We start from the raw sequence: 72,089 nt of genomic DNA, 5'->3' as shown, positions 1-72,089 counted from the left end.
CAGTGCGTAGTCTAATGGGTACCGTATCGTACGGAGAGAACAGGGTTAGATATCAAACGTCGCACTCTCAGTATGTGGCAATGTGTACATACGTGCCGCTCTTCAACAAAGCTCTTTCACGTGACATGAGTGACTAGGTATAGGTGCCGCTGTTCGAAGAGATTTTTTGACGCCTAATGGGAGCACTTGTAACTTGCCACTCGGGCTGCGCTGGTCTTCAATGAACCTTTTTGATGCCATCTTGGGTCACTGGCTATGTGCCGGTAGTTATGTGCTGCTCTTCGATGAATGTGTTTCATGCCAAGTTCGGTGACTAGGTATGTGCCAATGGGAATGTGCCGCTCTACAATGACGAAAAAAGAGCCCATAAATTTATCCGATGGTGAGCGTAACCGTGCTCACGTAAGAGATGTTCCTGTAGAACATCCAATTGGCGCTTTAGCAGGCTTCGCCACAAATGTACTGACTATGTGGCGCTTTTCAATTAACGTATTTCACGACATGGCTTTAGCATTCTGCGCCGTGAATGCATTCGGTATGTCTTCAATGAATCTCTCGCCGACTTGGGTCACTGGCTATGTGCCACTGAGGGCGCGGCGAACGAGGAAACCATTCTCAGCGTTCCCAAGAACCGGCACGCCACATTTCTCGTCTCGGAGTCCACGCGCGGCCTTATCGGGAGTACCACTAGATGGCGCAGTGTGCCTGGAAAGAAGCGCGAGCTGAGCGCAGTTGCCGCATGACTCGTTTCTCAGCCTTCGGACACACCGGCGCACCATTCCATTTCGAAGGCCAGGCGCAGGCGTCGTGGCGGCGGTGCTAGATGGCGCCGAGTGTTCATAAAGAAACGCGAAAGAGGAATCACGGTGCAGTATACGCCTCATAGAGAACTCGTTTCAATCTTGATTAATTGCTAAACGGATTATCGTGGACAGTCATCGTGAAATGGACTCCACGCAGTTAAGAAAAATTCCCGCATACTGTAGTTACAACTAAACCGAAAGGCTAAACAGTGGCTTTTTGACGACCTTGTATAAACTGACATAGTGTAAAAATCACGGAGAACGAGCTAAAACATTTTCAAATAGTTAAGCAGCACGCGCCGGCAACAAATTCAAACAGCGTGGTAACGGCCTGCGCAAGCCGGAGGGGTGGACAGGCTAGCTGCGCGCCAATTCTTCTTCGTACGGTGAAAAGGTCAATATCGAGTCTTTCGGCGACTAGATTGCAGAACATCCACCTCTCGCCATCATAGCGTAAATGTGTTGCCCGCGGAGCGCGCGCACTTTACGCCACACTATAACCACGGCTTTAGGGCTTGACGTCTAAACCACTTGACGAGGAAACAGGCGCAGCAACACACTCTTATGACGGAACTTCTTGCGGATAGCTTCCATATTGTTTGTTGCACGCTAAGTAAAAAAATGCTGTATATATATTTTTTCTGGAAAAAAATGCACTAAATTGTATTCGAAAAGATCCAACAGCAGAAGACAGCAGGGTTAGCGAATTTTTCTCGGCCACAATGGCATGAATGCCGAAAAATACTACCCGCCGTTGTGGCGCCGTGTCGATGGCGTTCTACTACACAGCACGAGGTTGCGAGTTCAATTCTCGGCTGTAGCAGCCGCATTTTGGCATGATGAAATGCAAAGACGTTCATGTACCGTCCTTTGATGCACGTTAAAGAACCACGAGTGTTCAAAATTATTCTGGAGCCGTGCACTACGGCTTACCTGATAGGCCCGCTCTTGCCTTGAGACGGTAGGCACTATAAATCGATGAAGTCGTCAAAGAAATACTTTAAAATGTATGACGCCACTTTCATGTACATGTTTCGCCGGGAAATTAGAAAAATCAGAGCTTGGTCTTCAGTATCTTTTCTCTATAGTAATGAAGTGACAGTTGTTGCGTGAGTTGGAAAGTGCTTATTTCTTGGAAGTAGGGCCACAGAAAGACACAAACATGGAATGACACTATTCGCTGCACGGAATGAACAGCGTTTGCGTTCATAGTGTCATTTCGTGTTCATGCCTTCCTGTGTGGTCGTTCCGGAGAGGTAGTAAGGAACCATTTGATGGTGCGATATCTCAGCAACCTACGCTTCGCAGATGAAATTGTGCTGCTCAGCAATGATGGGAATTGCAACCAATGATTGATGTTAGCCGAGAAAGTACAAAAGTAACACAGAAGACAAAAGTAATATTGATAGCCGGACAGGCGAACGAAAATTCATGATTGACAGTCAGCCTCTAGAATCTGTGCAAGACACGTTTACCTAGATCAGTTGCTCACAAATACCATGATCATGCGAAGAAAATTTGCACATTAAGCAGGCATTTACAACTCATGACCGTCCGGTTAGCACTATCATGGGAACTAAATCTGTACAATCATTGAATTCTACTGGTACTAACATATGGGGGAGAAACTTGGAGGTTGAAAAGAAGCTTGAGAAGAAATTCTGGACTACGTGACGAAGAGACATGACGCGAAGCTAACGCGAAGAGACATGAAGACAGTAGTGTGGATGAGAGAGGAAACGCGGGTAGCCAATATTCAATTTGACAGTAAGAGAAAAAATGGATGTAAGCAGGCCATGTAATGCCTAGGGCAGATAACCAGCCTATTAGACATACAGAATTGGTACCAAGGTAAGCTAAGCCCACTCGAGGACTCAAGTGAATTAGGTGGCGTGATTAAATTAGGAAATTCACAAGCTTAACTTTGAATCAGCAAGCGCAAGGTAGAAATAAGTTGAGATCTCGGGGGTCACTTAGTACTGCCGTGCATGTAAAATGAAATGTGCTGAGCTGATGATGATGATGAACCTCATGAGGTAAAATTGTTGAAAAAAGAGAGTGAGTGAGTGAATAAACTTTATTACGGAGACCAAGCTTCTAATGCCCGGAGGTGGGCGGCCACCCTACTCCAGGTAACCGTAGCCGTGCGCCGAAAGCCTAGGCCTGCTCCGCGACCGTAGCTGCGCCTCAGGTCTTGGGATTGTCAGCTGGTCGTCCCACTGGTATTTTGTTGGTTCTTGGGTGGCCGTTCTCGGCGGGTTCTTTTGGCATTCCCAGACAATGTGGTAATGTGGAAAGGAAAATATAGAAAGATATTTAGTTATTCTATACTCACTGAGTGCTTCACTTTAGTGTCATGTCTTTAGGGCAGTTGATAAAGAAGGATCCCTCTCTATTCTGCGACGCCACGCAGGAGCCGGCGATTGTTTACAGCAGCCCGAATACAACCGTGGCCAGCGCCTCCTCAGCACCGTGGACCGCTACGCGCTGGGCATCACCCAGTTGCTGATCATCACTTTGGCGACCTTGGCTTTCATCTTCGTGCCCCTCGCCTGGCACCACATGACGCACTGTCGGGAAGGGGAAGGTGGTAATTGTAGTGGGTCTGTACTAATTTGAAAGGAATAAACGACAGGTCGACGCGCTATTGAGCTCGAACTATGCCGCTGTTAGTTTGCGGCGCTGTTGCATGCCGTGTTAAAAGGACACCAAATAGAACGGTTACTTCCAATAGTCAAACGGAGCTTTCAGGCGAATAATGCACCTGGAAATCAAATTTATTATTTGCGGAGGCAGTAAATTTGTTTTTATTGCGACTAGCACTATTTGCTTGCTTCTGTCATTTCGAGTCTGTCTGTCTGTCTGTCTGTCTGTCTGTCTGTCTGTCTGTCTGTCCGTCGGTCCGTCCGTCCGTCCGTCCGTCCGTCCGTCCGTCCGTCCGTCCGTCCGTCCGTCCGTCCGTCCGTCCGTCCGTCCGTCCGTCCGTCCGTCCGTCCGTCCGTCTGTCTGTCTGTCTGTCTGTCTGTCTGTCTGTCTGTCTGTCTGTCTGTCTGTCTGTCTGTCTGTCTGTCTGTCTGTCTGTCTGTCTGTCTGTCTGTCTGTCTGTCTGTCTGTCTGTCTGTCTGTCTGTCTGTCTGTCTGTCTGTCTGTCTGTCTGTCTGTCTGTCTGTCTGTCTGTCTGTCTGTCTGTCTGTCTGTCTGTCTGTCTGTCTGTCTGTCTGTCTGTCTGTCTGTCTGTCTGTCTGTCTGTCTGTCTGTCTGTCTGTCTGTCTGTCTGTCTGTCTGTCTGTCTGTCTGTCTGTCTGTCTGTCTGTCTGTCTGTCTGTCTGTCTGTCTGTCTGTCTGTCTGTCTGTCTGTCTGTCTGTCTGTCTGTCTGTCTGTCTGTCTGTCTGTCTGTCTGTCTGTCTGTCTGTCTGTCTGTCTGTCTGTCTGTCTGTCTGTCTGTCTGTCTGTCTGTCTGTCTGTCTGTCTGTCTGTCTGTCTGTCTGTCTGTCTGTCTGTCTGTCTGTCTGTCTGTCTGTCTGTCTGTCTGTCTGTCTGTCTGTCTGTCTGTCTGTCTGTCTGTCTGTCTGTCTGTCTGTCTGTCTGTCTGTCTGTCTGTCTGTCTGTCTGTCTGTCTGTCTGTCTGTCTGTCTGTCTGTCTGTCTGTCTGTCTGTCTGTCTGTCTGTCTGTCTGTCTGTCTGTCTGTCTGTCTGTCTGTCTGTCTGTCTGTCTGTCTGTCTGTCTGTCTGTCTGTCTGTCTGTCTGTCTGTCTGTCTGTCTGTCTGTCTGTCTGTCTGTCTGTCTGTCTGTCTGTCTGTCTGTCTGTCTGTCTGTCTGTCTGTCTGTCTGTCTGTCTGTCTGTCTGTCTGTCTGTCTGTCTGTCTGTCTGTCTGTCTGTCTGTCTGTCTGTCTGTCTGTCTGTCTGTCTGTCTGTCTGTCTGTCTGTCTGTCTGTCTGTCTGTCTGTCTGTCTGTCTGTCTGTCTGTCTGTCTGTCTGTCTGTCTGTCTGTCTGTCTGTCTGTCTGTCTGTCTGTCTGTCTGTCTGTCTGTCTGTCTGTCTGTCTGTCTGTCTGTCTGTCTGTCTGTCTGTCTGTCTGTCTGTCTGTCTGTCTGTCTGTCTGTCTGTCTGTCTGTCTGTCTGTCTGTCTGTCTGTCTGTCTGTCTGTCTGTCTGTCTGTCTGTCTGTCTGGCACCTAACGCAGACCCAATGACCCAAGTTGTCTATTTGCTTGGGCCATTGGGCATGTGTTCATGTTCGTGACGCCGTCGTGGTCATTCGGACGCCGTCATTCGAGCTTCGTAATTTTACTGTCGTCATGTAATTGTCTCGCGCCTTCTACAACGTAATCAGTGGTTCAAGTCGTCTAATACCTTGAGCCACTAAGTGTGGGCTCGTGTTCGTGATACCGTCGTGATCGTTGCGTCGTCGTCATTCCAGCTTTGTGATACGGCTTTCGTCATCCCGTCGTCATCACGCCATCCTCGTCATACAGTGATCATTTATTTATTGTCACATCGCAGCCATGTTGCCGTGGGGTCGTTCAATGGGTCCCACTTCAGCTTTGTAATCCGACTATCGTAATGCCATCGTCATCACGCCATTGTCACCCGCAGTGTTTCTTAGTGGCTAGTTTTTGGCTGCTAAGCACGAGGTCGTGGGATCAAATCCCGGCCACGGCGACAGCATTTCGATGGGGGCGAAAGCACCCGTGTACTTAGACTTAGGTGCACGTTAAAGAACTCCAGGTAGTAAAAATTTACAGAGTCCCCCAATACGGCGTGTCTCATAATCAGAAAGTGGCTGTGGCACGTAAAACCCCATAATTTTTATACACGCTATTGTCGTCATGAGTCTGTCGTTTTATCATTGTCATAAATTCAGCAGCGTCATCCCATTGTCGTCATGCCGTCGTCGTCATACCACTTTTATCGTTTCATCGACCTAAATATGCTCGTAATTCAAACGTGATATACTGGCATCATACAGTCGCGTTTGTGTGCCCTTGTCATGTCGTCGTAGTCCTACATTTTCTATCATGTGTCCATTGTTAGTCGTCGTCATGCCATAGTTATCACATCAGGTTCATCATTTGACTCTCATCATGCCATCGTGTCACGCCAACGTGGTCATGGAGGTTTCATGACAGTCATTGTTACGCCATTGTCGGCATAAACTCGTCGTCATATCATTGTCCTCATGCCGTTGTCGCGCCATCGTCATTTCGCGGTCGTCATACAGTCGTCGTCATGCGTTGGTTGTTACACCATCATCATGATGACGTACCGGTATTAGATTGTCGTCATTTTATCTTCGACATCCGACTCGTTACGGGGGCGTCGTGAGTCGTCATCGACACACTATCGGCATCATCACGCTGGTCGAAGTACCAGCGTCACAACTTCAGTAATGTCAGGCCATTGTCATCATACCTTGTTGGTCATTCTATCGTAGACATGCTGTCACCATTCAATCGTAAATATGCTGCCGTTATCCTGTCATCATTATCATCATTGCGTCATCATGAGATAGACGCTGTCATGCATTCGCCGTCATACTGTTGTCGTCGTACCGCCGCGGTCGGGCCATCTTCGTCATTACAGCTTGATCCGGCTGTCATACGGGCCATCTTCGTCATTACAGCTTGATCCGGCTGTCATACGGTGATCGTCTCGCTATCGTCTTCATGCAGTCGTCAGCTCATTATCATCATGTCGTCATCGTCACACTGCTGTCCTTACACTGTCGTTATAAGTTAGGAGTCGACACCTTATCATCGTCATGCCGTCTTCGTCATACCACATTTGTCCTCCCATCGATATCATTCCTTCGACATCCCATCGTCACTGCATCGGCGTCACACAGTCGTCGTCATGCCGCCTTGCTCACGGGTTACATTGCCAAGGGAGTTCTATAGCGAAGCGTGGTATGATGTGGTACTACGTGGCATATAGCCACAACAAAGTGTCAATATTACCACTGCACGTGTTAAATAATATACTGCAACCTGCAGCAGTGGGGACAGTATCCATCATTCGTTGGAACGTAGCTGGAGCTGAACACGAGCCAGAAAGGAGCTCTTGAAATTATTGGAGGCCGTCGGGAGTCACAAAGGCAGTTTCCTCGCGGTCTCTTTCGCCTACCTCAATCTACCAGTATCCGCTTTCAAATCGATTGACGAAAAATACAGGGGCGCGCCGCAGTCTGTCTAACGAATCGCCGATACGTGGCAGTGGGTACCTGTTATTTTTTAGTTACGTTGTTGTGCTTCCGGTAGCCGACGCAGAAGCGTAGTGTTCCGTCTTTCTCTCTGACAAGAACGACCGGAGACGACCATGGGCTCATTGAAGGTTCGATAACGCCGTCTTCAACCATCTCTTTTACTTGCGTACGAATCGCTTCGCATTCCTTTTTCGACACGCGGTAGGGCTGCTGGCTTATCGGGCGTGCGTCGTCGCATGTGATCCTGTGCCTTGTTATTGATATCTGGCGACCCTTAGACGAACTTGCGATACATGCCCTAAATTCAAGCAAGAGCTCGCGTAGTGCTGCCTGGTCGTCTTGCGATAGCTCTGAATTAATGTCGGTGTTACTAAGTGACTTGTCGACGATCCCCGTAGCTTCAGAGGCAAAACATTCAGCCATGTTCTCGATTTCATCGGCAAAAGCAGTCGAAGTACCGCGGAAAAGGTGTCGATGCTCGTTACTGAAGTTGGTGACAAGCAACTGAGAACGGCCATCACTAAGCTGGAGCCCACTCCTAGACGCACAAACACCTTGCGTCAGTAGATGTGATAAGTTACTTTCTCTTATCACTTCAGCTTCGCGCATTCCACCGCACATAACTTCGACGGGAACACTGGCTTGTGGACGAAGCGCAACACTTTCGGCGGAAACACGAAGGGCGTCGCCGCGTCGGTTGTCGCCGTACCCATCGATTGCTCGATTGGCTGAGAAAGTGACTACACCTCCCCGTAGGTCTATAACAGCGCCGTATTCTTGCAGAAAGTCAACCCCGAGAATGAGGTCGCAGGAGAATTCACGTAGGACAAGGCAGCTGGCTACGAATGTAGATCCTCGAATTCGAACTCTAGTCGTGCAGGTTCCCAGCGGAGTAATGACGTGACCACCAGCCGTCCGAATCTGCGAGTCATGCCAAGGAGTAATTATTTCTTTAGACACGTCGCCATTTTCCCGCTGCTTATAATTGAAAAGTCCGCACCGGTATCCACTAAAGCGCTAACCGCGTAACCGTCGATCACCACCGGTATGTCGAGTGAAAGTCGGTGATTCCGTTCAGCTGCAGTTGACGTCGGATTGGTGTCCGTCCTTTTTGGCGTCAATCGGAGGTCTTCAGCGCGCGTCGACTGCCAGCGGCTTCACCCCCAGAGGTCGCTGTAGTTAGTTTTGCGAACGGGGACTTGGAGATCGTGCACTCGAATATCGCTGGTGCAGTGGTGAAAATCGCCTTGGCGACGGCGAGCGTGACTGTCGTCCGGTAGGCGGTGGCGTGCGCTGTTGAACCAGATAATGCTCAATATCCTGGGGTCGTTGGCCAGATCGGAGTGGCGGCGAGTAGGCGGAAAAGCTCCGCAACCCGAGACGTCGGTATGGGCACTGGCGGTAGAAATGGTCTGCTTCACCTAAGTGGAAGCACAGAGGACGGCGGTCCGGTGTGCGCCAAACATCCGACTTTCGAGGGGTCATGCTTCGATCGTCGGCGTAATGCACTGGTTGCTGTGGCTGTAGAACTACATGAGGAGCGGCAGGCGGAAAGGCTGGAGGCCTGCGTCGTTATGCGACGTATTGTACTGGTTGGGCTGGTGAAACCGCAACCGGATGAGTAGCATGAACAAAGAGCGGGGGTGATGAAGCAGGGAGTCTCAGGGCTTTGCGTAGGTCGCACGGTGGTGTTTAGTCGGTGCAGGCGCAGTCTTAGCAAGAGGCAAGCTGGACCGGAGTGTTTGCTGTACTTCATCCTTTACCACATTGGTAATGAAGCTCACCGTAGCTTGTGATGCGCCGTAAAGCTTCCGCATTTCTTCCCGCACAATCGTGCGAATTAGTTCTCGGAGGTTGTCACTATTGCTTACGGTCACTGGGAAAATATCGGAAGTGGTTGTTGCGTTCACTTGCCGCTAGTAGAAGTTCGACCGCTGCTGAAGCATATTCTCCATACTTACAGCCTCCGAGAAAAATTCGGCGACAGTCTTCGGAGGGCTCCGCACAAGACCAGCAAAGAGCTCCTCCTTCACTCCTCGCATCAGGTGACGCAACTTCTTGTCTGCGGTCATTCCAGGCTCTGCTCGTCTGAATGGGCGCGTCACGTCTTTGACGAACGTGGTGACACTTTCATTGGGAAGCTAGGCGCAGGCCTGGATCACTCGTTCTGCCCGTTCGCGGCAATCAGCGGTGGCGAACCTTAGACGAACTTGCGAAGCATGCCCTGACTTCAAGCTAGAGCTCGCGGAGCGCTGCCTGGTCGTCTTGCGATAGCTCGGAATTGATGTCAAAGTTACGCAGTGACTTCTCAACCATCCCCACTGCTTCTGAGGCAAAACATTCAGCCACGTTCTTGATTTCGTCGGCAAACGCAATCGAAGTACCGCGGAAAAGCTGGCGGCGGAACTCAGGCCACCACGCCAGTTGCTCCTCACGGTTTTGGAACCACGTACGCGCGCCGTCCTCCAGGCAAAAAGAGACATTTCTAAGTTTAGTGGCGTCGACCCATTCATTTCACTCGGCCACGCGTTCAAAGTCAGCCATGCAATCTTCGACATCTTCGAAGATGTCGCCATGGAACGACTTTGGGACCCGTGGATTCTGAAGTGTGTACCGGGTCGTCATCACGCTATCCATACTAGTTGAGGTGGCTGGAATTGCTATGTTGTCTGCTGGACTTGCTCCCCTGATCCTGCGGCTGGCCCGATGGACGGCAGTCTCTATTGGCACTGGGCTGGTGGTTCCGCTCCTAGGAGGGGTGTGTGGCATGAGTGAGAAATACCCAGCACCCCCATCAGTTTGTCACGCATCTCCAAAAAGGACTGGCGGCGTTTAATGAGTACAGCGACGATAACGCCCATTCCAAAACCTGGTAAGAAGCTTGAGATCGACAACCTCAGACCAATCTCCCTAACATCCTGCGCCGGAAAATTAATTGGACATGTAATTTTAATCACTCGCATTTCGCGTGCGATGCTCTACCAATTGAGCTACCGCGGCGCTGTTTCCCCATCCACTTTCTTGGGTATTTATGTGTTCTAGTAGAAACCTGGGAGTGTTAGCCAGCGCCACCACTCACAGACCTTGGCGGCGGACGTGGAACGTCCTTTTTGCCGCAGACGTCATGAGAAAGTGATCTTTTTGGGTGAAGGCAACTGGTCAATAAACCCACATATGCTACCTTAAAGCATCAATGTAGCGAAGGTTGTGGGTTCGGTTCCCACCTGCGGCAAGTTGTCTTTTCATCCACTTTCATTTCCATTAATTTATCGTTTGTTTATTTCATTTATTAAGCACAAGTAATTTCCCCTTGTTGACCTTGGTGTCAGTGTTTGTTGGCTTCTTATGATAGAGCAAAAGGAATGGACTTATAGAACGACTCGCAAGAATTAGGCCTCGCGCTCGTCACAGACCGCGCCACTGCAACCAGAGTAGGCACGGCTCTAAACAGGGCTACAACCCCAGACCTAACCTTTACCAAGAATATTGGAAGGGCAACGTGGCACAACACACTGGAAGATTTGGGTAGTGGCCACCGTATATCGGAGTTACACGTCAGGGAAGGGCCGAATAGACCCAAGGAACGACAGATCAAATTAGTAGACTGGGAACTATTTCGTAGAACGCGAGAGACGACGCAGCAACGATCAAACGCAGACATAGAACAATGCTCTAAGGAGCTCAGTGATGACGTCAAAGGTGCCACAAAAATAGCACCACCTGAATCTAACTTGGAGAAATGCGACAGTAGACTTCTCCACATGTGGGACGCTAAGCAGTCGTTTCAGAATACACTTAGCGATCAGAAGCATAACAGAAAGTTAAGAAAGCGCATAGAAATCCTCAACAAAAAATAGAAGAACATGCTAAGGAATTGACCAAACAACAATGGGATGAGATATCTAATTCCATGGACGGACAATTAAGCACCGGCAAAACCTGGCACATGGTCAGGTTCCTGCTTGACCATGACAATAACAAGAAAAATCACATGCCAGCCATTAATAAGTTAATACATGCATATGAGGGCACAGAATAGGGATTACTCAATGAATTACAGCAGAAATACTTAACACAGGCAACCCCTTGCAACTATCCTATCTACAACGGGAATACAAACGCAAAATTAGACGAGGAACTCACGGAAGCAGAAATCCGCACGGCCCTACAAAAGTTAAACACTAAATCCGCCCTAGGCTCGGAAGGTATAACGAACAAGATACTCAGGAACCTCGATGATGAATCGATAGCCAAACTAACAGAATACATAAACGAGTGTTGGGTAAAGGCAGAAGTGCCAGCTCAATGGAAGAAAGCGACGATAACGCTCATTCCAAAACCTGGTAAGAAGCTTGAGATCGACAACCTCAGACCAATCTCCCTAACATCCTGCGCCGGAAAATTAATTGAACATGTAATTTTAAACAGCGTAGATAACTTCTTAGAGGATAATAACATATACCCGGATACAAATAGGATTTCGCAAAAACTTTTCGACACAAGATGCTATGCTCCAACTTAAGCATCACATAATTGATTATAAAAAGCGCTGTACAAGGGCAATCTTGGGCCTTTATCTTAAAAAGGCTTTCGATAATGCCAACCCCGCAACCATATTGAAAAATATCGAACGAATAGGACTAGGGCAACGGACGTATAACTACATCAAGAGCGTCCTACCATATAGGAAAGCAGCCATCTCCGTCGGAGGGCTCACGTTGCCCGAGATCGACATAGGGGGGGGGGGGGGGGGGGAGGGGCACGCCGCAAGACGCTGTCATTTCGCCGATGCTGTTTAATCTCGGCTTGATGGGACTCCCCGAAAAATTAAATCACGTAGAGTCCCTGAATCCCACAATCTACGCTGACGATATTACTATCTGGACCTGGGAGGGCAGCGACGGTCAATAGAACAACGACTCCACACTGCAATTAAAACAGTAGAGCAACACCTCATAGTAACAGGCCTCACATGCTCTGCAGAGAAATCTGAACTTATCTTGTACCGCCCCACACATAGGGGCAGGGCTCCCAAAGGATACGACAGAAACAAGGCTCATGAGGAAATTAAGCTACACACCAAGAACAGGCAGAATATCCCAATAGTCAACCAGCTCAAGCTGCTAGGTCTAGTAATCGAGAACAAAGGCACAAATGGCGAAACCATAAAGAAGTTAGACACAAAAGTAAGAAACACCATGAGAATAATCAAACGAATTACTAACAAGCACCAGGCTATGAAGGAAGAAAGTATCATACGGCTGATACAACCATTCGTAATCAGTTAGTTCACATACATAGCAGCCTTCCACAATTGGTTTGCGGCTGAAAAGACTAAAATTAACAACCTCACAAAAAGGCATACAAACTAGCACTAGGGATTCCCACGAGTACGAGCACGGATCTCTTGCAAAAGTTAGGACTCCACAACACACTGGACGAACTCATATAAGCACAACAAACATCTCAGGCAGAACGACTAACCAAAACCAAAACGGGACGGCATATACTAAGAAAACTAGGAATGAATTACCACAATCTATATGGGGAAAAAAGGACGATAACGAGAGAAATTTGTGACAAGCTCCTAGTACCAAATAAACCCAAGAAGATGCATCCAGTTTACAACGACGGCAGACGCAAGATTAGAGCAGATAAAATGATCCAAAGTTTTGGGTCAGACGACAGAGCAACCTTCGTAGACGCGGCTAAATACCCACACAGAAATAGCTACGTAGCAGTAATCGTAGAGCACACCCAAAAACCCATTACAAGCGTATCAGTTAATACCAAACATTCCGAGACAGCAGAGGAGGTTGACATTGCACTAGCATTAGTCTCCGCGAATGCTCAGTACATCATTAGCCATTCTCAAGCGGCCATTAGAAATTATGCAAATGGTAGGATCTCTCCTGAGGCATGGCACATCATCAGAGTCAATGACGCAAAATTCTCCAACGCAGAGAAGAACGGCAGGCAATTGCTCTGGTTCCCAGCGCGTACGACTCCAGGAATTTCCGCAATCAACCTCAACGAGGTAGCCCACCGCGAAGCTCGAGGTCTTACTGGCCGAGCTGAGCAAAGCGTGACTTCCATGGGTCAGGAGAACGCGGAGGGGGAAATCTGTACAGAAAAAGATAGATTAACAAGATTTAGTGATATTACCGAGTTCTATCAAAATCGGAGGCGAGTATTACCACCGGCTTACACTAAACTGAACAGAGCTGAGTCCGTTACTTGGAGGCGATTACAAACAGAAACTTATACGAGCCCCGTGCAACTAAAAGCTTTCTACCCCGATATATACGAGAGCGATATGTGCAAGCTGTGCAAGTCTGTTAGAGCCACCCTTGAACACATGTTGTGGGGATGTGAAATATACCGAAACAAAATGGCAGTGTTCCCGGAAAACCTACGGGCGCCGCGGTCGGCCATTCTGCTCAGCGCAGAACTCCAAGACCAACTTTGGGCCGTCCAGCTAGCCAAGGAAGCCGCACGGGAGCAGCAGCTCCCAGTGGCCATCTAGGCGGCCCCAGGCCCGCGCCTCCCAATTGCCGGATTCCAAATAAAGTTATCACATCACTTATTGACTGCGCATTCGCGGCTTGCGCGCGGCGAGTTAGAAGGCCTCTAGAGACGCGGATTGCGTTTGACAGCAAAGAGGTCAATGAGATGCGACCTCAACACATCCTTAATCGCCCTGGTGGCAGTATAATGTGCAGTCAGGTATCGATGGTCTACGCATTCGCCGTCTTCCCTGACAGGCAGGTAATCAGTGTGGTGCGAAACACTTTATAGAATACATTCCGTTCCATGGCATTTATTTAAACGCATCACGAAAGATTCCCTGTACAGAATACAACATTTGCGTTGGATTTACAGAATTTTATCTTCGTCCTATGGCAATGGAGAAGCTCAGGATGAGGCGAGGTAGCCTATTGGTGGCGTAATAACGTCGATGAATTCAACAGTGGTGGTCAATGTAACGGAGTGACCAAGCAAAACAATCAACCCCAAATTCTATTTGCTGCTATCACTGGAAAAGAGAAAAGAGTGAAGAGAAGACAGCCGAGCACATATTCACGTAGACTGTACCCAGTCGTCCTCGCTTCCCTTGCTCGTGCCGCCTTTCCCATTTTTTTTAAGCAGAAGCTTTACTAACCTCGTCGAGCAGAGTTTCCGCGTCGCCATTAATTGGACCTTCGTTTGCCAGCAGCTGCGCCGTAGCATCACGTGACTCGCCGAGCCGAGCGCTGCCGCTGCCGCGTGCGCTAGCAGCCGCCACCGACGCCGGCATGGCGTATGCGCTCTCCGCCATAGAGTTAGTATACCAACTCTAGAGGAAAAGCTGGCCCGAAAAAGTGGGAACCTCTAGGGCGCCGCCCTGTTGCTACTGCTCAATGTGGCCAGCGTAGTTACTATTGAAAAAGCTGAAAGCAAGTACAGGTCACCTTATGCTTTGTCTTTTAAAATCGCATACTTTATGGCGTTATGAAGGTGATGCGTTAATATTAAGTTTACAGAAAGCGCTTGCTAAGTGCGTGACTTATGTAAACCACGATGTACGCATTCATGCAATAAAGTATGACACGAATTTCGGTTTCGACTCTGTTTTTTTGGATTCGTGGTAGTTTCGTACAGTCTAGGTTTGACATGCGATCGCGCGTCAACATCGGACGCTGTGGTACATTCCTGCCTTTTGTGCCACCAAAGCCCAGAAGTGCTCTGGCATATATCTTCACATGTAAGTAAACGAATGTATCTTCTTGTTCCGAACATCACGCGAGTAGACAGCTCTTGTGATGCATCACAATCGTTTGAGAAGCGTCACAGTAGAGCCTTTTTTTACATGAGGAGCGGTGTTTTTATTTGCAGGTTTCCCTTCAGTAGGAAATTGCTGGACAGGCGGACCAGCGCACCGGAACTGTACTGGCGAATCCACAAGCAAGTCATAGAATCTGGTTAATTGTGGCGGTTTGAACAATCATGCTTTTACAAAGGCCACAGCTGAAAAACAGCCTGATGCCGAGTATTTCTGTGCCACGAAGTAATCAAGAGGCGAGTGCTTAATACGGACGAAATCGAGTGCATGAACCCACATATTAATAGCGTAGGCGTTTTATTAACTGTGCAATATTTTCAACACTTACTTGCATGCCATTTGATGTGGCATATTTTTTCTGGTCACAAATTTGTGCAGCAAATCTATTTGAGTGATGGACTCCGGGCCTGTGGGACCGTTCACTTGCACTTGATGCTGAGTCTTTTACATGCATCCATAAACTGCAGATATGCACATCAGATCCCTACGAGTATTTTCAAAATTCAATTATTTCAGGCAACACGCACATATATGCAATAATGACATAATCTCAATTACCACTAAGCAGCTGGGACACATTTTTGTTGAGTATACTCGCAAGTAAGATAAGTAGATCATGTGGACAGCTCCAGCTCAGTTTCCTTAAATCAGTGTGTACAAGAGGTATGCAAAAATAACTTGTTTCTCGCGCACCGATTATTTTGTTGTATAAGCAAGAGAACCCACCACGTTAGTGTAACATACGTTGTACATCACACTAATACCCGCTTTAATTTACCAAGTGAGATGAGTTACTTTTATGGCTCATTCAGTCAAATCACACTGCAAGTTGCATTCATCAGTCTTCTATTGGATATTGCAAATGGTTAATGAAACATGTTTCCCTGTTATGCAGATATGTAACGGCAAGCCCTTCTGTGTGTCCCAATGGTAAAATTTAAACTCTGAATTAAAGAACTCATTTTTACTCAGAAACAACAAGCAAAAATGGTGAATGCATAGTATCAGAAGCCCAAGGTACACAAATCATGAGAAGTGTCGAATGATTTTAAGGAAAGAAGGGTATTTGAAAATGCAAGACTTTAGTGGAGGTCAAGCAAGTCAATATAGGTGGAATACTCTGCAAAATTATGTGAGTAATGGGATGGCAAACAATGGGTCAGGAAAAGCTGATGATTGTCATTACATAAGTCACTTTAGCATCATGTGACTGCTGCTTGATAAATTCAGAAACAAACCAAAGACACGCAAAAATAAAAACAATTTAGTGATGCTCTCTCCACACTGGGCTAAATAAAAAGAAACGGATCACATCTAATGTGGACACATCAGACGCCTTGTGAAACACTAAAGGAAAAATTCAGTTTCGACCTATAGCACTTGCCGCATAGATGTGGAGGGCCTTGCACCAATAGTGATAGTTACCACTGCATTTAGAAATGGAAAGCAATCATGCAAACAAGGATGATTTTTTATATTTTTGGATACCACTTCAAATGCCTCCACCAAGTGTTACAATGCTGCACGCAGCCATACTAAGAATTTCACAGCAACACCTACAGGTGAAAAGCAAAAACAGTCAAATTGCTGGTGTATTCTGGACACTATGTTTGAAAACTTTTAGGCAAAAAGAGTGCAAGAAGCAGACATAAGAACTGCATTTATTTCCATAATTCTCCATTTGAATGACCTTGTCTTATTGCTTAGACAATGCCTACGCCTAGCCACAGCAGCTCCCTCATGCAGACTCCACAAACCAAGAGGCCATGGAGGCAAATGCAGGTAAGAGGCTAGAAGCAATAGCACTGGTATTGACATTCATCTAATTTCTTTCTTTTTCTTACATTTAGGCAGCGATCACACCCCCGAACCGCCACCTTGACTGCGGGTGTGTCACCCTAGTCGTCAAGGGAGCATTTGAGGCAAAGCGATAGGCAATGTGAACAGCCACTTCACCATGCAAACGATACCCTTTCTCTTCTCGGATGACTCCTACGCCTCGCCACGCCAGCTCATCTGTGCCGACTCCGCCAACAAAGATGCCGCGGAGGCACGTGCAGGTCAGAGGCAAGATGCAGTGGCACTGGTGTTGACATTCACCCAATTTTTCTTTTTCTTACACTGAGGCACCCAGCACACCTCGAACAGCCACTTTGACTGTGGGTGTGTCAGCAGATTCCTGTTGTACATATGTTCATAATAAACTTCAGTAAACTTGAACTTGATAATAAACTTGAAGGCAAATGGATCATTGATGCATTGCTTTTTTGAACATTTATTGCACACGTACAATATGTTATACTTTGCAGCACTACAAGGCATATTTTGAAGCTTCCCTCTATATTTTGCACCTCTAATTACGGATGTGTTGTGTGGCCCTCAATGCAGTACAATTTTGTAGCAGCTGCTTTGTCTGTGTATTGCACACTGGCTTAAGCTTGCGATATACACATACTTCTCTCACATATGCAAAATAAGGTTCTATATAGTTCTCAGTGTTAAAATAAAAAATAAATGTAAGTAATCCGATCGTGGAACTGTGTTTGTTTCAGTAATTCCTATGACTTATTGACAAGTTAACAACTTGAACTGGTCAATTCGTCATGGTAAGGAATTTTATGTATACATATAGGAAGAAAAGGGGGTATGTGTGTGTTTGTAGGGGGGGGAGGTATAGGATTAGGGCTGTACGAAAAAACGTACCTACACCGTCCTTTAGAACCAGTCCTTTAAGATACCGTAACAAAGCGTAATATGCATAAAGTTCATACATAACTCTGATATTACTACACACGCCAGGCGACGCGAGCTACATTTGGCATGACTCGCATTCGCGACTGCACCGGATGCCGTCCATATTATTCTGGTTAATCTTGCTCACTGCACCGCGGCAAAGAAAGATCATGGGCGCACGTGCCTTTAAAGTATCTCGACCTTGCGAGGCACCGCTGCGCGTGCCAGGGGAGCTGTCGGTGCGAACACTCCCTTGCACACACCTGCCTCGGCGGCCCCAACCTACGTATCGTTCTGCTTCGAGCTTTGATCCCCCCACTGTCCCTTAGGTGCCCGGGAGTTCCTGCGCCGCCTGCTTTATTATAATCGTAGGTGCTCTCCTGAGACTTCCGTCTGTCGGTTACATGTGCCGTACAGCTGGATCACTACTTGTAATAAAAAAAAAACGATCTATCGTCGCGACGATAGATTGCGACAGCAGCTTCTGCAACGTACCGCGCCCGTGCGAAGAGAATTACGGAACGCCAACGAGGAGTGTGACCACAGCTTCGAGCTCCTAACTCGTAACCTCGTCGAGTGACAGTCCTGCAACAGGTGTGACCGCTGAAAACCGCATACCGCCGGAAACTTCAACAGGATCATCCTTGGCTTGCATAACTGCCACCTGCACGACCAACATGGACCCCACCCACACCATCCCGCAGCATAGAATTAAGAACCAACTTATAAAGCCCCAAACACAAGGCTGCACGCACACCACATCACCACACTACAAGAGAGACGCCATGCTGCTACGCTGGTACGGTTGCCAGATGAAAACTGACTACTATCACCAAGTCTAGCAAGCGTCTCAGGAACTGGCAACCTCGGCGCGTAGCAACATGGCGGCGCTCTTGCGGTTCCCGATTTCAATGCATGGGCCCTATGGGTAGCTTGTTCTCTAGAGTCAGTATAGTAACTCTATGCTCTCCGCAGCTGGGTCGCCGCCTGACCAAGTGACTCACCGCGGGCCTGCCTGATAGGAGTACTGCGCTCGCCTATGGGCGTCTTGCGCTGGAGTTTGAGGTATAGTAGCGGCGCCTGGTGGCGGCGCGGGAAACGACATCTGGGTCGTACCAGCTTGGGTCGTATTGAGCCCTGGCTGTGGCGAAGCACGTTTCTAGGCCGAGTTTTGCGTCGATTCGCACTTTTTTCTGCCCTGTTGCGAGTGCGAAAACGCTCGTCACTTCTCACAGACCACGCTGACCACGCTGCGAGCTCGCCGCAGCCTATACTTTAACGAAAACTGACTCTCCGTGTGCCGTGGGACGTAATGCTGGGAGCAGAAGGAATCGGTGACGCCGATCCGGAGAGACCTAGCCCAGCCTCGAAAAGGCGCGTCACCCTCATTACTTCTGCGTCGTGGGCTGCCATGAACAAGAAGGCCTGAATCCCAACATTAGATTCTACAGTTTTCCTTCAAGGCCTCACGAAGTGGAGCGTCGGACGCGCTGCATAGCTGCAGTTCGTCGCGCTGAGTAAGCGAAACTTCGCGCCATGCTGACTGCTTCGCCTGTCTTGAAGCTTGCTTGATTATCTGCGTTCTAAATTTCGGTCTCCTGCACCTACAGTCCCGACTGCAGACCGACATAGCAGCAGGCATGGCTGGTAATTCACGATTCGAGACCCGGCCACAGCGACAATTAACAATTCGACCGATGCGAAGTGGTGAAGTGAGCAGGTGTGTGCAAATGACCACAAATGGCCGGGCTGATTCGGTGACAATTCACTACCCCACTACGAGCAGCACAGGTTAGAAAGTTAAATGTGCTCATCTCAAGCCAGCATGTTGAGGCAGCGCAACAAAGGTAGTATTGATTACAGCAGATCGATGTTCGCGCGCTGTCATTAAAAGCTACATCAAGCGAGCAGCGCACGAGCTCGCGCTGCAGCGCGATTCGCACGTACGTGCGAGCTCATATGCATTGCATCAGTTATTACCAGTTACCAAAAGGCACAGACGGCAGCTGCTACAACGCAGGCATAACTACTTGTTTAGCGGCATGCAGTCAACAAAGATTGCAGGAGGCCCGCCGTTTAGCGGCATGTCGAAAGACCGCTGCCGTCGCGGCGCGTACGATCGTGCGCTCGAGCAGTTCGTACATCGCGGCGCGTACCGTCGTGTGCTCGAGCAGTTCCGTACACATGATGTCTGCTTATCGTTGCTGTGGATTCATTTATAGCAAGCATTTCCTCGCGTTTGTGCGCCTGAATCTAGCAGCGTGCAAACCTTACCTGAAGTTCCACTTCGTACGCGACTGGCTTCACTTGCGATTGGCACTGCGCTAAAACTTCGCCGCTTAATTCTTGAACGGCGTACACGTATTCGGCACTGCATCATTTCTTGCCTTTACGCAGCGTGCCACCCCTGAAAAAAATCTTCGGCGCCCGATATTCGCTGCAGGCCGTGATACAACACAACCGAAAGTAGCGGGTCCATATTGTAAACGTGCTTTCCGAAGCAGACGACCGAGCTTGGTACGACCCATTTTAGGACAGAGGGCGCTCTTTAGCACCTTTTTCGCAGCGCCCCCTGGGCAATGCAAGAGCCCCATTCCTCGCGGACAACTTTCTGTAGCAATGAAGGGAAAGCGGGAAGCTACCGAGGCAAAGCGCGCACAAGTAGGAGCGCTTCTGAAAACAGTCCCGTGTCTTATCCACCTTAGTTTCAGCTGGAAAAGAGAAAACAAACACCTGATAAGCAATAGTTAAATAAGAATGTAAAAGTTTACTTATTTTTGTGGCTTTTTCGTTCCGCGTTTGGGCAAACGCAAGATCATCGCACGTGAAGCTACGTCGATTTAGCGTCTGTTTCGAGCAACCAAACAGATTGTCAAACGCTGGCGGACTGCGTGGCGCCATAACACATCTACAGCAGCCACGCGCCCGTAGCTTTCCCTTCATTGCCACCGAATGTTGTCCGCGAGTATAGTCAGTGCGAGGCTTGGCCATGGATGAGAGCAAGGCCGGGCCATCTTCTCTGAGCGCTACGCGCGAGCGGCAGACATTGAGCCGTCGTCGCCAAGCGGCGTCTGACCACTGCGTGGATATCGCCTGGCGAACTGCTTCACTGTGGAGGGTCCGGAATGCAACAGGCGTCGCGCTGTCGAGATTAATGTAGCGACTGCGTTCGCGGTCTTTCAGTTTGCGCTTACACGCTGCGAATGTTCGCGGCGTCTCTTCGCATGTCTAGCACTTGCGCTTTTCCTGTGGCACAACTGGCGTCGCACCGTCGAACGATGCGTGTCTACCGAAGCCTAATCACAGTCCTGTCTAGCCACCAATCTAGGCACAGCCGTCATACCTGGCTTAACGATGATTGTATACAGAAGTATAATAACTGCAGCTAAATCAAAGGTTAACCAAGTGAACTCAAGACTTAAACAATCTAGACCAAGCTTTCGCTTTGCATACCCAGGGTTAGCTCAGCTAAGCCACAGCCAATTTCTTTTCTTTAAAAGGAAGCTATTCTTTGTGAACCTCACCGGCTTGCGCGACCGTGGGCTTTGCGGCCTGGCTGTCAATTAACACAGGGCAGCACGCGCCCCGCTGCATTCCTTTGAGCATCAACAGCTGGCGCTGGCCTCCACGCATCAGCGGCAGCGGCGACGCGAGCCGCTCGCAGGGTAACAAAATCAGCCTCAGTTCCACCCTCTGAAATAAGATGCACAGCGAAGCTGGTGCGAACGTTAGACAAGCAGCACCACCCTAACTGACGTTAGACGACGTTACAAAAGCACCACCACCAAAGCGACGTACGTCACGGGGCGCGCACGTGCGCGGAAGTTATGCATACATCCTTGCTCTTCTATAGGCCGTCCGCAAAGCGCAAGTGCCTTGCTGAATTGATGTTTAAAATTAAATTGCATCAGGCAATGCGTTAAGTATGACTAGCACAAAATCAGCATATATAATAGCTTCGGTTTGCAATACGAATATACGAGAAAACATAACTCTGTTATGCACAAACTGAAAAACAAAGCCCTTTTCCAGCAGAAAAAATCGTCGAGGAGTCGGCGTCGGGAACTAGTGTTTGGCGCGAGAATATTGTGTAGCGAGAAGTTACGTTCTGTGTAGATGGGAAAACGATGGGTGGCAAGTGGTGTTGCTTTGTTGGCTGCGCGAACTTCAGCGCTCGCCATCGGCACACACTGTTTGAATCGATGTCGATCGCGTTCAGCCGAGCTTAAGCGCTAACGACACGTATGCGCTGGCGGCAGCTCAAGTCTCATTGCGGAAAAGGTACTGTTATTTCTGGATTAGGAGCTTCTGGAACGGAACGAGTTTGCACAATAAACGTCTTTTCCTCTGTCGTGCGACGCAGAGGTGCCCAGATCTATGAGCGTATGCGAGCGGATGGTTGGGGAAGGCGATGGAATGCTCCGTGTTCATTTCAGCAACGCCTATACACTGGCCCTTGAACGCGAACCCTTGTTACTTTATCTCCACGTAAAATTTGCCGTACCTCTCGGTCGCAGCCCCCCCCCCCCCCCCCCCCCCCCGCAACGTTTTGTGGACTGTCGTGGGCGCTGCCAAAAACAACTAGCCCCTTTCCGACGGACGCGAACTGACGCCGACGCCGATGCCAGCTCCTACCTATGGTTAGCGCTTTAGGCCTATCACAGTCGCCGGGTTCGTGCGTCTTGACCGACTGACCTGAGGCTATTTCAACTATTAGGATGAAGAAGACTGCTTTTGTAGTTTAGTTCTGTCCATACGGATTTGAAATAAACTGTTCATTTCGTACAGTCCACACACAAAAAGCGAGAAGCGACGACAGGCCCACTGTACATATCGGTACGTTGCCGTTCCCGAAGGCTGCCAGTGGCACTCGTCGTCACTTACCTGCCAACGGCGGACCTAGTGGCTTGGCGTGTCAATGAGATAACTGCGCGTGTAACTGTTCATTTAGACAACGCTGAAAGCCTCATTCTATATCTACTTAATCCAACACATGACTTATTCGCGCGACTATATATACTTCATAGAGCACATGACTTGGTGGCATGACAATAGCACAACGACTTATAAATAGGTAGCATAACAAAGCTTACTACGGTGTCCACACTCGCTGTATTTGAAAATGTCCGGTGGCTCATACCAGCGCGACTCAATGATGCAACAGTGCTTACGCTCACAAGATCTTCGTCTTTTGGTTTGTTCTGACATTTGATGTTACCGATGCGCAGCTTCAATTGTATTTCAAGCGAACGTCGAGTGATCGCCGGTACCATGTCGATGTAAAAAAACGCACCGGTCAGTCTTTTGGGCACTGAGCAACACATTGTTCCTGGGGATTGTGCAACATATATGAACATAAAAATGCGGAAAGCGGCGCTCCACAACAGGGAGTGTGCGAAATGCCTCCTGCAAAGGGGTAAAACATCTAAAATAGCAAGTAGCACGTATAAATTCAGTTGTTAGGGCTACCTTTAGTCTTCATGGTGCAGTACGATACATCGTCCTGGGCGCTGGCTCTCACGGTGGCGGATCGAATGCGGATTCACGGCTATTGAACTCGTCGGAATCGTAGGTTTTACCGCTTCAAAGATCCGAGGAACTGGTGCAGCTAAGATTAGCACCCGGCGACAATGTGCCAACGGTCCGGCGCGGTCACGAATCAGCTCTTCTCAGTGAGCCCTTCGTCGCTTTCGCCGCTTTGCAAGCTTTTCCCGCTGGTGTCCAGCTCATCACGTCACGCGAAGATGTTCGCAAGGATGCTAGGTGAGGTTTGAAGTTCACTTTTGCGCTATCCCCGCTATTCAAAAGTATTTTAAAATTTGCGGAACATTTTTACTGTGAGATGCGTGACAGGCAGGAGTTAAATGGAAGCTAAAGGTGCCATTACCTTTGACATCGTGAAATATCGCCGGAGTATTTGTCCTTTGACGGCTTTGCGTGGTTAGCGTATAAAGCGTGACAATAAGGCGGAGGTCCCAGCCGCCCACTTCGAACTAACGTTTGCGTCGATGTCGCACAATTTGCTTCGTTGGTAGAAAATAAGTGTAAAACGGCTTTCTTTTAGTCGCTTCGAGGACGTAGTATTAAAGATAAATTTGCGACGTTCTCTGATTACTTCCGATTTCGATCGCTTTGAAGCCGGGAAAGGAATTTATCGGCATCCACTTTGAAACGACGTGGTGACGAAGTGTCCTAGCCTCCTTCACTTTCTCAGACGTGCTGTACATGTTTCTCATTTTCGCCTTTTTATGCATCTATTTAATCATTTTTCCTCTCTCTTAAAACTTGTATATCTACCTTCTACCGCTACCTAGGCCTTCACCTGGTTTCGTTACCGTGGGTGCAGCGGCCTGACTTAATGAACACAGAGCAGAACACATGCCACCGGGTTCCTTGCAGCATCATTAGATGGCACTCGCCTCCACGCATCAGTGGTGACGTCGCGGGAAGGCTAAACTGCGTTCCTGGGACACTACCAATGCTACACTAAAACTTTCCTTCGGCAAAGTTTCTTAGCACGACGGCAACGCTTGTTCAACTAATCCCCCGCTATTACGTTAACATTAAACTCATTTGTCTTCACAATAAGGACTTTCTGACCTTCCAGGAAAGGGAGAAAGGAACAAATTTGTTCATAAACATTGTACGCACAATTATTCGTTTTAATACACTCATACATTACATAAGATTTCTCACTTTACAACAGAAACATTTTACTAAATGTCACTAAAACACGAGCTTAACTAGAATCCTACAGGCTATATGAAAATGAAACATTCAGAAAATTGACACCAAAAAGTGTGGCTTATGTCGGATACGATAATTCCAATGACTAATAAGGGACAATTCTTTGGCTAAACATCCAGCAATTCTTGTGCCTAACGTTACAGGCAGTGTTCTTCTAAATATATTTCGGCAATAATATGGAAACTGTCCCATTTCGAGAGCAGCCAACCCCTTGTACCCTAATTAGGTTCAGTCATCCAAGTTGCGAACGTTCGTGACTCACTCCCTACTGAAAAATACGTTGTGTATGCATTGTAAGGAAACGCTGTGTATGCATCCGAATGAAACATTGCGTATGCATCTGAAAATATAAACGAGCTTAAAAAAACTACTATTGGGAGTGCATGCAAACATATTTGTGCTCTGGGTGCCAATAGAAGACCAGGTTGTAAAATAATCGGGCTTCCCGCTACAGTATTTTTCGTAGCCTGCGAGTTCTAGGTGCTTGAACTAGATTTAGTAAGATTTGCTGATGTGCATGCGACAGTTCGTCGTGTATCAGTCAGTGTGGCAATGACAATTGTCAAAACCCTGCTTCTGTGGCGGCCCCTTGAGTCAATCAGCAGTCGCAAAACTAAAACGTGTACAACACTTACCTATATTACTATCGCGCTGAAGATCATATTCCGGTTAACTACGCGAAGTGATTGCAACACAATGACTGTGTCGTATCGCAACAAATATGTTGGTCATATGCCTAGAGAAAGGTATTTCATCGACGAAACGCTAATAACCGAGAAATAACAGGCACGCAAGGGAAAGTAGTTGCTCAAACATTCCCATGTGTGCGAGCCTGAGGTACTGTGGCTCAGCTGGATTCCGGGCATTCTTCGACGCTGTGCGCCGACAGCATAACCAGGCATAACGAAACTGTTCTGGACAGGCAAAGTAGGAACGCCACCTAGTAGCTCCCAGTCGTAGCGCCTTCCGTGAGGGAGCAGGCCTTCTCGAAGTGGTGTGCTAGTTGAGTAAGCAGGTCTATGCAAATAAAGGAAGACGATGTTATCGACACAGGTCAGTGACTATGTGTTATTGCTAAGCGAAACTTGCTCATAGTTACGCCTTGCATATAATTTTGAGACCGTAACCCTATGGTTAAAGAAAATTCTTTAGACTACCAAGGCACAGATATATACACGTAGAAAAACAGCAATGCAGATGTCATTTCGCTTATTAAAATAGCAGGAATCAGGTTACGTTGTTTTAGAACTTTCCTACCTTCGCGACGTGTGCACCGCACGTCCCGATATTGATAGCATGAATGGTAACCAAGAACAAATAAAAAAATATGCAGATCACACGCACTGCGGGAATCGATGTAAGCGAAGCGTTATCTGTTATTTGCGTTCATTGACGTTATTTGGCGGTGATATGTTGACGGCATGCGACAGTCGTGACGGGGTGTGAAATGTTACCTTGCCTGCTCTGCTTGTGTTTCTTGTTCTTGCTCCGCTCGACACTTTATGCGAGCCTTCGTCTCGTCGGCACTAACCCCCGTATTCAGAAATGCATGTTAACATGAAGCCCACGCGATTTGAATGACGTCCGTCATGAGCGCACCAAAGGAAACGCAATAAGCGTCTTGGGCGCGTTCTCACCAAGCGTCGCTTATATCAAGTCAAGCATGGGCTTCAAGTTAAGATGCATTTCTGAATACGAGAGTAAGTGCACGTTTCGGCGACATTCTGGGCTGTAGCGTTGTAGCTAACAAAACTGATTCCTCTCTCCACTCTCTATTTCCTCGCTAACATTCTCCCCACCTCCTCCCTGTATACTGAAGTTGCTGTTGCGGGTGAACACGGAGAAACACTGCACAGCATTTGTGAGGGGTCCCGTGATGTCACGTCCAATCTCATCAAATATTGTCTTTCCTTTGTGCCACACTCCTGTCATGTACTAACGCGATAGCATTGAGGGCCCCGCATCGCAGAGAATCCGGTGTCGACGCCGCGGGCATCGCTTTGCGAATAATCATTGTGAACCACAACCGCGCATGCACTCCACGTGGCGCATACCTTGTCTCACATTCTTTGCAGAGTTATTCTTAGGAATTTCGAGAACGACAGCTCATAAAAAAATGTCATCAAACAAATCACCGACAGCGCATGCCTCTTACGTTTTTGTGACATGGCCACGTCTCGACCCCATCCCGACGCGGCCGGCGTTAGTTTAGTGGCGTGCGTCTCAACTACGTCCTGACGTAGCCGGCGTTAGCAGCGTGCCGGACAGCAGCAGCTGCAGCAGCCCACAGCAGCAGCAGCAGCAGCAGTGGGAAAATCGAAGGAACAAAGAAGGCTTAGCGTTAAAACAAATAACATCGTGAGCTCCGCGACCTGATCACGATCGCACCTATTCCGCGAAACGTACATCCGGAATACAATCGACGCACACGCCTATCCCGGGCGACCGCATTCCTCAAGCGCATAGACAAGAAAGCGGACAAGGTCGAGTTGGTGGACGCCGCCGCCTACCGCGGCAACCGAGCCTTCGCCGCGGTCGCGGTCTCGTCCTCCCAGCGGACCCTAAACGCCGCCACGGTACCCAAACGCGACTCCGAGGTGCGGAGTAAGTGGCCATAGTCTTGGCAGTGCTCGACAACAAGCGAGAGGTGATATTCAGCGACTCGAGACCGACTATCAAAGCGTTCGAGAGAGTAGTTGCCTCCGGCCAGGCGTTACGCATCCTCCGCAGCGCTGATCGGAGCACCCTCAACCACCACACCCTCATCTGGTTTCCGGCCCACCTGGGTCGGATCCCGGGCGCCGCACTCAGAGAGCCCACGACGCTGCGCGCGCGCTTACCGACGGCGCTGTCACCCCCGGGCAACCACGCCTCGACGAGTTGGAAGCGAACAAGGACGCACCAGTAACGTACAAGGCAGTCACTAAACACTTTTACCTGGGGCGACGTCTCTTTCAGCCCTCGCACCTCAAGTTAAACAGGCCGAAGGCGCTAACACTACGCTTGTAACAGACACATACCTATCCCAGCCCCGCCACGTTACACATCATCTACCCGTACGGCTACCCGATGATGCGTGCCCCTCCTGCAGCGACGCGGTGACACTCGCATACGTGCTCTGAGAGTGTAGAAATGCTGCGCCCGACTCTACCTCGGACAAGTGCGAGAAGACCCTACGAAGCCCGCTACTCCAAGACCTGCGATGGGCCGTCCAGCAGGCTCGCGCAGCGGCCGCCACGTACTCCCTGTCGGTGCCTGCGTGGGAGACGCCCGCAGCGCGCTGACGCGCGTCCTGCAGAAACTTTAATAAAGTATATCCAATCCAATTTCCTTTATCTGCACTTTCTTGTTTGGAATTACCTAATGTATTTACAAAAACGCCTTGCATAGCGGTGGAAATAAACAGTAAAAAAGAATGAACAGAAATGAAATCTCGGGCAACCCCTACAATGCACGTAGACTAAGAGCATTGATTTAACAAAGCTGTGAAGCGTGATACGGCTACAACATGGCCGCTCCCTCTCTTTCAGTCACTGCAAAAATGCTGGCTGATCACAGGGGCGGCAAATGCGGTCACTATCCCACAAGACCTTCGTTTTCAACGTATAACAATGAATGGGCCCGTTAGCGCCCACCGATGCCGCAAAAAGCGCTTGCAGCCATACGCTCCGAGTACCGCATTTCAATCGCTGAGCACTACACCTTAAGACAAAGGCCTTGAAGATCTATTACTGCACATACCACAACTTCCTAAAAAATCCCGCATCTTCTCTCTTCAGTATCTTTGGCATCCAAATCCGCATTTCTCTTTCTTTGTTTGCTGTCCTCTTACGATAATAATCATGGCTTGTGGTCGATAAGGCAAAGGTGTCTTTTCTCCAGCGCTTTTCATTAGCATTGTAACGTTGGCGTCTGTAACTCAAGCATACCGCTCCGCATCCCTTAATGTGCAGAAGAATGCTGCTGCGAAAGACAGCCGCTCAGCGCAATGGAAATGTAATGCAGTACTTCTATGGCTCTACTAAAACACCATTCGCGAATAAAATTTTGATGAAAGCTCGCTTCTACTCAGATAGCCTATTTTATAGAAAACAAAGACTAATTTCCGACGAAGTCAAAATTATTGCGCACAGTTCCCGTACTCATCAGTCTAATTTTTCGTGTTTTATAAACACGTATCAGTCACAAACAAGCAAACGTTTCGCTTAATAAAATTATTCAATTGGCTTAGTTAAGAGCATTTGATCACAAGTGCATGGGTATAAGGTATAGCACATACCCTCGGGGTCTTCGACTCTGCTATCCTGGCTCCATGCGTCGGGTCTGAGACCAGAGCGTGACGCGTCTCCAGCAGCCTGCTCAAATTCTAGGCGCTTGAATGTGCGCCGGTAATGTTCACGCATGGTGTCAGGATTGTATTGGCGGCGACCACACGGATTTTCACATGCCTGTTCTGAGCAGGCGCAAGGAAACCCATCCCGCTCAACCTGTAAATCACGTGGATGGAAAGCATCGCTCAAGAATGAATAAAAGTGCTTACTCTATCTTTTTTTTTTCTTTTTTACTAGTTCATTAATAACCATACACGTATAAGCCACAACACTGGCTTCTGTGGCGCGCCGCAATAACACCAACCATCCCCTTAAAGGATATCTGAAAAACAATATTTTAAACACATTTGATACTAACAAGTGGCATTGCATGCTGGATGTCGCTACAATTACTTTCGCCTCATATCGTCGCGTTACACGCCTCAATGAAGGAACCAATTAATGAAAATGAGGACTACAGTAAAGTCGTTTTTTAACAAAGTTGCAGGAGTAGCCAAAGTTACTTCATGTTCATTACGTCGTTATATTCATTATTACCCTTTACAGCAATATTTGCCAGATGTGCACACGAATTCAAGGGACCAAAGGAAGAGATGGTTTACGACACACTAAGCCGCTATACGGTGAGTTATACGATAAACGTTTTCTGTGCCTAACAGATTCCTTAGCACCAGTCGCGAGAGCCTTGAAGAGAGTGACCTTCTGCTCAAATGTGATCTTCCGTTACCTCTTTACACTTGACTCGTCTATATCATTGTGAAACCGGCAAAACGAGGACGCGGCTGAAGAAAACCACTCCACGCTTCGATGCGAACAGAGTCAGTGGAGGTCGAGCAGGACATGGCACACAACATGACGCGCTACCTAAGAAGGTGATCGAGGCTGATCTGCCGCGCTCACATCGCTCAGAAATGTTTCTGTTTGAAGAGATAGAGAGAACACTTATATAGGGTTTGGGTCGTAGAACTTCGTGCGACAAACACCACTAGTTCTTTGTGTATGTGTTCCTTCTTGCCGCTTTCTTTTCTAGCCGTTTAAGCTCGAAGTATGTCAACTGGCACAGTTGTGTGGATGTGCAGGCCAAAAAAACCTTTGCTGCGGCGGCTTTGCTTGGCCGAGTGGTGGCTTCCGAGATTGCGAGGAATACCACGCGCACCCGTCGAATGTGGACGTGCCTTGCTACTGCTCCGTGAGCACTTACCCAGACCCCAATCGCCCCCCGCAGCCGGGGGCCCCTGACATACCCCGCACTGCATGGTCAGCCGCGCGTCCCCGGCGTCTACGACTCACCACCTCCGAGCCCTTTGCAGCGGCCCCAACTGTCCGCCTTCGTTCGCCTGCACGTCTTACCGTTAGCTCGGACCAGATACGTCGACCGCTCACCACCCCACATATGGAAACGGACCTAGACACTACCCACGTATGCGTGTCTGGCAATGACTGGCTGACTGTGAAGTACAAAGGACGGAAGGCAGTGCAAACACCACTTGAAACAACCACTACCCAGCCTAACGATGAACGCCTTCGACGCCCGTCCCCACTTCATAAGAGCGACGTAAAAGTCGTCATGCGGCCACGAGGCAGACTACATCTTGCCCGCTGTACATCTCCACAAATCGCGGCGAGTGCTAAGACAGCTAGCAGACACCCAATATCCCAACACTTCAGCAATCTTGCGGTCAGACAAGACATTGGAAAAAAAATTGTAATCGCGAACACATCTCAGAAAGCGCTGGCAATGAACATCCGACGCACCATGTCTATACGACGCTGCACAAACGAATACACTTTGACTGCCTATATCGCCGCTCCTTATGACTCGGCCCGAGGCGTCGTACATGGCATCCCTTCAGGCACCCCCTCAGGTGAACTACTAGACAACCTTCATGTCCCCGGCCGTCATATCTTACAAGCTTGCAAGCTCGGGAACTCACCAAGCGTAGTCGTTGCATCCGTGGGCAAAATCAGACTGTTTTACGTCTAATACAATGGACGAGGACTCCGTTGCACCCCTTTTCGCCACACGGAAAAAGCGTGTAGGCTGTCCTTTCAAGTTGGCCACCGAGAGTACGTTTACCCCACGCCTGACCTCCAAGTGTGCCAAAACTGTGGTGTGCAAGACACCACACCAGACCACACCTGCAGACCGAAATGTACTCTATCTGCAGGATCAAACGCCACTGCTGCCAAGCACTGCCCTGCGTGTTTCAGACCTTCGGCGCCCCCCGCCGCGCGCCTCAGCCGCCAAAACCACCCAAGAGCCCGATACCGTTCGAGATCCCCAGAAAGGAAACTCTAATCCCGATCGAGATCCGCATCACAGCAAACGCAAACGCTAGTGCCGATCGAGATCGAGAATCCATCCACGCCAAGACTGAACGGAACTCAGATCAACGGAGGCACGCAGTGCGTCCGGGAAAAAGAGGTGAGCTGGGTGGCACGGATGTTTAAAGAAACCCCCAAATCATCAACTCTAACTACCAACAACCCAACATACGTCACAACCTCAAGGATCTCCAATCACTCCATAAACAGCCACTGATTTTCAACAGCAAATCATGACGCGACCTGATGCCCTAGAACAAGCCAACACGCCGAACGATGCGAAAATTAACCAATTCAAGCAAGAGCATGTAAACCTCAAGGCGGTAATAGCACAATTCCAGACCTCGCCAGCCACCTCTAGCCCAACCAATGCCGAGGTATATAGCCTGTCTTCTTCCCACGCAGCTTCTCAGGACTCCGACGCATTGACATGCACTGACTCAGCTCACTCCACCTTAGCCAATAAAATTGCCCACTTCTCCAACAAAGTTACGCGAATAGCTGAGAGTGTCACCCATGTTAACGGCAAACTGGACGCCAACTTGAGACTATTCAACAATCCATCAGACAGCATATGCACGAAGCACTTGCCACATTGCTCCCTTGTAAAGAACACAGCCACAAACCACCCAATGTATTTGCCCACCGCGCGGCCTACCTCAAGGCGCAATCCGAGCCCTGTACTAGTCAAGACGAAGCCGAAACGTGCAAGCTCCCAAACTCCACCCCTTACAATATGGCAGTTGAATTGTCGGGGCTACGCTCCAAAACAAGGCACACTGCGACCGTATATTTCTAACCCAAAAGTTCCACCAGCAGTTTTAGCCCTACAGGAGACGGGAAAACAACCTTCTCTTTCCCAGTATAGCTCGCGCACTCCAGCGCTCAATAGCCCAGTTGCAACGCTCGCTCAAAGATATTGACCACGGTCGCACAGAAATAGACGGCAGTGATATCGACGACATCCTTCTGTAAATCCTGCGGAACAAGAAAGAAGAGTAAAGTCTCTTCATACTCAATTTATACAATCCCGCTAAAACAAATGAGGCTCATTTCGGTTGCCTAATCACCAATACACTTGCCACCGCGAAACGCAATTGCCCCGTTCTCGTTGGAGGCTTCAATGCGGCTCATCCCGCTTGGCGCAACACGAAACCCTGTTCGAAACTCACCATAATCACGGACCCACAATAGCCCACTAAGATAGACAGCAGCGTCACTGCGGATACCTGTCCCGATCTCACACTCGTCCGTGGAGCACGACACGGAGAGTGGGCAAACGCAGAGGGAACCCCTAGGAAGCGACCATTGAATTCTCATCACGACAATACATACCCACATTGCTCCCCGTTAACACATTAGGAACACACTGACTGAGACGATTTTCGCAAATGCAGGACACTACGTTACATCGACGATCTAAACCAATGAATTCGAGATCTCCAGGCATCGATAGACAAACATTCACAAACACACATTATCCACAGAATCCAGCTGCAGATCCTCATCTCCTTTATTTATGGGACGCTTGCCGCAGCCTATTCAAACGCTGGCGAAAGCAAAAACAGGACCGGCAACTAAGGATCCGTTTATGAAACTCGCTACTCAAGCAGGGGAGTACGCGACCGAACTCACTTGCCAGAGCTGGCAACAATTTTCCACTGCATTTAAGCGAACACAACACACGGCATAAACGTGGGCACTCCTCTGCCACCTTCTGGACCCCCAGTATCCTACAATGGAACCGCGAATTAGCAGATGCACCGACCCATCACAATGCAGCAAACCAGAGAAGCCCTACACACCCTTACCAGAAACACGATACCCGGAGAAGACGAAATGACCAACCGCGTTCTCAGAAACCTAGATGGCTCGTCTATCGAGTCACTACTCGAGCTCTCCAACCACCACTGTGAACAACGTATCCTAAGGGCAAAGTGGAAACACACAGACATTATCTCATCGCAAAGCCAAGAAAGACCCCGAATGTAACGAACCTAAGGCCGTTTCCCTCATGTCGTGTTTCGGAAATTTATTCGAGCCTGTAGTTCTGAAGAGATCTCAACCTTACCTGGAAACTATTCACATCCTCCCGGACCCTATGTTCGGCTTCAAGAAGCACATCTTGTCGCAGGATATTCTACTCCAATTGAAAAACAGAGGCCCTTGACCACATCACCCCTCGCAGTGCGAGCACGGTGCTGGCCCTGGATCTCAAAGGAGCGTCTGATAACCTGGCACATCACGCCATACTTGCAAACCACAGCAACTGCGGACAAACACATACAACTACATTACTGCATTCCTCACGGACCGCACAGAAACCACCGGTATCGACAGCATTCGCACCCAAACACTATACACACCTAACAGAAGTACACCACAAGGAGCAGTGCTGTCGCCCATGCTCTACAACATAGCAATGATGGGTCTCCCGGTCGAACTCATTATCATCCCAGGCATCCAACACGCTCTCTACGTCGACGACATCACTGTCTGGATTACTCTGGGGTACGTGATAGGACAACAGGACGCCCTAGAGCAAGCCACGGACACAGTTGAAGACTACGCACAGAGGAGCCGTCTGAACTAGCTGCAAAGAAACTGGGACTTCTCTCTCTCAGGAGAAAAAGCAGAAAAAAACACGGGAATCAACCAGAAATAAATATTCTTCTTGACGGCAAATCAATTCTCGAAGTACAGCATTTACCCTTTTTAGTCCACTATGTCCATCGAAATGGGGGCGGCACTTACGTTATCAAACGTCTAACCCAAATAGCCTTACAGGTGATGAGGATGGTTGGCCGAGCAACGTCGCGCCGCCGTCGCCTCAAGGAGGGAGACGTCCTCCAATTCATTTAAGCCCTAATAATAAGCCATGCGGCATACACGACTCCGTACCTCCCACTTAGACTGAGAGAATTGGAAAAAATTGACGCACTCCGCCGTAAAGTTTACAAACTAACCCTAGGCCTCCCGCTGGGAACTGTCAATCAACGACTTGAATCGCTGGGACTCCACAATTCAAGGCTGTTTCACATGCTGCGACTAGAACGACGAAAATCGATGCAGTCGCACGCGTCGCAATGTGATTTTTAGAGAGCCCATTTCACATGATTGCGATTTCAACAATGCGATTGGTGCGAGGCCCAAGGTTGCTTACTGCTAGGTTTCGTGGCACACGCTAAATAATTCATTTATTTTAATGAATAAAAAGTTTAAATTATAATATTATTGACTTTTCTTGATTAGGAGCAAATAAATTACACGTTTGGTAATTTAAGAAACGTGTTTAGGTTTGTTTGGAGTGCGCAACGGCCGTCTCTGAAGTTCAGTGGGGCATGGCGCACGCAAACAGCTGTTCGCAGGTGATTCAAGGCTGTGTGTTGTCTCATCTGCCTTCTATGACCGTTTCGTTCTGCCTGCGCTACAACAATCTACAAGATGACCTATCGACAAGTTCACATAGCTACCCTCACCGCATATGCAGTATTGGGAATTCGGCTGCCACGACGTCGTCGTGACAGCCCATGATCCTCGCGCTACCCGCGCTCGATGTCAGCTTCTGGAGAAATGATGTGTGTATATTGCTCGCTATTGCGCATATGCGGTGCCTGCTCCTAGCCACGTTCTTGCGCTAAACGCAACAACAAGCACCAACCAGAAAGTCCGCGTATACCCCTGAAGGAAGCCGCAAATGATCTGTGTGATTACTGGACGTGGAATAAAAATTGTGCTGTGAAATACAACCTTAGCGCTAGCCTGGTTCGTCCATCGCCGTTCGTCTGTTGTAAATATATGTGTGGGAGTCCTCTCTAAATATTCCTAAAAACGCAGAAGGCGACGCTAGAAATGTTTTGAGCAGTTACCGTCACTTTTGTAGGAACCTGTACGTTGTGACATAGCATTCTAAAGGACACGCTTCTCATCCACTTTGTTGTCCTGTGTCTCGCGCTGGTAGTATATACATACTCTGAACTTTTAACAAGAATACCACATCAATACGCGCTATCCATAATGCAGAATCGTAGGCTCACGGCAGGCGCTATTGCCGTGTGGTTTTTCATCTTTCTGCTCAGCCTGTGCTGCTGGTAATTCATAGCGTACCATACCTTGGACACAAGCACAGCATCTGCGATTTTCCATAGTATCCACTCGTCCACCCCTCATCATTTCAAGATTATTCTTTTCACCAGGTGTAGAACTTGCGTCCAGGCATGGCATAATTGTTTCACCCACGTGCTGGCTCTGCCATCATGGTCTTACACTAGCAGAGGATTTGTGGATGTTGACTTGCAGGTATGTTTCTCCAACTAGTGGGAGCACAATATGCAATCTGGAGTAGTTCTTGATTCTAGTCTTTTTTCCGACGTCGATGCAAGCTGACTTATCAGAAAGCGAGAGGCCAGACTGACCAAGAAAGTCTGCAGCGTTGTCGAAGGCTTGTTGCATCATTCTTGAATTCTGTATAAGATAGCTTTCGCATGGGCTGTAATACACCATAGGCTGTAGTATTTCTTGTAGTATACCTGTGTTGTTGGTGTGGGTGGGCCAAATGTACCTCCAACTCTCACCTGGAATTTTCTGTCTTTCAGAAAGTTACTGTTTAACTTAAGTGCTCTACCAGAAATATTTTTGCTCACCGTTCCTCTTATTAGAGGAGCATGAGGTACTGCTGTTAAAAGCCTCTTCACTCTTTTCATTCTTTCATAAGCAGTATTACATAATGCCCTGCAGTAAAGTTTCTGCTGCTTATGGCCCACTCATATCTGCCAGAAGGGACAACTCTTCAAAACGGTTTTCTTTGTGCTATGTGTACGACGTAGTATGAACATTCATGTCTTGACATTTATACATCTGTAGAACCCACATCTTGACAAGAGTACTTGCTACACCTAATTATGCTTATTTGTGCAGTGCAGTTGAAAAATACATCTTGTTACAATGGATGTTTACACACTCGAATTATCACGGAATATGGTTGTTTTACAATTATGCCCTTTGCATTCAATTGGTTAAATTTTGCATAAGCATGCCCCCCTATGCAATAGTATTTTGAAGTTTAAGGGTTCAATAAAAGGTGATGAAATAAATCTAAGTGCAAGAACTTTTTTTTTACTTATGAGTTCCATCAAAATGCGACTTCCATGAGTTGCAAATCAACCCCTCGCCTTGTGTTAGCAGCAAAATGCTATAGCCGCAGTGGCAGGTGAATAAGGTGATGGATAATATTTTTGTCTAAAGGTTTTTTTTCTTGCCTGTATGTAAGTAAAATTTAAGCCACATGTAAACCACAAGTAAATGAATAAACCACATATTGTGTATACCCTAGTTGAAATGCATAAATTTGTTCTAAAATGCTCGGGTGATATGTTCTCGCAACTAGCCTGGTATTTCATTACTTAGAAAGAGTAATCACACCGCATATCGCTATATGGGTTTGCACACTAATATTTGTGATCACAAACTTATTAGAAGCTTATTAGAAACATGTAAGGCATGAATGTTTCTGCATACTTGGTCAGCTGTGAACGTGCAAGAACTGCTTGTACTGGCTAGACTGGCTGACTTCACTGCACAGTTTTGATTTACGTTTCTTCAACTTGTCCTTTTCTACTGTTTTATCCCCACAATAACTGGCTGTTTGCCTGATTTTCGCATTGTTTCACGAGTTTTAAATGACGGTACAGGAGGGTACGTTGTCACTGTGCCACTATAGCAAGCGAATAATTTACTTAATTTACTAGCTGTAGAGTTAATTTTCTTTCAAAGCAAATGTTAATACAGGTGCAGTAAGGATACAGAGTCCGCAACGTAGACAATGTTTATCGGCTCCTGTGCAAGAAAAAACAATTCTCCAGAGAAGAGGTGCAACTTAACGTTCATGTAATATTCAAAAAGAAATTAACGACGCTGTTTATTCAAGCCACGGATTTGATGCGATTGTAGAAATTTCATTCCCATAGCGTATACTTTTGCTGTGTCAAATTTAATGAGTGAGGTAAATAACCCTTGAAGATGCATTGGGAAATTTACGCTTGAATACTGAAAAGAAAATGCAAGTGAATGGTACCGCGTTCAGCATAACATTGGAACTTCGGGTACTTTGCTGTCTTGTCATTTGCCCTTGCCGAGGTTGAAATAATGCAAGCGGCTCAGTAAGCGCGATTTTTGCATGCTACTCAACAAAAGAAAATTGTGACAACCTCGTCGTCTGTTGGGGATCGAACACCTAGTACTGACAACTCGCAAAGGCGTACGAAGCAAACGTGAAAATGCACTTCATTTGCTGCGTAGCGTGTCAACAAACGCATAGAAATGGGAGAACGGAATCTGTGATACAAGTATTTTATTCTCCCTTTGCGTACGTACCGAATTCGCCAATTCACGTCTCTACGCATTGCACTTGTTTTACGAGACGCTATTTTCTAAAACAAACCGGCGAAATAGCTCCATGATAGCTCTCCGCACAATTTCGACGGAAAATCGCAGCGATCGCTGCGACGGTGCGACTGTGCGACCAACCGGTTGCTCGCACCCGAAAATTGGGGGGTCGGCACTGCGACTGCGATTTTCATCGCAAACGACGGAAATCGCACTTCCGGTGCGACGAAAATCGCATCATGTGAAACAGGCTTCAGCCAGTGAAATTATTGGGGCCCACCACACGGCAGCGGAAACGCGTAGGCCTCACAACCAAAGGGAGACACGTGCTCCAACGCGCCGGCTATTCCACACAAGGGGACACAGACAAAGCGAATCCCTAGCCTCCGATATCCGAGATCATTTCGACATAGCCCCCATACCACGGAACAAGCAGCCGAAGAATCATGTGGCTCACCGGAAGGGACGTGCCAAGGCGCTCCAACGGCACTACATCAAGCTCCACAGCACATTCTGCACAGACGCAGCCGCACACCCACGCGAACCCGCTAATACAGCATGTGTGATAAAATGAATTCCGAGAAGTCGTATCTACCTCTTTTAAGAAAACTATCATTATCGAAGCTGCAAAAGCAGGTATAGCACTTGCCATGGTATCGAACCGAAGCAATGACGACAGCGTAATCATCACGGAGTCACGGACGGCCTCCCGTAACTACGCAAGAGGAGGCCAAACTTCCCACGTGACCAGGAGTAGCTGTCGTGGCGGGCTCGGGATGCAGCAAAACTCGCAGGAGTCGTGAACTGGGGACCCCCTCCGCTGGACGCGTGCTTAAGGGAGTTTATTATGCTTAGCATGTGTTTTATTGTTTCTTTTTCCGTATAAAGTTATTTCCTCCTCCTCCTCCTCCTCCCTCCAAGAGTGCACTGGTACCGATGCGATCTCGGAGCTTATGTCTAGCAGTGCCAGTCTGCGTGGCGCTCAGTAGTGGGGGGGATAATTGGGTGCACTGGTCTTTTGCACCTTCGCGCACAAGCAGCGGATTGCCATTGGCGTGATACTTTATCAATGCAGCACGTTTTTCACGTTGGTTGGCACGGGTTGGGTGCAGCAACGCGTCGCCTCCAAGATTGCTGCGGCGCAACCTCAGAGGCCGCGTGAAACTGCACTATCCTTCGAGGAGCCGAAGGGAAACATTAGTGCGATGGCGATAATGAGCGAATACTTACTCGCAGCTACGCCTAGTCGTGAGAAAGACGAGTGATGCTTTACTTCGTAATCGACGCCGGGGCTCGGGTGTTTAAACACCTGCATCGAACTAGAGTTACTGTATATGGCTCTCCTTCACATACAGGAACTACACCGAATGTGTGCCGAACCTTGCAATATATTGGTTTTGAAGTAGTCGGGTATTTTTTGGTTGTAAAGATAAATCTATTGTGTTATATTTATTGGCAGGCCAAGTTATTTTATTAAAACGAAGTTCTAGACACATGAATCTATGGGGATTCGGATGGGAATTTCACATGCTTTATATCCATTACATAGTTATATTTCGTTTCGTTAGAAGGAGCTATGACTTGATTTCCGATCAAAACGTAGGTTTACCGCAAAACCCGGGGGGCACTGATTGGCACAGAAATAGGGAAAGTAGTCATAAGTGTGCGAGCATATGACATTGACTAGTGTACAAAAGCGTGGTCACCGAATCTCATAGTTAAAGGCATTAACTGAACGGTCGACCTAGAATGAACAATCTTCTTGTTCCACCCGCCGTGGATGCTCAGTGGCTATGGTGTTGGGCTGCTGAGCATGAGGTCGCGGGATCGAATCCCGGCCACGGCGGCCGCATTTCGATGGGGGCGAAATGCGAAAACACCCGTGTACTTAGATTTAGGTGCACGTTAAAGAACCCCAGGTGGTCTAAATTTCCGGAGTCCTCCACTACGGCGCGCCTCATAATAACCAAGTGGTTCTGGCACGTTAAACCCCATTATTTAATTTTTTTTAATCTTCTTGTTCCGTGCACCCGGTGATGGCTGTCGGGGTGGCCATCGCTACGTCGGCACAGCGAGTAACCTTGCGTAACAGATGCTGATGAGACAAAGTCCGATGATTCATCTAGTCGGGGGTAGACATCGTTTGTTACAGAGCATTGACCTGACAATCTCTTAGTAGGCCGGTAACGACGTGACTGACAGGCTTGTACAGAATATTGTTTCAGTGAATTTGTGTCTTGACGGCTTCTTATATGTGTAGGGTCCTCAAAGCATTTGGTCAGATGCTGCTTTCGGTTACGGTGATTATGCTCTGCTATCCTTGATGTTGAGCCTCGGCGGGATAAACTTGTCTAGATATAGCCCAATATAAACAGTTAAGTGGGGTCACGTCAGGTGATTGGGACTGCTATTGGGTCCTTCGTGGTCATTTCACTAATTGGAAAAGTCTGGTTGACCCAGTTTTTCACACAAGAAAATTCGGTAGGACCATCCTGGCCATGAATTCCGTTATTATTGGGATTGGAATTGAAGCAACGTAGTGACAAGCCTAAAGTTACCGCCGAAAGGCGTCGGGTATGGGCCGTCGGGTATGGGTATGTGCCATCTAGCTTTGCAACCACGAAGTCAGCGCGATTGTGATCATTTATTTAGACAAGATTGAGTACATGTGACAAGGGTTTGATTCTGCCCAGCATCGAATCAACTTTACAGAGAGAGAAAGGGCATGGGAAAGGCAAGCACGTTAAGTGAAACGTATTCTGGTTTGCTACCTTGCACTGGAGTAAGGATAAAGAGAAATGGAAGACAGAAAGCATGGCTGAAAAATAAAGCAAGGACACGAAAGAATAATAGAGTAGGTGGAGAGCTTCCATGATATCTAGTCTCCCTAATAGACCACTCGAACACCAAAACTTCAAAAGTGGCTTGATCGACTTGTGGCGTGGCGACAATTTTACACGATATTTATTTCGTCATTGAAGAGCGACACATACTATGTGACCCAAGTTGGCATCAAAGGGATTCATTGACGAACGGCACGAAGCCAGCGTTCAGTACCCTCTGACCCTTGCTGGTCCGACGGTCGGTTTCCACCTTGGTTTACTCCGCACAGCAGACCAATGATGTAACTATTAGTTCATGGACTACCCAGTGACAAAAGTTGGCGTGAAAAGTTAGCCGTGTACAGACGTACAGACAGGCATGCATAATGCTGAGTGAAGTTACTAAAGAATGCTTGTCGCATAAACGTAGAACCCAATGATTTTTCTTGGGCCAAATTTAGTGAGAAGCCCAGTAAGCTTGGCGTGTTATTGGCCTGCGATGTGGGGTGGGGATTCGGCATTGCTGCAATAAGTGTAACAGATGTGTCGATGCAGCGGTGGCGTAGAGGTAGAACACCCGCCTCGCGTGCAAGAGGTCCGTGGTTCGAATCCCGGTGCCGGCAATTTTCCACCGGATTAAAAAAAAAATCCGCGTGTTCATAAAATTGCACAAACAGGCCTGGAGTGTGGCCTGATCCCGGTGACCAGAACCGGTAACGCACTCCCTCACCAGAGCAGGATTGGCCACCCTGGTGCACTACTTGGCCACAACCTCCTATATGAACACAACAATCAAACCCCGGCCCTCAGTCCCCAGCAGCTGCGAAGCAACTGACCACGGCGGCGGTCAGACCTGCGACGCTGCAGAGGGTGCTAAGGATCACTGGCTCCGGACAGGCCGCCATTGGAATATGAACCTGGCAACGTTTAACGCTAGAACGTTATCTAGTGAGGCGAGTCTAGCAGTGCTATTTGAGGAATTAGGGCAGTAAATGGGATATCATAGGGCTCAGTGAAGTTAGGAGGCGAAAAGAAGCATATACAGTGCTAAAAAGCGGGCACGTCCTGTGCTACCGGGGCTTAGCGGAAAGAAGAGAACTAGGAGTCGGATTCCTGATTAATAAGAATATAGCTGGTAACATACAGGAACTCTATAGCATTAACGAGAGGGTGGCAGGTCTTGTTCTGAAACTTAATAAGAGGTACAAAATGAAGATTGTACAGGTCTACGGCCCTACATCCAGTGATGATGACCAGGAAGTCGAAAGCTTCTATGAAGACGTGGAATCGGCGATGGGTAGAGTGAAAACTAAATACACTATAATAATGGGCGACTTTAATGCCAAGGTAGGCAAGAAGCAGGCTGGAGACAAGGCAGTGGGGGAATATGGCATTGGCACTAGGAATAGCAGGGGGGAGCTACTACTACAGTTTGCGGAACAGAATAATATGAGGGTAATGAATACTTTCTTCCGCAAGCGGGATAGCCGAAAGTGGACGTGGAGGAGCCCGAACGGCGAGAATAGAAATGAAATAGACCTCATAGTCTGCGCTAGCCCTGGTATCATACAAGATGTGGATGTGCTCGGCAAGGTGCGCTGCAGTGACCACAGGATGGTAAGAACTCGAATTAGCCTAGACCTGAGGAGGGAACGGAAGAAACTGGTACATAAGAAGCCGATCAATGAGTTAGCGGTAAGAGGGAAAATAAAGGAATTCCAGATCAAGCTACAGAACAGGTATTCGGCTTTAACTCAGGAAGAGGACCTTAGTGTTGAAGCAATGAACGACAATCTTATGGGCATCATTAAGGAGTGTGCAATGGAAGTCGGTGGTAACTCCGCTAGGCAGGATACCAGTAAACTATCGCAGGAGACGAAAGATCTGATCAAGAAACGCCAATGTATGAAAGCCTCTAACCCTACAGCTAGAATAGATCTGGCAGAACTTTCGAAGTTAATCAACAAGCGTGAGACAGCTGACATAAGGAAGTATAATATGGATAGAATTGAACATGCTCTCAGGAACGGCGGAAGCCTAAAAGTAGTGAAGAAGAAACTAGGAATTGGCAAGAATCAGTGTATGCGTTAAGAGACAAAGCCGGCAATATCATTACTAATATGGATGAGATATTTCAAGCGGCTGAGGAGTTCTATAGAGATTTATACAGTACCAGTGGCACCCACGACGATAATGGAAGAGAAAATAGTCTAGAGGAATTCGAAGTCCTAAAGGTAACGCCGTAAGAAGTAAAGAAAGCATTGGGAGATATGCAAAGGGGGAAGGCAGCTGGGGAGGATCAGGTAACAGCAGATTTGTTGAAGGATGGTGGTCAGATTGTTCTAGAGAAACTGGCCACCCTGTATACGCAATGCCTCATGACCTCGAGCGTACCGGAATCTTGGAAGAACGCAAACATAATCCTAATCCATAAGAAAGGGGACGCCAAAGACTTGAAATATTTACTAAGGTAATCGCAAATAGAATCAGGAACACCTTAGACTTCTGTCAAGCAAAGGACCAGGCAGGATTCCGTAAAGGCTACTCAACAATAGATCATATTCACACTATCAATCAGGTGATAGAGAAATGTGCGGAATATAACCAACCCTTATATATAGCTTTCATTGATTACGAGAAAGCGTTTGATTCTGTCGAAACCTCAGCAGTCATGGAGGCATTACGGAATCAGGGTGTAGACGAGCCGTATGTAAAAATACTGAAAGATATCCATAGCGGCTCCACAGCCACCGTAGTCCTCCATAAAGAAAGCAACAAAATCCCAACAAAGAAAGCCGTCAGGTAGGGAGATACGATCTCTGCAATGCTATTCACAGCGTGTTTACAGGAGGTATTCAGAGACCTGGATTGGGAAGAACTGGGGATAAAAATTAATGGAGAGTACCTTAGTAACTTGCGATTCGCTGATGATATTGCCTTGCTTAGTAACTCAGGGGACCAATTGCAATGCATGCTCACTGACCTGGAGAGGCAAAGCAGAAGAGTGGGTCTAAAAATTAATCTGCAGAAAACTAAAGTAATGTTTAACAGTCTCGGAAGAGAACAGCAATTTACAATAGGAAGCGAGGCACTGGAAGTCGTAAGGGAATACATCTACTTAGGGCAGGTAGTGACGGCGGATCCGGATCATGAGACGGAAATAATCAGAAGAATAAGAATGGCCTGGGGTGCGTTTGGTAGGCATTCTCAGATCATGAACAGCAGGTTGCCATTATCCCTCAAGAGAAAAGTGTATAATAGCTGTGTCTTACCAGTACTCACCTACGGGGCAGAAAGCTGGAGGCTTACGAAAAGGGTTCTACTCAAATTGAGGACGACGCAACGAGCTATGGAAAGAAGAATGATAGGTGTAACGTTAAGGGATAAGAAAAGAGATTATTGGGTGAGGGAACAAACGTGAGTAAATGACATCTTAGTTGAAATCAAGAAAAAGAAATGGGCATGGGCAGGACATGTAATGAGGAGGGAAGATAACCGATGGTCATTAAGGGTTACGGACTGGATCCCAAGGGAAGGGAAGCGTAGCAAGGGGCGGCTGAAAGTTAGGTGGGCGGATGAGATAAAGAAGTTTGCAGGGACGGCATGGCCGCAATTAGTACATGACCGGGGTAGTTGGAGCAGTATGGGAGAGGCCTTTGCCCTGCAGTGGGCGTAACCAGGCTGATAATGATGATGATGATGATCTGTCGATGCTTCCGCCAGGCTGAACTCTGTCTTTCTGCAAATAACTTTCTCTTGTCATGCTTCCGTTTATGCCAACATAGGTCCCAGGTGCCCCTGTAGGCAGCAGCGCGAAGAGGTAGCCGCCGTAGCCACGACTTATTTGCGCCGCGCAACCGTGGTGCCGCGGCCGCTTAGGTCGATCGCGTTACCCTGTTCTATTCTCGGGCTACATGCACGCGAGCCGTCTTCTTCACCGGCTCTGAAGGCGATAGGCGCACCGCTGTAGAGCCCCCTTCCTAGTGTGAAGCGCGACAGAAATATTTGTGCAAAAGGCGTGCGTATAGAAAGAATAGAGACTGCAAGCCTATGTACATGAGTGCAATTTCTAGCATCCTTTAAGAAGTCCAGGTAAATTGCGTGTTTCCGCGAAGGTCGTGGCTGAGAGTGCGCGTTGAGGACGTCGTCATGCGTTGTCGACGTCTGGACACCCAGTGCGGTTAAACTCGGCAAGCATAGTTGAGGCGTATTGGCCGGTTCTTTGCGCACTCCGAGAGTTCAGACCATTGAAGGGAACAAGGCCGAAGATGGTGTCGTCTAGCGGCGCGTAATGATGGCAGTGGCGATGAACTGCCATGGCACTGTGCCTTGTTGCGTCACCATTACAGGTACGGGTACAGTTGCGCAGGGAGACTTACTGTGATGACCAGGAAGACCTCGGTCTGGAGATGGCAGTCAGTCTGGCGGCTGCTCGTTTGGTGCATCATTTGCCAAGGCTTTTGTAAGGGGGGTATGGAAAGCAGATGCTGTCGTCATTGCTACTGTCGGGATTAGGCAGTCCGAGAGAGATGTGCCAGGTAGCACGGGCAGCGTACGTTGTGAGCGAGGCGCAGCAACACTGATGCCTTAGTACGAGCTCACAATCTGCCACAGGTTCTCGTAGATACCCGGGCCTGGTAGAAGTCGGAGCTCCGCAAGAAGACCCTATGGCAGCTCGCGACTTGTATGCAGATAGCACAAGTGTTCGTCACCCACCTTGTTGTCGTAGAAATGATTCCCAAACAGAAGAAAGCATATAGTAGAGCTGCTCCTGCAGAACTTCTGTAGGCCATGCATCCGCGGAAGGTGCGAGCACAGAACATCGGAAGGCTCACCTGCTGCTATGCCGATAGCATCAGTGTTGCGGTGGTCGCTGGAGGCATCGCCAAGGTTGTGCGTGTGGCGTCGCCATGTCTTCTAGAGTGAAACTGGCGCCTAGTGATGCCGGTAAGAGAGCTTCTGAATCGGTGATGATTGAGGTGCCCTCAAACGGAAAGCGGATAGCTGGCGGGAACTTCCAAGGAAAGAGAGCGGCGGGCCGTAGGGTAGCCGAAAGCGCCTGCGTTTGGCCCAACGAATTCCCAGGAAAGAGTCGTCGCGCGGCTGCCTTAAAAATGGGAAGCTGGCTCACGTACCGAGTAGAGTTTTGATGCTTGGGTCGGCGCATGCTGACGATCCAAACGGGCGGACGCAGGCGATGTGCGTCGACAACACGCGGTGGTTAAAATGGCGAGAGTTGCTGTGACTGAGTGCTTGAAGTGGCCTAGTGAGCAAGAACAGCATCCCGCAAGTCCCCATAGAAGTCGGGTCGAGTGCCAAGCAACTGCTGGAGGCGTTGGAGAAGCTTCGAACGCTCGCTTCTAGAGAAACGGAAGTAGACGACACGACGTATCCATGGCGCAGAGCCAGTGAAGGCGGAGCTTAGACTCCATCACTCGGCGAACGACTTGAGAATAAAATTTATGGTTATGCAGGAGGGCAACTTGTAATCGTCCGTAGCTCTCTTAATATGACACGCTTCACACAAATTGGGGTGCGAATGATTAACTGCAGGTGTACGCTACGCGTCCAGCAAATTTGTTCGAACCGTTTCAGGGGCCCTTTAAGAGTCATTAACCAGGTTGAGCGCCATGTGCTTACTGCATTGAGGTCAGTTCGTAGGGATTCGCGGTCAGTGTCAGTGGTAACGTTACGGTAAATTACGCAATCATCACCAGAGAGTCGAACTGTTGACCCTACAGAGGCAGGTAAACCATTAAGATAGATTAGAAACAGTGGAGCACCGAGCACGCTTCCTTGAGGTACACCACATGTCACATGAAAAGAAGATGAGTTTCAATTTTTAACAGAGGTGAAGTGAGTTCTTGACAATCATCATCATCATCATCATCATCATCATCATCAGCCTGGTTACGCCCACGGCAGGGCAAAGGCCTCTCCCATTCTTCTCCAACTGCCCCGGTCATGTGCTAATTGTGGCCATGTTTACCCTCCCAACTTTCTAATCTCATCTGCCCACCTAACCTTCTGTCGCCCCCTGCTACGCTTCCCTTCCCTCGGAATCCAGTCCGTAACCCTTAATGACCATCGGTTATCTTCCCTCCTCATTACATGTCCTGCCCATGCCCATTTCTTTTTCTTGATTTCAACTAAGATGTCATTAACGCGCGTTTGTTCCCTCACCCAATCTGCTCTTTTCTTATCCCTTAATGTTATACCTATCATTCTTCTTTCCATAGCCCGTTGCGTCGTCCTCAATTTAAGTAGAACCCTTTTTGTAAGCCTCCAGGTTTCTGCCCCGTACGTGAGTAGTGGTAAGACACAGCTGTTATAAACTTTTCTCTTGAGGGATAATGGCAATCTGCTGTTCATGATCTCAGAATGCCTGCCAAAGGCACCCCAGCCCATTCTTATTCTTCTGATTATTTCACTCTCATGATCCGGATCAGCAGTCACTACCTGTCCTAAATAGATGTATTCCCTTACCACTTCCAGTGCCTCGCTACCTATCGTAAACTGCTGTTCCCTTCCGAGACTGTTAAACATTACTTTAGTTTTCTGCAGATTAATTTTTAGTCCCACCCTTTTGCTCTGCCTCTCCAGGTCAGTGAGCATGCATTGCAGTTGGTCCCCTGAGTTACTAAGCAAGGCAATATCATCAGCGAAGCGCAAGTTACTAAGGTATTCTCCATTTACTCTTATCCCCAATTCTTCCCAATCCAGGTCTCTGAATACCTCCTGTAAACATGCTGTGAATAGCATTGGAGAGATCGTATCTCCCTGCCTGACGCCTTTCTTTATAGGGATTTTGTTGCTTTCTTTATGGAGGACTACAGTGGCTGTGGAGCCGCTATAGATATCTTTCAGTATTTTTACGTACGGCTCGTCTACACCCTGATTCCGCAATGCCTCTATGACTGCTGAGGTTTCGACTGAATCAAACGCTTTCTCATCATCAATGAAAGCTACATATAATGGTTGGTTATATTCCGCACATTTCTCTATCACCTGATTGATAGTGTGAATATGATCTATTGTTGAGTAGCCTTTACGGAATCCTGCCTGGTCCTTTGGTTGACGAAAGTCTAAAGTGTTCCTGATTCTATTTGCAATTACCTTAGTAAATACTTTGTAGGCAACGGACAGTAAGCTGATTGGTCTATAATTTTTCAAGTCTTTGGCGTCCCCTTTCTTATGGATTAGGATTATGTTAGCGTTCTTCCAAGATTCCGGTACGCTCGAGCTCATGAGGCATTGTGTATACAGGGTGGCCAGTTTTTCTAGAACAATCTGCCCACCGTCCTTCAACAAGTCTGCTGTTACCTGATCCTCCCCAGCTGCCTTCCCCCTTTGCATAGCTCCCAAGGCTTTCCTTACTTCTTCCGGCGTTACTTGTGGGATTTCGAATTCCTCTAGACTATTCTCTCTTCCATTATCATCGTGGGTTCCACTCGTACTGTATAAATCTCTATAGAACTCCTCAGCCACCTGAACTATCTCATCCATATTAGTAATGATATTGCCGGCTTTGTCTCTTAACGCATACATCTGATTCTTGCCAATTCCTAGTTTCTTCTTCTCTGCTTTTAGGCTTCCTCCGTTCCTGAGAGCTTGTTCAATTCAATCCATATTATACTTCCTTATGTCAGCTGTCTTACGCTTGTTGATTAACTTCGAAAGTTCTGCCAGTTCTATTCTGGCTCTAGGGTTAGAGACTTTCATACATTGGCGTTTCTTGATCAGATCTTTCGTCTCCTGCGACAGCTTACTGGTATCCTGTCTAACAGAGTTACCGCCGACTTCTATTGCACACTCCTTAATGATGCCCACAAGATTGTCGTTCATTGCTTCAACACTAAGGCCCTCTTCCGGAGTTAAAGCCGAATACCTGTTCTGTAGCTTGATCTGGAATTCCTCTATTTTCCCTCTTACCGCTAACTCATTGATCCGCTTCTTATGTACCAGTTTCTTCCGTTCCCTCCTCAAGTCTAGGCTAATTCGAGTTCTAACCATCCTGTGGTCACTGCAGCGCACCTTACCGAGCACGTCCACATCTTGTATGCTGCCAGGGTTAGCGCAGAGTATGAAGTCTATTTCATTTCTAGTCTCGCCGTTCGGGCTCCTCCACGTCCATTTTCGGCTATCCCGCTTGCGGAAGAAGGTATTCATTATCCGCATATTATTCTGTTCCGCAAACTCTACTAATAACTCTCCCCTGCTATTCCTAGTGCCTATGCCGTATTCCCCCACTGCCTTGTCTCCAGCCTGCTTCTTGCCTACTTTGGCATTGAAATCGCCCATCAGTATAGTGTATTTTGTTTTCACTCTACCCATCGCCGATTCCACGTCTTCATAGAAGCTATCGACTTCCTGGTCATCATGACTGGATGTAGGAGCGTAGACCTGTACAACCTTCATGTTGTACCTCTTATTAAGTTTCAGAACAAGACATGCCACCCTCTCGTTAATGCTATAGAATTCCTGTATGTTACCAGCTATATTCTTATTAATCAGGAATCCGACTCCTAGTTCTCGCCTCTCCGCTAAGCCCCGGTAGCACAGGACGTGCCCGCTTCTGAGCACTGTATATGCTTCTTTTGGCCTCCTAACTTCACTGAGCCCTATTATATCCCATTTACTGTCCTCTAATCCTTCCAATAGCACTGCTAGACTCGCCTCACTAGATAACGTTCTAGCGTTAAACGTTGCCAGGTTCATATTCCAATGGCGGCCTGTCCGGAGCCAGGGATTCTTAGCACCCTCTGCAGCGTCGCAGGCCTGACCGCCGCCGTGGTCAGTTGCTTCGCAGCTGCTGGGGACTGAGGGCCGGGGTTTGATTGTTGTGTTCATATAGGAGGTTGTGGCCAAGTACTGCACCACGGTGGCCAATCCTGCCGGTTCGGGTCACCGGGATCAGGCCACACTCCAGGCCTGTTTATGCAATTTTATCAGCTCGCGGATTTTTTTTTGATTTGGTGGAAAATTGCTCGGCACCGTGATTCGAACCACGGACCTCTTGCACGCGAGGCGGGTGTTCTACCTCTACGTCTTTAATCAAGGCGGGTACATTAGGGTGGATGTTAAGCTATGCCAATTTCAGTAGAAGTCAGTGGTGGGGGACACGATCAAAAAAGTTTGAAAAATCCAGAAATACACCGTCCACCTGATAGCCCGCGTCGAGTGATAAATGTAAGTCATTAACAAAGCCAGCGAGCTGAGTGTCACATGAAAAAGCCTTGCAAAAGCCATGCTATTTGAAAATAATGATATGATCTTCGAGGTAGCTAATTACTTTGCTATGAATGACATGCCCAAGACGTTTGCAAATGGTTCTGGGTAGTGAGATGGAGAAGAAAGCTTACCGGACTTGAATATGAGCAATATGATAAAAAATTGGGCGAGTTGGTACGGTAACAATATGAGCATATGAGTATTACCTTGGCTATCCGCTAGGCCTTGGGAATTAGCTCGATTGATATTGTGATTGATGAAAGTGAAAACAGACAGGATAAGACAGAAGAAATGCTTTGCGATCCACTCTTAAGTATCTTATCGTTAAAGTCAAGGAGATGTGCACTAGTAATTTAAAGGTTGTTCAGCAAAGCTAGGATGCCAGCTTCATTAATAACTAATTTAGGCATGCGAATGTCATTAAATATATTTGGTTCGGGAGATAAGCTAATATATCTTCGTTGGTAAAAACTAATGAGGAGGTTTTGTTCAAAATCTCAGCACATTCAGATTCATCAGTTACGACGCCGTTAGGGTCAGTAAACAAAATGTCGGGATGAAAACTACGGTTTATAGTGCGCCAGAATTTGCGAGTGTTGTTGGTCAACAAAGATACCAAATCATGATTGAAAAACAGACGTCAAGTGGATTTTAGGAGTGACTGGTACTTCTTATCACATTTCTTATACTTTTCCCACGCCGTCAAACGTAAATTTTTTACTACCTGCCCGCAAAATCGCTTTTTCTATTTTTTTCTTACTGTTCATAGACCGCAACATCCGATTAAACCACGGTACGCTGCTACTACATTTGATGGACATGAGAGGTACAAATTAATTGATATGGTTAATAACAGTGTATCTTTAAAAAATCTAAATTCTGCTCAACGGTTCGCATGTAAAACTGATTCCAGAATTCAGCGGAGAAACAATCTAATTCAGTTTTTTTTATCATAGTTGGCTCTGCCATAACATCTGATTTGTTTAATAGTAAATTTCGTTAAAGGAACTTACAATGCGTCCTGTTATTACGTCATGATCCGAAATGCCGTCTAAGTGAATTGTGTCTGTACAAATGTCAGGATTATTTGTTAATATTCGGTTCATTATGTTGGCGGTGCTCGATGTGTGACCCGTGGGATCAGTAATAAGTTGCGATAGTAAGAAATCAAGACACGGTTCTAGAAATATTGGCCTCGAGCTCCACCACTGGAAAAGCTGGCGCCACCGTCGGCGTGACGTTCTATGAGGGATCACGTGGACATAGCGGCCGCGTCGGCTGCTTCGGGAGCGCCGAAGTGAGCTGAAAACGAGAGTTTAAATTCCCTCGTACGCTGCGGTCCTCATTTAGTGGCGAGATTTTCCCACTTCGAGTGTCTCCTTTACAACGCTTGAAAGCACTTCAATAGGTAGTGGCTGCCTTTGAAGGCGCGCAACAGGGTAGGCTACTGCTCGGTGCCGCAGTGCCGGACTTACGCAACGGAGCCCGGTGTCAGCCTTATTCACACGTAGCCGCAGGACAAGAAGCTGCTTGAAGCTTGGCTCGCGAAACATAAAACCGCAAACAGTCGTCGGCTACTACTCGGGTATGCAGCAAGCACAGACGCGAGGAAGATTTCTGCTACGGCGCCGGGTCTGCGATGTTCGGAAAACGCGCACTGAGACGCTCGCCCGAGTCCGCTGCCCGACTAATGTCATGACGGTTTGGTCTATGAACTTGTCGATGCTATAGATACTGGCAAGTTCACTGGAGTGGAAAGGGAGCGGTAAGAAGCACATTAAAAAGAGAATGGGATATGGTCATGTTTGTGTTATGGATTAATGCACTGGTTACAAAAAAAGAAGCAGCGGGAAATCGCACGCTGAGAACACCGATAAACATACAGTGCGGCGCAACTCGAGAAATAATATTGAAACGTCCAAGAATTTAGAAGAAAAAAAAACATGAATCGTCGCGACGGCACATCACAGTCCCCGTAGGCGTCGAAGCCTCTACAATGAAATTATTTTTGAATAGCTCTGATAGCGCCCACGCAACAATGGTTGCTTGTATGCTGTCAAATGCTCATATTCTGCCGCCTAAAGTTCATGGCACGGCGCGAAAACGCGCACGCGGTGAAAGCGAAACAGTACGCGGACAAGCATGCAGACGCGCAGTCGGTCGCTGCGAATCTGTGCGATCGCTGCATTGAGGCTTCATTCTATTACGCTCCATTTAGTTATAAAAACACTATAAGAACATATTTCCCATAGTTTGCTCTCAGCGTTTGCCTACCTTTCACGCAAGAAGCCGGTTCGGAGACTCCATCGCGGCGACCGGGCGCAGTGGCGTTCACTGTACATATTCGGTAAAGAGACATAGCGTCTGTAAACGATTCTGTGCTTTCAGTTTGCCCAACATTATTATTTGGACAGTAAAAAACTTTTCTCGTTTCGAAAGTACTTACAGAAATATCCGGGAGAGCTCGCGCGTGGTGTTTTCAGTGAGCGCTGACCGCAAAACCTACGAGGAGCGCGCCACGTGATCCCTCATACTACGCCAGCGAGGCGCTTCCGATAGATGGCGACTCCGTAACTCCTCGCCGCCAATATGAGCTTAGCTCTCACTCGCTGTGACGGATGGTGTGAAGCATTTTAAACTAGCGAAAGTGAAATCTCCGAATATGAGTAATTTGGGAAATCTGTACATATTGCACACAGAACTCTTGACACTCGGAAGAAAAAGCAATCATTTATATTAGGATCAAGGTAGATAGCAGCATTAATAATATCAATAAAAGAGCACCTTAACGAAACCCATACACATTCGAGGAATAAACTAATCATTACGGGCGCAATCAGCAAATCATCTTTTATTGCCAAGATTACACTACCTCCTCTGCGGTTTGATCTATCACATCAAAAAGTATTAAAACTTGTTTTGCTGACAAAAATTGCGTTCACTGGTATAACATCAGTGAGCCATATTTCAGTTCGTGTTAATAATGATGCGGATTAGTGAACTATGAAGATTAATGAATCGATTATTGAAGCTATTTTGACTCTCTTTGGCACGACACTTCTGATGTTAGTGTAAAGTACCCGCCGTGGTTGCTCAGTGGCTATGGTATTGGGCTGCTGAGCACGAGGTCGCGGGATCGAATCCCGGCCACGGCTGCCGCATTTCGATGTGGGCGAAATGCGAAAACACCCGTGTACTTAGATTTAGGTGCACGTTAGAGAACCCCAGGTGGTCAAAATTTCCGGAGTCCCCCTGTTCGGCGTGCCTCATAATCAGAAATTGGTTTTGCCACGCAAAACCCTGTAATTTAATGTTAGAGTAAAGAAAAAATATTGTTTTATCGGTATTATACATCGAGATTTCAGAAGGATGTGAAGCTGGGGTCCCATCTGAGATAAAAACAGGAGTACGTCATTCGTCTGTGAATCGCTGAGATACACAGATTACGCGTCCAGCCTCACTGTCCCACACATAGGTATCATTATTAATGTGAAGCTTATTAAAGACGAGGCGAATGCGGTCTCCGTCTTTCCTTACGAATTTCGCGTACTTCCACAGGTGAAGGTGCTTCAATCGAACGGCCTTGGAATAAGCACAAGCGATGCTGAAACCTGTGTTCCTGAGCCTGGAGCCATTTCCTATCATAAATTCAAATTCTTCATCATTATAGAAGCTAGCTATGATTGGCCTCGTCTTACTCATCGAAAAGCGACCAAAACGAGGAGCTCTCACGATCGAGGTTACCACGACGCCAAGTTTATTAGAGCAACAATCACGCACGAGCTGCTCCGAAGCCGCCCAAGTCTCTTCGTCTGTATCAGGAACGCAAAAAAAGGAACATTCGACCGTCTAGACGAATTTTCCTGATCGTTGACTTTGTCTTTCATTTTTTTCCTAAATTAGGCGTTAACCGAGACTGTGAAGATCGTGCCAATTCTATTTATGATTCTAATTCAACAACACGTTTTGACATTAGCTCTAGTATTGACGTAAACATACTGGTCGAAGCTCTTTTATTTTATTTCGAGAAAGCATTTGACAAACTTCCTCGTAAACGCCTGTTCCTAAAGTTTTCATGGCTTAAACTTGATTCTGTTGTTTTTAATGGATTTGTGACTTCCTAATCAACCACCACCAATGCGTCCACGCCAATAATCAGCCTTCTGCTTACCGTCCTGTCATCTCAGCTGTGCCTCAGGTGTGCACGGTACAGGGCTTAATGTTATTCATAGTATATATCAAAGATTTACCGAGTAACATTTCTTGTAAGATCAGACTCTTTGGAGATGATTGCGTCCGATATTGTCAAATTAACCTGTCTGGCATTCACTCACTTCAGCCTGATCTTCATCGAATCGAAACCTGTTGCAACAAGTGGCTGATTTATAACTCCTCAGTTTCATTTGCAAGTGCAAGTACCTAGGTGCTCTTTTGTTGTCAGATTTAACGTGGTTGCTTCACATAATTCAGGTTACTAATGAAGGTAACTGCGTTCTTGGTTGTCTACGTCGTAAGCTTTATCCACCACCTCCTTCCTTCAGTCCCCGCTATAAGACATTAATAAGACCTAAACTTGAATAGGCATGTGCTTTCTGGGACCTACACCACAGTAACCACAATAAAATGCAAGAAGCTGTACAGAACCTTGCCGCCCGATTCATTTTCTCGGAGTACATATATCATTGCAATGTCAACGAACTAAAATCTCGTGCAAACCTTGGAAGCCTTTCATCATGCGGCAGAATAGGACGTCTGTGCCTATTAAAGTGTTATCACGCATCACCCTCAAGCCAGCCCATCATCATTCAGATCGTACCAATCACGACAAAGCTGCATACCCACCGTGTGCTGGAACCACTGCGCACCTTTCTTCATTTTTTATCAAACCATCACAAGGTTGGAATGACCTTCCCGCTGACTTTGTGCTCCACTCCAGCAGCAACGACTTCAAGGAAACGATAAAAAAATTGTAGATGATTTAACACATCTGTAAATAGCCCATCCTTCATGAATGCCTTCACTACGGCCTTTGAGGTTTCGTATATAAATAAATAAATAAATAAATAAATGTGATAGCGTCTGCGCCGTCGTAGGCCGGCCTTCACTGCCGCACAAGAACGGCTGCGAAACTATAAGAAACTGCCGCGAAATACTTCGCCGCAAAATGGCTAAAATGGTGAGATGCTGCGCAGAAAGCTCTTGAGCTTATCTATAACCAGCAGTAAAAAAGCGATGATTCACCTGGCATGGTATGCCGTCCAGGGAGCAGGAACAGCTCTTTGGTGCGCACCGCTCAGAACAGTGGCAGCCGCAACGTCCCCGCGACTTCCTGATGGCTCGGCAAGCTTCGCTCTCAGACGAATCTAGGTTTCGCACGCCACTGGCGTGAAGCAGCTGACGGCGACGACGCCATTGCAGGGGCTCCAACTGCTGCCATCCATTCCTTCCTTCATCCCAACCAGTGGTTTTCTGTAATCGAATACACAAAATGTGACATTCGCTTAACTGGCCTGAGTTTGCATCAGGTTGATTCACAACATTCTACAAACAATAGCTGTCAATGTGCCTATACTTGCTTGATTAAAACGTGAGAGCTTGCTAAGTTGGTATGAGGCCATACATAGCCAAGCGCAGATAAATCTGTCGCGCAAGCCAAAATATAAATGACCGCCTTTCCACTACTGTGAAGAGGGGTGCAACCGACGCTCGGGCTGCGCAGCTCTTCGTTAGCATAACGCCTCGGCTTTGCGCTCCCTCGCGGCGAGGTCGGCACGTCGACGACAAGCCCTTTCTCGACCGTCTTCACGGCAGCGTTCATCAAACGCCGCCTGTTCTTCGGCGGAACGTACGACGCGCGGCCCGCTCCCACTGCCATTCCTTCAACGCAGCCTGCTCTTCGGCAGAACGAACCAAACGCGACCTGCCCATCTGATTGCCGGGCCTGAGCTGGCGGGAAACGGCGGGCGCCGAGGCGAGCGAACGCGCGATCACACCCTTTCCCTCCTCCGAAGAAAGAGGACGCTTGTGATTGGCTCGCACCTTGCGCTGTGCCCACTTCGCACGTAATACTCCGCTTTATATGGTACGTATTATGAACCGACACTGGCTGAATCGAGTAACGGTGTGGCCTCGCAACCCGGAGGTCGGTGGTTTGGTTCCGTTGCCCGACAAGCAATTTTTATTTTCGCGTGACTGGAGTTTCTTGTACTGCAACACCCACGCCCACACGAGTGAGGCAATACATACTTCCCTTGAAAACTAAACTGCGAAGCTACTCGGCCTGCTTTTGAATTCGCAAGTATAGGACGACACCTAGTTAGGCGCAGGACAAATTTGCCCGGCCAGCTGCGATATCGACCCCTGTAAGGTCCGCTGCAAACGATCTGTCTTGGTGCACAATAGGGTCCGGAACGGGCCTAGAAAAGTCAGCGTCCTGAGTGTACCCGGCTCGAGCGACTCGATGCCCAGAGGCCACCGCCGCGAAGCTCGTTGTTCAAGTAGAGGGTCGGCTTGACCGACGAATAGCGGTCGTGGAGGCGCGCGCGCGAAACCTGTCCTGCGCGTTCTCAATTTTATTGTGTTTTCACTGGTCGATGTGGAGGGGTCGTTGAACACAAGGAGTAACAGCTCGGACATCACCAATCCAAATATGCGAGCGGAAAGCAAAAGTACTTTGCTGTGGATCATACCGCAGGTCTGTGCGCACACGTCGCCCAAACATGCAACCACTCTCCCATGGCAACCAAGGTCGCGGTCCCTCAATGGTCAAAGGTGGCGTATTCTTGTTGTCCACCGGCACCTGATGCCAGGCGAAGTGTCGCCAAAAGAAATTGGCTCCTACCTAATGACTGCATAAATTCGACATTTGCCTTTCTCTATATAACATGTGGATATTCTAAATAGATACATGTACATAAAGATGTACCACCCCGTCGTTGGTGGCGACGAACGTCCACCAGCTGCTGTAAGCAGCAAGAGGCGAAATAAACCTGTGATATTTGCTCTCTGAAATCTGTTGAGCGGCACGTAACGCTGTTTCTTCATTAAGGCGATTTTAAAGTCTTGCGATGCGCAGCTCCTCCTGTGCAAATCAATCACTGGACCTCAAACGATGTCCTCCCGGTTTCAGCGGAGGACGTCACAAAGCAACCACTGGGAATGTTATGGGTGCAATGGGCTGAAATGCGAGAAATTTCATTCTCTTAGCTGCAGTTCGCTAAATGAACGCAAATGAAGGGGTTAGTTCTGCAGAAAAATCTACATTAATATACACACTGCCTGGACATAGACTGTCTGGACAAATAGACTCGTATGCGGAATTAAAAAAGGGGAAACATTGCGATCGAATTCACTCACTAAATCAGAATTATTCTGGTTCTGCGTGTCCTCACAATTTTTTGGAATTACCAATTCAGCCGTATCTCAAAAGGACTTTACCTTTTCACGAGAATGCTCATTCCAGGTTCACGGTCATTGCCTCCCACCTAAACAACGTCATAGCACGTACATCTTCTCACACGGCGATGTTCGTAAACTGTGGCTCTTCAATGCCACTCTGCCACAATGCCGAAACTGCACAAAATTTCTTGGGTCGACCACAATGCTTACGCAATCCAATGTCGATATCCACGACATGTAAATACACCTGGTGAGCAATGATTACAAACAACGCGCCCGTAAGGGAGCTGAAGCGTTATTAAATTTCAGTTTTCTTCGGCTTTAATGTAAATGCATGAATGAACGAGACCGACGTCGCGATCTGTCGGAACTGACGTCAGCCCCTCCCCACCGCGTTTTCTTTTTGCGCCTTTATTGGCCTACAACAAGCGTCTTCTCATAGTAGAAGTGGCGGTTTCGCTATTGCAGAGGGTAATTTACTAATACAGGTGAAATAATTTGCATATTTAGCGTCACTTTAAGGCCACGGCCACTCTGCGCGACGCAAGTATACTTTCGAGCGCAGGATCGGCGGCAGAATGAACAAAACGCTTGTTACTGACCCATAGACGCACCGTCATGAACTGCTGCTGTAAGACAACCAGAGGTTTCATCCTTAAAACGCAGCAGAGATCCCAAAGTGCAAATCATAAGGCCATGTGAATTGGTGTGCCAGACATTGTTTTTAATGCAATACCTTGCACAATAAATAAATTTGCACGTCACAAGGTATCTTAAAATTCGATCCTCGCTTTGAGAGCCTGAAATGCCAAGTTTGGTAACCTATATTATCAACTTTCTGCATATTTACACTCCTAATAAAAAACACAGGCAGTTCACCCTTCAAGATTCAGCATAAAAAGGCTCTAGTTATGATTGATTAGAAAAGTAAGCGTTTTCTCGCTAAACTTATATCGCATCACCCTTGAAATTTTGGTTAGATATTGTGAATTATTACGATGACGATGAAAAAGGCAGAAAAACTGTGTTTGAGGACACTACGATTTTATTGGGCGAACCTGTGCCCTCAAAAGCAGGCTACACTCAAAGAACAACAATAGCGGCGAACACAGTCGGCGATCGTCGAAAATGTGACCAGCAGTTAAAGTGCGTCGACTTTAATACATATGGCATCGAAGGTTCCACAGTAATCGCTGATGCCCGCCTGTCTTCCCCAAAGTTCTACACCATTCGCGTTACGCATACATGAAATCAGATTACACAATGTTCGGTGACAAGAGACAGTGGATAGAACCATCATAATACATTCGAGAAACTTCCGGCACATGTAAGCGCGTCCTGCGCTGTGCGATGACATTTGTTAGGCGGTGAAATGTGGTCACCAGATGAATGTAATCGAGCACATGCGTCGATACCCCCTCCTAAAAGGCATTGTCGCGATGCCGCAAACAAACGAAAGTGATAAACAGAAACACCTGTAGCAAAGAAAACGAAATAACGAAATTCGTCAGCGTGCGTAAAAGCGCATCAGACGCACCACGTGGACTTCAGACCGTGCGCCGCGCTGCTGCGACTGCTAAGTGCCGTCCTGCCCGACCTCATATTCCTGTGTGCCAATACATCGGATGATCTCATAGGGCCCGAAATAGGGTTCTTTCGGCAGAGCTTTCGTTTCAGCGAAGCGAGTGAAGTAGTCTGTCGCCACGATGATCCACTTGTTTCCAGATGTTGACATCGGAAAGAGTCCCAACAAATTCATCCCGATCTGCTAATACGGTCGGCAAGGTGGCTCCATCGGCTGTAATAATTGCGCTGGCCTTGTTGGCGGTGTGTTACGTCATTGGCAGTCACGGCAAGTCTTGACGTAACGGGCGACGACGGCGATCAGGCGCGGCCAGTCTCTTGTATTCTTGCATGTGTACCACAAAACCCGAGGTGCCCGGCTGTCTGACCGTCGTGCAGGGCCTGCAGGTCTTCTGACCGGAGTTCTGCAGGCACAAAGAGAAGGTTGTTTGCACGGACTGGGGAAAGTTCTACACCAGTACGTCTTTGGTCGGCGTATTCTTCACTTTCAGGCTTCGTCGGTATGGAGGCGTCTCGTCGATACGTCGTCGAGCTAGATCTTGCAGTGTTGTCGTTGGCGGCGGAGGATCTTCGTTAGTTTGACGAACAGCAACAGCACCTCCATCGGTTGCTGCTTTTAGCTTTCGAGATAAGCGCTCGCAGACCGGCCCTGGGGTGGGCCAGTGGTCGGCGTTGCGGCGACAGGTAGCTGACAGAGTGCCTGCTGACGGTGAACAGGATGGCCGTCGAGAACTCTACTGAGTCGCGGTGAGGTATTCGGTGATGTCACGAGGGCGCTGCCCAGCTGTGGACGCGGCGCGTTGACGGCGAACCCTCGCAGTCCCAAGTCGCAGTATTGGCAGCGGCGGTGCACATGGGCGGCTTCTCCGCAATGGTTGCAGAGCGGGTGGTGGACGGGGGTGCGCCAAATCTCTGTCTTCCTCAGTGTACTTCGCTGGCCCACAGGTGGGCAGTTTGGAGGTGGCGACGGTGTCGGCGTCTCAAAAGGAATCGCGGTTTCATGGGGCCCTGGCACCGGCATGCAGGAGAACCTGGCGGTGGGCGACGGTAGCGTAGGTCATCGCTTCCGGCTGACGCCGCGCGGATTCGGGAACTCCAAGTGACTTCTGAATCTCCTCTCGGACGACGTCGGCAATTGATTCTACTTGAGGTTGCGATCACGGTAACATCCCCCGAAGCTCCTCTCGCACGACCGCTCTGCTGGTCTCGCGAGGTCGTCGGTACTCATTGGTTGAACTTCGGCGTACTTCATTGGGATCCTGCGTCCGTTGAACTGCTTTGTAGCCTAAGAAGCAAATTCAACAACTGCCCTGGGAGGGTTGTGCATCAATCTGGCGAAGAGCTCTTGCTTGACTCTGCTCATCAAGAAGCGAATTTTTTTCTCGTATGACATGCCGCGGTAGGCGTGTCTGAGCAGGCGAGTCATCTCTTCCGTGAAGATCGCGATGCTCTCGTTGGGAGGTTGCACTCGGGCTTCTAGCAGAGCTTCGGCCTTTTCCTTCCACACGACACTGGTAAATGTCTGCAAGAAGCCATTACGGAGCAGCCCCATGTTGTCAGGGTCGATTTTCGGTATTCAAACCATGTTCTGGTGACGGCTTCTAAGGCGGAGTATACATGCCACAGTTTGTCGGAGTTACAGCTGTTGAATGTGGCGATTATTTGGTAAATCTCCAGCCAGGTTTCTTGACCTTCAGTCGATGATCCATGGAAGGTTGGTGGGTCCCGACGTTGTTCAAGAAGAATGGGGGACGCTGAGCGGCCATTGTGGTTGTTGACTTGTGCTTGATCCTTCTGGTTTTCTATTCCGGTAGCAGTACTTGCTGTCTATGAGTGGCTCACTGGTGCTTGACGACGTTGGTGTAGTCCTCGCGTTTCGTGCTTGGATCCCAGCTTTGCGCGGGCGTTCGGTACTTGAACGCATTAGCACATCCACCAGATATCACGTGGTAGTGACGGTGAAGAAGGCACCAAAACTGTGATTGACGAAACTAGCGTTTTCTCGGGCGAACGTGTGCCCTCAAAAGCAGACTACATTCAAAGAACGATTGTGGCGAACATAGTAGGCGATCCTCGAAAATCTGATCAGCGGATTAAGCGCGTCGTCTTTTATGCATCGTTCATCCAAGGTTCCGAGTAATCGCTGGTGCCTGCGTATCTGAAAGGAAGTGCTACACCATTCGCGTGGCGCATACAGGAACTCGGATTACACATGGTTCGGCGATAACGGACAGCGGGAAACATTCGAGAAACTTCAGGTACATGCGGGCGCGTCCTACGCTGTGCCATAACATTTGTAAGGCGGTGAACCATGGTCACCTGATAAAGATAAACTAGTACGTTTCGCTATGTAGTATTTTACCGTAGCTGGTACTGCGATTGTTGAAGCATGGTTGGTGTTTGTACTACGCGTACCAATTACGTCAAGCGTGAACGTAATCACTCTACAGCAGAAGATATACTCGAAGTAACAATACACGTTAGCAAAAGGGGTTACTGTTTATAGATCATTCATGTCCGCTGAGCGTACTAAATAAAAGTACCAATAAACCAAACCACTGTTGAAGTTTTGAACATGCGCGTTGCGCTGAGGCTTTCTGTGTATGCTACACCTCTTGGGCGGTCTAAATCGTAAACTCCATAATAGCGCGTTCCAGTAGCCCACAATGGTTACCCTATTAAAATGTGTAACAAACTTCTGTCAACGAATAGAGGAACACTGACGAGAAACGCTAAAAGAGCTGACTGATAATTTATAGTTCAGAAGTATTTTTGTTAACTTTAGGGCAATGGTTGATAATGAAACTAATAAAAGGTCAATGCTTCCTTTTATTTTTTACTTTCGCTCCGAAGTCCCAGTGCCGGTACGTCGCAGTGATGCCATTAGCTCACTTTCAAATATATTTTTTTCGTATTCATGCCGTTGTGGCACGATTAGAAGTCCTCGAAACTTGCTAAGTTCAGTCTTTTGCTGCTTTGGAGTGAAACCCAGTCCTTACTGAAGTATAAACAACCAGGTAAACATGAGCAACCGCCATGAAACATTTTGACGTCAAGTCATCTTAGGGGGGGAACTACAAGGCTCTGTCAATGCCAGTGTAGTCTTTAATGCGAAGCTTTCTATGTCTCGCTCATTCGTCCGTGAGCTCCGAAAACAACAATGCAGGAAAGCCAACTTACACATCTGCGTAGAACACTACATAGTAGCACCGCCGCCGCCGCCGACTGGCCCGCCGGTCAGTGCCTGATAACGGCGAGAAGCGACGAGCTCAGCAACAGTGTAGCGCATGCGCAAAAAGTACACTGGAAGTGCGCGTTGCGTCTACTAGTCATGGCACCACTCCTGCCGCTATTCGCAGCTTTCAGGTACGGTGGAGCCGCCACACAGCAACCGCCGAAAGCAGTCATCCGGTGATAGAACGAATACACGCCTAGTGAAAACATTATGATGATGATGATGATGATGGCCTCATGTTATGGCTATGCGAGCTGTGCTTCGTCATCGTTGTCTTTCGTGACTTCTTGCGCGTGCGGAAAGCGAATTACGAAGGATTTTTTGAACATCGCCGTCGAACTTTGGCGTTTCAAAAATGGGAACAAAGTACAAAAGCGATCGCACGTGCTCTCTACCGCAACGCTCAAACAGCACCACCGTTAAAGACGTCGTAAGCCGTCATAGGGTTCCTTCGGAGAAGCGACGAAAAAAAAAAGGAATAGGCTGTGAAACGGCGCATCGAAAACCCTGTTTTGGGATGCAAAACCCCCGGGTTTACCTCACTCGATCACCCCTTAGAGAGTCTCACCTTCACACACGTGTAACCGGGGTATCTGCGAAACAAGAATGCTCGTATTCTTCTTTTGTAAAATTGCGCCTCTTTACGGTCGCTGCTGAGGCGAACCACTCGCGATCGAGAAATCTACGCCGATCGGTCTCAATTGTAAGCGCCTCGTCTCATCAGTGTCGTACGGGCAGTTACGACCGCGATCAAACCCGATTAATATCTAATTCGTCGATCCCGACTGGCTCGCTTGCGAAAGTTGCAGAAGGGAGCCATTTGGAATATAAATTATATCCCAGTCGGGCTCAAAGGCGATCAAAAGTAAAAAGTGGGTGGCTCAATGTGTCATTGATATTTACTGATATACTGATTATGAGGAGCAAGTTCGTCACCCTCTCGCGGCTTATAAGCATGAGATTATGCACTCAAGTGTGAGCTGCTTCCTGAACTGGAAGTGCAATGGCATGCAATATGATTGTATAGTCGGCAAGCGGCGGCAACCAGCCACCAGAACTACAGAGGCGGTGTTGATTCCGTGCAAGTGATTACCGGATCGACAGCCATCTTGGATATGCTGTGACACCCGCTATAGCTGATGAAATTTGCGAGTTAACTGAGCTGCCCTGCTTATCGGAGAAAGCAAGTTCTCGTGAACACGGGTTCATCTTAGAATCTGGAAAATACGATGCTAATTTATCAATCGAATCACATGTGCATAGCATTGGGTCGCTCAGCATTTCATGGGTTCGTTGCGTGGTCATTGTCTTTGGACTTTAGACTTTGATTCAGTTTGCATTGGGGGAAAGCTTCGCGTTCACCCGTCTTCTTTAAGAAAGGGTGGTCGATTTTCTTACGTTCGGTTTTACTTACGAAGCCCCTTATTTACCCTAGTAATGCGGGTTTGCTGGTATTGCCAAAGGGCCACCTACCAATCAGGTCTAATAGTATTCTTGTTTATCGCGATAACAGTTGTATGAACACTGTGCACGAATTCCAGCTGTCAGCACGATCGCCGTAATGTTCAGAATGAAGTTCTAGTGCGCTAACCTCTAGGCCACGCGCCGTATGCTGTCGATGCGGGGTAAAGGATGCGAGGGAAGCCGAGAAGGATTGTGGCTAGGTGCGGTGGCGACTTCTCGCGCTCGCAAGGAAGGGAAGTGGCGAGGATGCGCGCGTACATTTTGCGCAGGCAGGAGTGTTGGGGGGCGCAGAGGGTCAAGGACAGCGTGGCATGATGCGTCTCCGCTTAAAATCTGGCCGCGCCTGAGCCGGGAGCGGCTGGGAATGGCTGCGCACGTCCAATTCTGGAGGCAATCCGCGTTGCGCTCGAAGGCTAAGCGGCCCAAGATAGCCGATAGATTCATCTGCACTGTGCCCTCGCAAGCCTGCTTTGCGGTGAAGCGAGAGGCAGTACGAAGGGGAATTCGCTCGCCGCTGCTGCCGCCCTTCAACCCGCCATCGTTCTGAGAGCGTGTCCGTGGTCATCGGGTGAAGTGTGTGCATATATGCATGTGCGCACGTGACACCATATTCGTTAGCTTGGTTAATAAGCGAATCTTAACACCAGTTTTAGCGCTGATAAACGTACTACCCGTACTGCGTATATGTGTGATAATTTGCTGTCGCAATCAATGTTCCGCTTTTGGGCAAAACTGCGAATTTTTAGTGGACCTTAAGGAAATCGTTATTCGACCGACGATACCCGCCGTGGTTGCTCAGTGACCATGGTGTTGGGCTGCTGAGCTCGAAGTCGCGGGATCGAATCCCGGCCATGGCGGCCGCATTTTGATGGGGGCGAAATGCGAAAACACCCGTGTACTTAGATTTAGGTGCACGTTAAAGATCCTCAGGTGGTCCAAATTTCCGGAGTCCCCTACTACGGCGTGCCTCATAATCAGAAAGTGGTTTTGGCACGTAAAACCCCATAATTTTTTTTTTCGATGTCGCGGGATCCAATCCCGGCCATGGCGGCCGCATTTCGATGGAGGCGAAATGAAATACCACCCGTGTACTTAGATTTAGGTGCACGTTAAAGAACACCAGGTGGCCAAATTTTCAGATTCCCCACTACGGCGTGCCTCATAATCAGAAAGTGGTTCTGGCACGTAAAACTATATAATTTATATATTTTTTTTAATTCGACTGACATTGCCAAGTGCCAATGTAAATGAAAACCTTGCATACGCTTTTTGAGAACGGTCGTACTGTACCTGTGTAATTTTGCGGTTACATACCATTGCAGCAGAGAAAGGTGGGGTCGCGTTTCCACAGTACGAGAGGGACGTTTCACTGGACATGAATTCGCTGGTCGGTCGACATGGCTGGTCAGTATATTGCCCAAGAATACAAGTGTATTCCTCTGTATGCCTGAAGTCCATTCCTGCGAAGACCACACATAGTTAATGCAACTGTGATATTCGATATCTCAACCAAACGCTTGGCTATGTTACGAAGTTTACCGCATTGCATGCGGAACTTCTATCATATTCAACCCCCTGCAGTTTCTTCAACCTGCTCCTATAGAAAAGCACACGAGCATGTTCCCATTACACAAATTCAGAACGTGCCTTCCGCCGATGGACTATGAACTTGTGATATCATCCTTGCTAGCCTCAGCCCATGCATTAAAGCCAGTGAGCAGCCGCAGCGAGATCTGCAAATTGATGAAAGCTCAAATATGTAAAGCAGATCACTCGATCAAGCTTGCAACTAATGCTTACTCTTGGTCTCAGTGTCACGGCAAATGGCGAATCAGCAGTAACTATAAGCTGCCTCACCGCAGCCGTCGTCCGGTCATGCTTTTGAAATACCGTATAGTTATTTCATATCTCACTGAAATTATATTTCCCCTGACAGAAACTGATGCAATCACTTACTGGAAAAACAAGGGGAACTTATGGACCGCGTAAGAATGTCTGGGTGAAAAAAGAAAGCTTGCCAGAAATTAGTGACGCTGATTCCCTTAAAACGAATATTTGAATCATTGTCATGGGCCGTTTTCTCGCTGCTCCTTCCCTTTTGTGAGAAAGATAAAAGCATAGGGTACACTAGATAGACAGAAAAATAAAACAGTCAAAACCACTGATGGACGTGCATCTCTGTCAGTCCCGTCACCAGGCCATTGACCCTCTGGTAAATTCATTAGGGTTCGCACACACACTCGCGTATCCGCACCGAGACTGGGGAAAAGAGCTCCTATTGCAATAAGTTTCAAGCTTGAAACCGGCGCGTCTTTTTCACATTGGATCACCCTGGCGATGCTGAAGCTCGTTGCAAATCACTGGGACACCGATGAGATCACTGAAAGAAAGCTAGATCACACTGGACGAGACTCTGGTTTCACGGCTATGACGCACTGGCGTCTGTTGCACACGCACTGATTCACGCTGGAGTTTGCTGACTCGTATACTGGAAACTCCGATGGCTGCGCTTTTGACACACTGGTCTCAGTATGCAAGGAGTGAAGACTCTGTTGAATAATAAATGCTGAATACTATTTGTCGGCAGATGCTAATCTCCTCTCCTAAATAATACAGTATTTTAGGGTCGTATTTTTTTTATGTCGCAGCTTGGAATAAAGGTACGTGAGCAACTCCGCTTGTGCATGCATATGTAAGATTGAAGATCCCTCTTTCTTGTTGTTGTTTTTTTCTTTTTCTTTTACAGCAACGCTGCACATAGCTATGGTCTGGGGAAAAAATTGCAGGACGCTTAAGCATTGCCTTTAAGAACGGAACATGATAGAATTCAAAGAATACTGACTGCTTTTCACGCTTCCCGGCAACTGCAGCTTATGTAAGCTTAAGGTTTACCGGAAAATGCCGGCGGTGAGCAATATACACGAAGGCAAACTTTCTGCTAGAAGCGCGTCCTCTTGAGCGGCTCGATCTCCTGTTAATGTTTCGCAAATTCAAAAGTTTAGTCTGAGCAAAGCTAACATAAAAGATATGCGCTGTCAGTGTTGTTCTACCTTAGATTTGTTTGTAGGCTGCCTTTCTCAAAATTCCGAGGAGTAATTGTGAAGAATGAAATATAAGGTACGAGCAAATTTGGTGGTAAAATAGCGGTTAGATATGCGTGGTTCGAAATCTCGCTTGCAATTCTATGGCTTGCAAAATTTGGCTCGCAATTTTTGCGGCACGGGGCCCTAAACGCTATTGCCTTGAAATTCCGTGCGTCTGTTGAGCTGTGCCGAACAACAATGTCTGCGCCTCTTTACTCTGACATCAACATCGCCTATCGATGTTATCAGCAGTTGCGTTCGGGCCGTGCTATGGGTAGGACGCGTATTCTGCGCACAGAGGAAGAGAAGCGTGCCCTCCAACAACGATGGCGTGAGCAGAAGCGGGAATTGGCGAGAAGGCGGCAAGAAGCTGCGAACGCCGAGCGCGCGTCGGTCGACGGGCATGGACAGTGAGGTAGCTGCCTTCCGTTCGACGAAGAAGAGCAGCGTGTCGGTGAAGATTGCCTTCGCGAAGAGAAGCAAGGATGGGCACGGCGGCGGCAGCAGAAGACCACCGACGACGAGCGGCCGCCAACGCCAAGCGTACGCGCGATGCCCGTCCGGACCATGAATATCACTAGGAGCATAGGTACGCATTCATTGCTATACACATGTCAATGTACCAGCTACGCGTCATCGGTCACGTGCAGACATAACATTCCCTTAAAAAAATTCCAGCATCATCCTTCAGCCCATGGCCATCAAGCATAGCGACCATGAAGCTGTTATCACTAGGGTAACAAAATAAAATAACTACGGTAGGACTACAAAGTCACGTGTATGTGTATTTATTCAATCAATATACTAATCACTATACAGACCTTCGCTGGTCATCCACCTTCGCAGAGTGTAATGTCAACATCTGCTTCACCTGCTTTCTACATGATTACGGTCGAAAATGTGGTTCTATCTTGAATATGTTGGCACCAATCGACGCCTAAAGTCGCAACGATCACGCTGATACCAAGTTTATAACGGTGCGAGGACATTGTTTTAATCTTTGGAGGACGTTTCTGTGCGACCACACCCCGGCAGAGGCTCGGCAGGCAAGCTCTGAGCGGCTCCGCACGCTCAAGCCACGATGATTACGGCTACGTAAATCACAGTTGAGGGTGAGGATATCTCTCCCGACAAAGTCGTTGAAATCGCTGGGTTGACCACTGCATTATACAAGGGAAAACACATCCGCAAGGATCCGCTCCAGCAGGGCGGCCGAGCCACCCACGCGCCAAGTGATGGGAATAAAAGCCAGGCCCCGGCGAGTGTTAAAAAACGGCTTATCACTGCTTCCGGACTGCCTCGCCTACCGAAACAGCACTTTCGAGTCAATCCGTCCGCGTGGAGGACCGGACATCAGGAAGATGGGCCACCTCAGAGTTGCCCAGGTCCTCAGTACCGCCGCTAAGCTTACGGAGGCGGATATGGCGGAGGATATTATATGTCTGAACATGGTGCAAAATATTTTAGTGGCAAACACAGCATCAAAATGCGACACCATGGCCTACGCTGATGTGAAAGTGGTACTTATTGTACAAGAAAGCTACGAACTTAGTGCATATTTCGTATCCCCTGAAAATTTAGCCAGGGGTGTTATTCGCGACATTGATCCAACCCCCGAGCGAGAGGAGCTCAAACGCTTCATCATTCAACCCAAGAATCGAAGCGCTCTCGAGGTGAGAAAAATCAAGAACACAAGCACGGCAGTCACCATGTTTGATGGACTCAAAGTCGCGGAATACGTAAAATGCGCTCCCAGTTTGGTCAAATGCTCACGGTATCGCAGACAACCTGACGTTTGCTATGCATGTGGAAGGCTCGGTCCCAGAGCCGAAGTTTGCCCAACGTGTGAATTGCAATTTACCTCGGCTGTGGTGAGAGCAACCCGGATGATAAACACGAATGTACACTTCTAGAGGACGCTCCACGGAACGCTCGTTTTCCAGGGGCCCCAAAACCTACAGTACCCGCTCCCGCTTCAAGGACCACTCTCGTTTTAGTAGATCAGTAGTTCATATCCAGGAACCTGCTGATCATCGTGCCACATGAGCTGACCGGGTCAAGGAATCGCCGAAAAAGGTAACAGGGGGTCAATCGCCAGAGCGTAATGGATAGCACAGTTTGAAAGAGAAAACGCTTCGTTAAATACGTAGTGGGGCAGCTTACAGCAGGACTTACAGAACTCAAAGAGGCTAGCAAGCGATATACAGTTCAACCCCCTCAGGCCCCTGTGGCAGAAACTCTCATGAAGATCCAAGTAGCCGAACTGATTGGCAATGGTCTGCACAAAAAAAGGGCGTTGGCGGTTCACGCCTAAGACAAGAGCGCCAATGTTCGTAAATTGCAAAAAAATGATAGATAATATTGACGAATCCCTCGATGCATTAATATGGAGCGCCACACTTATGCAACGGCTCCAATTACGTTGCTGGACAAACTGAATAGTACCGGCACTGAAAGGTCTGTAGCAGCTGCACTCCATACCATTCTGTAACACAAGCTAACTACTATGTCCCACCATGGCAGCACATCACAGGGTAAATAATGTCTGGCAGTGGAACTGTAGGAGACTCGATCTTAAAAGGAATGTCCTCCAACAGCTCTTTCGCACCCACCCGGAAAAGCCACATATCATCCTATTGCAAGAAACACTCACAGATACGGTCACCCTAGCGGGCAATAAATCACATACCCAGCATGGTGATAGAAAAAGGCGCATCAGCACGTTACTCACAAACAAATCTACGTTCAGAGTCCACGATCTCAATCTTGAATCGAATAAAATCGAACACTTACTCGTTGAAATCATCCCCAGAGGATCGTTCAAGAGCAGTATACTGATAGTTAACATATACAACACACCCCAACACCTCAAGCAAAGATTCGCGGCAATCATCAACAGGGCCACTAGCAAGGCGAGGACATTCCCATTCCTGATGGCCGGAGACATCAACGCTCCGCATCAAACATGAAGGTACCCACTAGCTAACCGCACGGCTGTTGACCTACGGCAAGTCACAGTCAATAATAACCTCACAATTATTGCAGATCCGGCTTTTCCGACCAAGATCGGAAATTCCTCCTCTAGGCATACCATGCCTGACCTCTTTTTCATACGGAATGTAGAGTCAGCCTTTTGGTCTAACCTCCACGTGGACGTAGGCAGCGATAGCAATATGCTGGCCACCTCCGTCAGCGCGAGAAGCAGGGACCTCAAAGAGCTCCCTATTACAGACTGTGACTACTTTCGCAAGATTAGGGTGCGAGCACAAACACAGGCCTAGAGGAGTGGGCTGAACAGTTAAAAGAGAATATCAGGACGGCGACAAAGAAAGTGCAGACGGAACTGGAGGTGGACATGATGAATGGCCACCTCGCTAATCTTCTAGAAGCTAAAACACCACTGTTAAACAGATGGAAAGGGCGGAAACAAAACCGAAGGCTCCGAAAAAATATCGCGCAGCTCAAGAAAACTATAGAAGATCACTATCAAACAATAAGAAGACAACACTGGGATGAGGTCTGCGATTCGGTGGATAGGCAGATGAGATTTGAAGGTCAATGGAACCTACTCAAGCATCTGCTTAATCATACCAACACCAAGTCAAACCAAACACAAGAGATAGCAAAGGTTCTACACGGTGCATCGCAATAAGACCCAGTAAAGACAGTACTCAAAACACTCGCTCGCAAGTATCAGCCAGTGGGCTACTCGAGTGACGAAGACTATCCGGCCTACGAAGACCCATCTTGCCCCGAGCTAGATAACCGCTTCAAGTCTTACGAAGTAAGGGAAGCAGTCCCAAATCTAAATGGCAGGTCGGCCCTTCGTCCTGATGCCAGCCTCAACCGGCCCCCCCGAAACTATGATGACGGCTCCATAGAATGGTTGACAGAGGAGATCAATTGAATGTGGGAGTGAGGGACCGTCCAGGAGTCCTAAAATATGGCCTTGATCATCGTCATTCCAAAGCCTGGAAGACCCTCGAGTCTCGCAAACCTCAAACCCACTTCACTCACGTCTTGCGTGGGGAAGGTGGCAGAACATGTCATAGATAATCGCATCTCCAAACACATCGAGAAGCAAGGATTGTTTCCGTACATGATCGGCTTTCGTCCGGCCTTGTCAACGCATGACGTGATGAAGCTCATAAAGTGTCAATTAGTTGACAGCACCACAAGAGATATAAGAGGCATCTTAAACCTAGAACTTGAGAAGGCGTTTGGCAATGTGTGCTATGCTCACATTCTGAACTTCATCTCGGAGCTCAATTTGGGAGAGGCCTGCCACAGATACATAACTTCGTTCTTCAGCGGTCGCATGGACACGCTCAAAATCGGTGACCTCAAGTCCGACAATTTCAGTTTTGGCCTCAGAGGCACATCACAAAGAGTGGTAGTCTCACCACTGTTTCTCCAACATATAAGCGATCCATCATACGCTCTACGCTGATCTGCTCTACACTTTACGTTGATGACATCACAATCTCGTACACCGGATGAAGAAAAGTAGATGTTGAATTAGGCTTACAGGAGGCTGTATTTCAAACGAGCAAATCTGTGCTCCTCCTCTACAGGCCAGTCACGAGAGTTCTCCCACCTAGAGTCTGGAAACTGTTGTGTAAAATAGACGTCAAACTCTGTACTACAAGTGGTTGTACCATCCCCAGAGCAGACACCTATCGGGTCCTGGGCATGTTCCTCGAATCCAATGGCAGTACAATACGACGCTCAACAAGCTCACAGGCAAGACCGAGAACATGATCAGGTTCATCGACGGAGTCTCGAATAGGTGTGTAGGGCTTCAGGAAGACAACCTCCTCAGGTTATTCCACGCCTACCTCATGAGTCATATAGTTTATGTGGCAGGCGTGCACAATTGGTATACCTCTAAGAAGAAAAAATGTAACATGCTCATCAGAAAGAATAAAAAGTGCACTAGGCATTTCGTTACGGGTGAGCACTGACCTTCCTATGCAATTAGAGTGCATAACACATTGGACGAGATAATCGAGGCCCTGGAGAGTCGGTGCAAGTGGCCTGTCTGTCCTGTACCCTGGCTGGAAAGAAGAGCTTGGCGGTTCTTAGGATCAACCCTATCCTCATGGAAGAACGGAAATATCAAATCACAGAAAATGAAAGGAACAACATTCGAGTCACACTGTTTCTCCGTAATGTTCATCCTCAACACAACGTAGGCAGACGCAGGGCAAGAGCCCCTCGCCCTCCTCAAGAGTACCAAAGACAATCCCTACTCGGTATGTTTTGTCAACGCAGCCCAATATGAACAGTCGTCTAACTTCGCCATTGCGCTCATAGATCACAGCGGACAAATTGTTAAAGCGGCTTCCCTGAAGCATTTAATACTATCTAGAGACGAGCAGGTCGCACTTGCTATAGCACTCATATAACAGCGGAACACAAATATTCCCTGATTGGAGATCAGCGGTCATGGCTTTAGCTTCAGGTTTGATCGCCGAGGAGGCTCACAAGATTCTCAAGAACAAGATGATCTCTGAACAACATCACGTGGTTTACAGCGCACCTCGAACCCCACCTTGACTCCTTGCCCAATCTAAATGACATCGCCCATTCCGAAGCGCCCGCACCGCGCGGGAGCAGGGGCGAGCTCGGAGTCCGCGGTTCTCGAGTTTTCGAACACTCTCACTACTTTCAACGAAATCACTAAGCACAATCACCTGGATAGGAGGACTTATTTTCCCACTCATAGCGAACTGGCTAGATCTCTGGCGTCCACTTTACGCATGCTTCAGACAAAGTCCTATGGGAACTCGTCCTTCTTCATATATGTATACGATCACTCCAGAGGCTTTAAACTCTACTTTCCACGACTGTGGAGCTGTTAGCAATATAGAACACATGCTCTTTCGATGACCCTCGTAACAGGGATTCAATCGCATCACGA

At 48.0% G+C, this 72,089-nt stretch overlaps 1 protein-coding gene across 1 annotated transcript; it reads right to left on the bottom strand.

The window, feature by feature from the left end:
• Positions 1-24,212: 24,212 nt before the first annotated feature.
• On the bottom strand, positions 24,213-62,727 carry LOC140216562 (cysteine/serine-rich nuclear protein 1-like). The gene is made up of 5 exons (XM_072286932.1): positions 62,713-62,727; positions 61,565-61,609; positions 54,644-54,871; positions 28,589-28,796; positions 24,213-25,326 (listed from the first exon to the last, which is right to left on the bottom strand). The coding sequence occupies exons 1-5, from the start codon at positions 62,725-62,727 to the stop codon at positions 25,250-25,252; spliced, it is 573 nt and encodes a 190-aa protein (XP_072143033.1). The 3' UTR covers positions 24,213-25,249.
• Between the last annotated feature and the right edge of the window lie 9,362 nt (positions 62,728-72,089).

This window comes from Dermacentor andersoni, chromosome 3 (genome assembly GCF_023375885.2).
Source record: "Dermacentor andersoni chromosome 3, qqDerAnde1_hic_scaffold, whole genome shotgun sequence".
NCBI classification, from domain to species: Eukaryota; Metazoa; Arthropoda; class Arachnida; order Ixodida; family Ixodidae; genus Dermacentor; species Dermacentor andersoni.
The sequence above is the reverse complement of the archived record's forward strand: the minus strand, read 5'-3'. Positions and strand labels throughout refer to the sequence as shown.

Excerpts from the sequence above, each read along its gene's own strand:
- LOC140216562 (XM_072286932.1), bottom strand. Across the intron at positions 28,797-54,643 it reads TGGACGGCATACCATGCCAG|GTTGAGCGGGATGGGTTTCC; the intron begins GTGAATCATCGC and ends CGTGATTTACAG. Across the intron at positions 25,327-28,588 it reads CAGAGTCGAAGACCCCGAGG|ACCTGCTTACTCAACTAGCA; the intron begins GTATGTGCTATA and ends TTATTTGCATAG.